This window comes from Triticum urartu, chromosome 3A (genome assembly GCF_056163025.1).
Source record: "Triticum urartu cultivar PI428250 chromosome 3A, HENAU_Tu73, whole genome shotgun sequence".
NCBI lineage: Eukaryota > Viridiplantae > Streptophyta > Magnoliopsida > Poales > Poaceae > Triticum > Triticum urartu.
Window position 1 is genome coordinate 503625662 of NC_141875.1, and position 71937 is coordinate 503697598.

The 71937-nt window shown below is 43.8% G+C and overlaps 4 protein-coding genes and 1 pseudogene across 4 annotated transcripts; 2 read left to right on the forward strand and 3 right to left on the reverse strand.

Annotated features, from left to right (window-relative positions):
• Positions 1–263: 263 nt before the first annotated feature.
• LOC125544677 (uncharacterized) lies at positions 264–3269 on the reverse strand. Its single transcript, XM_048708425.2, has 2 exons — positions 2719–3269; positions 264–541 (listed from the first exon to the last, which is right to left on the reverse strand). The coding sequence occupies exons 1-2, from the start codon at positions 3207–3209 to the stop codon at positions 364–366; spliced, it is 669 nt and encodes a 222-aa protein (XP_048564382.2). The 5' UTR covers positions 3210–3269; the 3' UTR covers positions 264–363.
• Positions 3270–5542: 2273 nt separating this feature from the next.
• Positions 5543–10745, forward strand: LOC125544678 (NADPH-dependent diflavin oxidoreductase 1). Its single transcript, XM_048708426.2, has 12 exons — positions 5543–5941; positions 6022–6099; positions 6192–6296; positions 6686–6777; positions 6914–7095; positions 7192–7280; positions 8206–8280; positions 8369–8479; positions 8828–8962; positions 9103–9222; positions 9378–9594; positions 9756–10745. The coding sequence occupies exons 1-12, from the start codon at positions 5762–5764 to the stop codon at positions 10274–10276; spliced, it is 1905 nt and encodes a 634-aa protein (XP_048564383.1). The 5' UTR covers positions 5543–5761; the 3' UTR covers positions 10277–10745.
• A 3377-nt stretch (positions 10746–14122) lies between these two features.
• On the reverse strand, positions 14123–16773 carry LOC125544679 (BURP domain-containing protein 3). The gene is made up of 3 exons (XM_048708427.2): positions 16615–16773; positions 15876–15990; positions 14123–15788 (listed from the first exon to the last, which is right to left on the reverse strand). The coding sequence occupies exons 1-3, from the start codon at positions 16654–16656 to the stop codon at positions 14425–14427; spliced, it is 1521 nt and encodes a 506-aa protein (XP_048564384.2). The 5' UTR covers positions 16657–16773; the 3' UTR covers positions 14123–14424.
• An 11227-nt stretch (positions 16774–28000) lies between these two features.
• LOC147980283 (uncharacterized) lies at positions 28001–31681 on the reverse strand (annotated as a pseudogene).
• A 3674-nt stretch (positions 31682–35355) lies between these two features.
• On the forward strand, positions 35356–38468 carry LOC125544680 (putative peroxygenase 4). The gene is made up of 6 exons (XM_048708428.2): positions 35356–35504; positions 35615–35728; positions 36219–36304; positions 36390–36484; positions 37605–37727; positions 37901–38468. The coding sequence occupies exons 1-6, from the start codon at positions 35423–35425 to the stop codon at positions 38049–38051; spliced, it is 651 nt and encodes a 216-aa protein (XP_048564385.2). The 5' UTR covers positions 35356–35422; the 3' UTR covers positions 38052–38468.
• The last annotated feature ends 33469 nt before the right edge of the window (positions 38469–71937 follow it).

Below are 71937 nucleotides of genomic sequence, written 5' to 3' on the forward strand. Positions count from 1 at the left end.
CGATGACAAGATAAGTCACTCATCAGTGAAACAAATTTTAGATAGTAGTGAGAAAAATATTCTGGACAACTAAAGCATAACAAATACTGTCAAAACATATCCATTTTGTGTCTTATTTTGAATGTATCATTATGAAGAACGTAACAGACAGAGCGATAAGATAAAAACATCATGCATACATACAGTTGTAGTACGCACTGAATTGAGGAAGTAGGCACTTTTTTTTTCTCCTTTACTCCCCCCCCCCCCCCCCCCCCCCCCTACAAGGCTACAAGTTGGCAGCAACTGGTACATACGTATTATACATGTATTTTTGTGGCTTGACCAGGTTATTATGGAAGCTTGCTGGCCGGATGTGGATGGTTAGAATTGGGAGAGGAACTGGAGCTGCTTCAGGATGGGGCCGAGCGCCTCCATGAGCTTCTCGCAGGGGTGGTTGTGCACACCCTCGTACGTGGTCACCACGATGGCCGTGTCCTTGGCCAGGCGCTGCACCTGCTTCTTCACGTTGCATGTGGGATGGGTGCACCGGTAGTAGCTCCTTCACGGTCAGTGGTACAAACTCGAAGAGGTAAGTATAGGAAGTGACATGATAGTAAGTGGGTTAATGCGATGTTTTATCACAGTGATGACGTGTGTAACGTGGACCAGGCACAAATAATGCATGTCAACGCATGTCGTGTGTCAATACTCAATATGCAACAATATCTATATCTCGGTATCTACATCCAACCGGGCTAACCCCTTTCCATTACTTGCACAGCAAAGATACAATGTTATTTACAAGAAATCTAGTAGGAATGCTCGCACTAAAAAAGAACTGCTGCTAGGAACACATCGTCTTTGATAAATGTGTGCCGAGATCTCCTTCGGAAGTAGTTTGTGTTATGTGCTCGTTTCTTTTATTTTGGGCAGGTCTACAAAACGAAGAGGGCAAGTTAACACTGGAAGACAGCGGGACTATAAGTTGATGAACAGGGCACCGGCGCTGGTGCATGTGGTGAATCTAGAAGATCTTATGATGATTTTTTTTTTCCCGAAACGGATCTTATGATGATTGTCATGCTCACACTTGTGAGTGATATACATGTATATCATCATAGTTTATTTAGAAGATTTTGTACCTTAATGGCGTTGACTATTCCTTGACAGACATGTTGCGGATCACCCTTTAGTTGTCCCCGTGGTGGTCGCTTGGGCAGCCAGGAAGGCCAATGATATTGTGTGCTCTACCAAACTATTTCTAGTTTTTTTTTTGTAAGTGTAAATAAGGGAGTGTTCACAAAATTGCTGTATCAGTATGTTTAAACTCTTTACAATTATACGAAAATGTCTTTTAGATGTCATTTCATAAATATATGAAATTCACCGATTAGCTCGATATATAATGTGTTGATTACCTCTGGCTTTAGGTGTTGAAGTAGGCACATTTGAAAACTTTGTACACCTATGGAAGTTAATATTTTTGTGTGGTATGTATTACGAGGACATTTTCTTGATTCTCATTTTGCTTCTCTTAATTGGTCAATCACCGTCGTATGTTTGGGAGCTGGCTTGATGGGATCCCGTGAGCATGCACTAGGATCACTTATTCACATTAGTGTTAATTAGCACCTTGTGTTTGGTTTTGCCATACTGATGTTGGTTTGATAAAAAAGAAGAATGTTCCTAATAATCCTATGCAGGCTATGTTCTTATCTATGATCTTTTTTTTGTAGATGTTGTAGCAAGTGGACCAGCATTAGATAATGAAGGAGGGTAGCAACAACTTGAAACCAGTTATCGTATTTTCTTGCATTTTTTATAGGCTTTGGCGTATTCGTTAGCGGGCGGCGAGGACTATACATGGTTGTAATTGCAAAAATTCAGGAAAATGCAGAGAGAGAGAGAGAGAGAGAGAGAGAGAGAGAGAGAGAGAGAGAGAGAGAGAGAGAGAGAGGGTAGGCGATGGTTGCGGCGACCATTGGTTTCCAGTCGATAAACATTTTGCAGGTCAACCATATTCAAACAATCAATGCCGGATTGTTGGCGCACCCGAGACTAACCTACAACGGATACGTCATGCGCATCCATTCATGCATGTAAAGTTTACATGCATGGAAGATTCAGTACTCACGATCGCCGTGACTATTTGAGCGTGCACGTTTGCACAACTCCCTTATTTACATGGAAGACAGTTTACATTTATGTTTAAACTCTTTACAATTATACGAATAAGTACCGGAGTAGTTCGGTAGTGTAGGGCCGAATATGGCTATGCTTAACCAGTTAGGGCATCTTCAACAGGTTGTATGTTAGTCTTGTTGGTAAAATATCCATGTCATCAACCAAAAAGCTATCATACATCTACTTCAATGGGTTGTATGCAAGCTATCCAATAGATGGTGAAAAAATAAATGTGGTTGCTCTCTACTTCACCTTGGAGCTTGTGCAAAGATTGTTGGTTAATCTACATACAACTTTGCTCTCTTTCCACATTTAATACATGCCACATCATCACTATGTCCTATGTGACAAATTTACCAACACCTATCTTACAACTGTTGAAGATGCCCTTAGACGCATGATCGATGCATGCATGCAAATCTAGGGTGCATGAATATTCATCCTGGCATCGGTGCATGTAATCTAGTGCATATATGAGTACTTAGACGCAGACACGCGCATGACTATCAGGATTAATAATAGTACAGAGAAACTTAATTGAACGAACCATACCTAGGGTTGGAGCTGTTCTTGACGGCCTTCTGCCCGTACTTCCTCCAGCGGTAGCCGTCGTCCAGGATATCGTTCTCGCTCCTCGTCTGGAACGCGAACCGCGGCTTGCTCGCCTTCTTCTTCCCCGATCTCCCGGCGCTTCCCTTCGCTTTCTCCTTGTTACCACTTCCGCTCCCACCCGCCTCGCCGTCGTTCTCCCCGCTCTGATCCGCCTGCACGGCCTCCTCCTCCTGCTCCGGCGGAGCCACCGGCCCCGTCTGGAACAGGGACGACCAGTTCACGTCCCCCATCGCCGGCTGAAGGGTCAGAGCAGGAGGAGTACACGGCCACGGGGGCGGGGTCAGCTGCTGGAGCGCTGCGGCGAGCGGGCTGTGCTGACCGTCCGACGACGAGGCCAGCGGTGACGCGAGTGGCGGCGGTGTCGACGGCGCCGAGAAGTAGGGGAAGGGAGGGAACGTGTGCGCCTCGTCGTCTCCGTGGAGACCATCCATCTCCAAGCTACGCGTGATCTCAAAGGTCGGCTGGGTGAGACTTGGTACATAGTGTGCGTCTTCGATTTATAAAGGTGTAGGGTTTACTGCTCTGCCTTGCAGATGTGCACGTACGTGTGAATATGTGAAAGAGAAGACACTCGATGCGGAGAGGGAGTTGTGCAAACGTGCACGCTCAAAGCCGGGAGAGAGAGAGAGAGAGAGAGAGAGCAGTATGAGCATGCAACCATATCCCAACTAACAAAATTGGTTCAACCGCCCCGTCCGTCCCTGTAAAATGCATATGCATGGCGGAAGCTTGCCGAATACTGTCCCCGTAAAAGAAGAGTAGCACCCCAATCGATCCACGTAGTACCCGTAAACTACGTAGTATAACGAAACGTTGAAAATGACAAGTTCACGACGCTAATCTTTCCGTTTACTTTCGAGCACACAAGGTTACACTGATTTGTTTTTAGATCCTTACTCTCACCATCGATGTCATGTATAAACTGTCTGTACTGTTCTTCTACTTTGAGTATGCGGGTACACCGGTATTTCCATGGCTCAGTGGTTAGGCATGCAGCCGTGTAATTAACCTGGGCATCCGGCTCTGTTTCACGACTCATGTTGCATAGGTACCGTACCCTTTATTTTTTACGAGGATTGTAATTTCTAGTATTTGTATTTGAAAGGATACATGCATCCCTAATTGATATTGAAGTTGAAGAGAAATGAAATTCTCTCATAAAAATCTCTGTGTGCTTCGTGTAGTCACCGGCGGCGTTGTTATCCTCGATGTATCGGTTAGGTTCTAGATGTGGGATCGAAGCTGGCACCCACTTCGCGTGTGGTCGGGGGAGGGTGTTTGTTTCTTGTCATTGAGATGGATATGATTGTCAACATCAGCAACAATGGTGCTTGAGGAACCCCTTGTTATGCCTTCACGCGGGAACATGGTGACCAGGATGTTATTCCCTACAGGTCCATTGATCTGTCGTTGTTCGCTCGCTCTCTACACATTTTCGATCTCTTTTTTTCCTTTTCTTTTCTTTTTTTTTTACGTTTTTCTCTAGTTTTTTTGTTTGGTTTTCTTATTCCTTCTCTGTTTTTTGATTTTTTCGTTGTTATACTTCATTTTTCTTTGGTTTCTCTTTGTTTCTTTCATGGTTTTTACCGGTTTGTGTTTCTTTCTCATTTTCCCTCTGTCTTCGGATTTTGTTTCTTTCTTTGTTTTCATTTTTTTGTTTTCTTTATCGTTTTTCACTATTTTCCATAATTTTTCCATTTATAGATTTTTATTGTATTTTTTGTTTATTATTTTTTTATTTTTATCTGTATCTTTTGGTTTCCATTCTACATTTTTCGTATCTGTCAAGATTTTTTTTCTAATATATGTTTAACATTTTTCAAATACAATTTTTTAGGTCATATTTTTCTATACACATATTTAGCATTTTTTAAAAATCTTGATTAACATTTTGCAAATATAGGATACTTTTTTTAACAAAACGGTAAACATTTTTACACACATTAAAAAACATTCAGATGCTTGATTATTTTTTTCAAATACAGGATTAAAATTTTTCTCTACATATTTAACATTTTTCAAATACTTGATTAGCATTTTTGAAATACAATGTTAATAGTTTTTAGTATGTGATCAACATTTTCCTATATACATTAAGTTTTTCAAATGTTTGATTAACATTTTTAGAATATAATTTTAACATTTTAAAATACAATACAAGATTATTTTTTCTTAATACATGGTCAAATTTTTTTCTATACACATTAGAAAATTGTGAAATGCTTGATTCACATTTTTAGAATACAATTTTAACATTTTTAAATACAAATATACAATACAAGATTATTTTTTCTTAATGCATGGTCAACATTTTTTCTATACACATTAGAAAATTGTGAAATGATTGATTCACATTTTTCAAATACTTATTTTAACATTTTTCAAATGTTTGATTAATTTTTTTAAAATACATGATCATATTTTTTCACACACATTGTATATTTTTTGTATACATTTTCTGTATACATGAGAACATTTAACATTTTTCAAATACTTGGTTAAAATTGTTTAAAAATGTTTTATGTAAAATGTTTTTTGTGTTATATTTATTTAGAATACTTGGAAGTATAAAAGAAGTAAAAAATTGAAAAACGTGAAAATTAACCAAGTAACGAGGCTTCCGTAGGTCTCGCGGTAAGCGAGATAGGGGGCGCTCTCGAAACAAAAATGCTACACTTACGGGATTCTAGTACGGACTGGCTTCACGGACTGCTCTCTCGCCAATCAACCCTCTTGATTTTCGCTGGTGGGACCTCTCCTCCTTAATCTTCTCCAACCATAACTCTTCCGTGCGTCCGTAACCGAAATTCTGCGGAAATACGTCCGTAAGTCTAGCATCTCTGCTCGAAAATCTGGTTTGACGCGAGAAGCTGGCCGCCGGCAGGCCGCGGAAGAGTCGGGAAGTTGGCGGCCGTGGTCCGTGGAGCACTCCCGAAGGGCCCCTGAAGCCAAACCAAACTCCACGCATAACCTTTTCTGACTCATGGGGCCCTCTCCGTCGCCGCCGCAGCCGCCACCGCCGCTTCCGGCGACCGGCCGCCTCCTCGTGCTCTACGCGTCGCAGACCGGCAACGCCATGGACGCCGCCGAACGTGTTGTGCGCGAGGCCGAGCGCGGTGGCTGCCCGGCCGTCGACGTCCTCTCCATGGACAGCTTTGACCCCGTAAGCTCCTAACCCTAGAAAACTCACCCCGCAACCCTTCCATCTGAGGTCATCTGAAGCCTTCTTCTTTCTCTGTGCAGAGTTGCTTGCCGGGCGAAAGGTCCGTGGTGTTCGTCGTGTCCACCACGGGGCAGGGCGATCCCCCGGATTCCATGAAGGTAAGGGAAATTGAGAATACATTTTTGTTTGCAAGTTTGTCAATTTTGGTTTGTTAATTGAGCATTTTTACATTGGGTTTCGCATGTGACAGGGGTTTTGGAGATACCTTCTTAAGAAGGACCTTGGTGCCAGGTGGCTGGAAGGGCTCCGTTTTGCCGTATTTGGGCTCGGCGATTCGGGCTACCAGAAGTACAATGTTAGTCTTCTGATGACAAGGATATTGTAGCTTGCTATTTTGCTTTTTAAGATAATGATGATGTGCCGTGATTTGTTAAAATTATCTGTAGTTCACTGTTTTCGGGGATTTAACTTAATTATGAATAGAAGTAGAACACTCGTTTGCGCCATGTAAGAAACGGATATGAAAAACTGTACATGACGGCTATGTGTTCTGAACTGGCATTTGCTGCATGCTCAACCATGCTCATTTCTCATTGCTACTTTGCTGCATGCTGTATGCTGCATGTTCTAAACAGTAGTAGTAGGTTTTGCCCTTTGTTGCTCATGCATCATGACTTCTGTTTCTTAAAATCTTACTGGCTTCTTGTCTCTGTTTTCCTGCTCACTGTTGCATACACACTGCAGTTACCTGCAAAGAAGATCGATAGAAGGCTTTTACAACTTGGTGCAGAAATAATCATAGAGATAGGCTTGGGAGATGACCAACACCCTTCAGGGTATGATGATATTCATTTGCATGTTTTGGGGAAGTCTAATGTCATATTTTGCTGGTTATCTAAATCTTAAGCATTATTTTTTCGTATTGGAAATAAATTTCTCAAAGTCACCTGAGATTATTTTGTTGTATGTCAGATATGAAGGAGCTCTAGATCCTTGGTTGCTGTCTTTGTGGGAATCGCTGAATAAAGCAAATCCGTCACTTCTACCAAGAATAACTGATATCATTAATCCTAATTTGAATTATTTGGGGGATTCAAAGATCGAAGTCATATATTACTCTTGCAATGATACCCCTCCAGATTCCATTGTTTCAGGTCTGAGCTGTCGTCAATCATTCTAATGTTAGCGATAACCTGTAAACAGTTGTATAATGTCTCTTCTAAAGATTATGTCTGTCATTTTTTCATCAGACTCCAAGAAATTAATCAAGAGAGCACGCTTAATGTCCCCTGCTCTGAAGTTCCATAGTGATGGAGAGCCACAATACATGTTAAAGATGGCACGTTCTGTACCCTCTCCAAGTGTTTAACAGTTTATACCCATTTTTATTTTACTTTTATCGCCCATTTATGGTTGGTTATTTCAGGTTCAGATGATCTAGCAGTTCTAAATATTAGCACACATTCATCTCTAGGGAATCTTCTTTAGTTACATATAAAACTATCCCCTTCTTGTGTCATTACTGAATATAGTATTTGCTCCTGGGAATAACACTATTTAAAGGGTTTGAACTTACTTGTATAAAGTAGACTTCGTCAGCTATAATTTAATTGGGTATTTTGGAGTTTTAACTCTCCTGAACTTACACTGAATTAGTATTTATGTATGCATAAGACTGGAGTAGATTTCCTGTTGGCTGGCAAGGCACCTTATGCTGGATTTAGCTTATTTGACCATTTATATTTTCAGTGGGCAGTTTTCACCATAGACAAGCTCTTTTTTGTGGGGAAAAAAGAGTGGACACTGGACAACAGTCGACCATACACAATTTTTTTCTTTTTCATTACCATAGGAAAGCTCTGATTGCAAAGGCAAGCTCTATAGCACTAGTTGATGCCCTGTTGTTCCGTAGACACTTAAACTGTCCATTCTGCTGCGAGAAGCTTGCCACTAACTGTGCATGCCAAGCTCAAGTTGCAGTTCTATGTCATGAACGTGATGCTCCTTTGCTCAGGAGGTTCGGCTTGCACGGGGAGATATTTACCATGCTAAAAAAGTCGAACCTTATTAAACAAGAGTAATGAATAATCTATGGGTGGTAGTATGATAAACAACAGACTGGGGATAGTTATGGTTCATTGTGGGGATGCTCCTCCTGTTCTGTGAGTATATAATAGGTTGTTGATGTAAAAATTGTTGTAATTTAGTCGATCCATCTTTATTCTTTTAGTTCATGTCACTGATGATCCTGCTTACCTTTTTAGGTAACAAATCAGCGTTTGACTAAGGAGGATTATGAGAAAGATGTGCGCCACTTTGAATTGGAAGATCCATCTTCAGTGCGTTCTTTGTTCCATATGATGTTAGCTCACAGTCATCTTGTTAATGTGAAGAGGTTGTAAGATTGTTTATTTTTTGCCATGTTAGGGGATCAGCTATCAAGTTGGCGATGCGTTAGAAATTCTACCAAGTCAGAATCCATCAGCTGTTAATGCTTTCATTGAACGCTGTAACTTGGATCCAGATTGTTACATAACGGTAGGTTGATCTGTTTTGTTTTATCTGCTTGATTTAGTTTCTTGTACGTTTGTGTTTCCTCCGGCACTGACTTAACTTCCTTTAGTATCTCGGTCCATAGTAGTATCTGTCTGCGCATTGTTTGTTGCAAAATTAAATACAACTGCTTTAACTGGGTCATTGCTTTTGTAGCAAGTTATGGTTTATATTTCCTACATCCTTTTTCTTTCTTTCTCGAATACATGATTATTAAGTTTATCAATAAAGGGGAGAAAACTAGAGATACTTGTGCCTTTTTATATCTTATCAACTAGTCAACCTGTTGCAGTTATTTAGCTAACTAAAAAAGAGACTATTTTGTTTGCCCAGATTAGAGCAAAGGGAGGGGATGAAGTTCCCAACGGTTCACTTCTGAATGGCTCGATGGGTCGCATCAAGTTAAGCACCTTTGTTGCTTTGACAATGGATGTTGCATCAGCTTCCCCTCGTCGGTATTTCTTTGAGGCAAGAACAGCTACCCTGAATGCTTTATCCCATGCACTTCCTTTCTAGCTGTTGATAGCTAATGGATGCCAGTGATATCCTGATTTATATGGCTAATGAGTCATCTTTGATGTTCACACAACTTCAATTTTCTGTTGTAGATCATGAGCCATTTTGCAACAGCTGAACATGAAAAGGAAAGGCTTCAGTATTTTGCTTCTCCTGAAGGTAGAGATGACCTCTACCAGTACAATCAAAAGGAGAGTCGGACTGTTCTAGAAGTAAGTTATGTCTTAACTGGAGATTTTCTATATGCCGTTCTTGCAATACAAAAAATTAGTGTGTGCAAGTTATACCATTTATATGACAATAGGCCATTGTCTTTGGAATTTTTTTCATGGTTGAACCGTGAGATATGGTTTTGTGCTACTTTTAGGTACTGGAGGATTTTCCCTCGGTGCACATGCCTTTTGAATGGCTGGTGCAACTAACTCCTCCATTGAAGAAACGGGCCTTTTCCATATCATCATCGCCATTAGTACATCCAAATCAGATACACTTGACTGTTAGTATTGTATCATGGCTTACTCCTTTCAAGAGGACAAGGCAGGGTCTCTGCTCCACATGGCTGGCAGGTCTCAGTCCAAATGAAGGTATGCATTGTTTCTTTCCTTCTGTTCTTTTCCTGGATGTCACTGCTCCTGCTCCTGCTGTAATAACATTTACTTTCACTTTAACTTAGTACATGTACCCATTCACCCTGAAGAAAAAAAAAACATTGACCTCTCTTAATTGTCACTTTGTTTATGTGCAGAAAATCTTATACCATGTTGGGTACACAAAGGATCCCTGCCTCCTCCCAAGCCATCGATTCCTCTTGTACTTATTGGACCAGGAACAGGATGTGCACCATTTCGAGCATTTGTGGAGGAAAGGGCTGCACAGAGTGCGAGAGAATCAACAGCTCCCATTCTGTTCTTTTTTGGCTGTAGAAATGAAGACAACGATTTTCTGTACAAGGACTTCTGGTTGAAGCATGCCCAGGACAAGGGAGTGCTGTCCCTGAAAGAGGGCGGTGGTTTCTTTGTTGCCTTTTCCAGGGATCAGCCTCAAAAGGTCTATGTACAACATAAGATAAAGGAGCAGAGTGCAAGAGTGTGGAACATATTATGCTCTGGGGCTGCAATATACGTTGCAGGGTCTTCTACCAAAATGCCTGCTGATGTTACAGCTGCACTAGAAGAAGTTATCCGCCAAAAAGGTGGTGAGGCTGCTTCAGGATGGCTCAGGAAACTGGAAAGGGCTGGTAAATTTAACATTGAAACGTGGTCGTGATTTTTCAGTCAAACAGGGCAAGAAAGTATGTGCGAACAATCTATCGTGCTCTGCAGTTATTTATGGGGTAGCAATTCAGCGTAGATCAAAGATTTCAAGAAAGTAGATGTATATCTGCACATAAATACAGATAAACAATCATTTATTCTTCGACAGTAAAAATCACATGGGAAATCAAACACATCCCCTGTTTCACTGTTGTATCTGTATTCGGGATGATGTAGGTTTGGTTCAAAGATGAAGAGTGGTGACTTAATTTTATGAAGTGGGATGAAAACAAGTGAAATCAGGTGAGAGCAGTAGTTGCTGTATTTGACGTGGTTTTAATTTGTGACACTCTGTTCAATTTGTCGACCTTATGATGTAGGAGTATTATCTAATCTGTACTCAGTGGCCAGTCTTGAATATTTACTATGACGCCCTATGATCATTCAGGATTTCCGTTTGAAGAGTTAAACTTGCAGTATCATTCGAGACAGGCTGAATGCCCGTTCAGCCATCTGCATATATGTTTGTCCTTGGTTCTTCTGTCTTTGTTTTCCTTGGTATTAATTTCTTACACCTTTAGGCCTCCTTTGGTTTGGAGGAATTTCATAGGAATTTTAGAGGATAGGATTCTTATAGGATTTTTTCCTTTAGAGCCCTTTGGTTCATAGGAATAAATTTTTATTCCTACATAGGATTGGTTCCTATCCTCCACATTTCATAGAAAAATAAAAATGAGCCTAGACTCAATGAAAAAATTTCTTTGGTGTCAATCAAATGACATCTTGTTTCCTATTCCTACTCATAGAATTTGAGATACATGCCATCTCATTTCCTACAAAATTTCTATTTCTATGATAATCCTATCCTATGAACCAAAAGAGGCCTTAACCTTTTCTTCTCATAATTGCTTTCCTGGCTGTGGCCATGGAATAGGGTGAGATAACATTGAATAAAACGGTGGCATCTTGATTGTCTGGTTCGTTGGCGAGATCTATTTCAGCTCTACAGACGAGTCTTAGAGCATCTCCAACAGGCGCGCTAAACAGGCGCCTCGCCGTAAATAGACTCACTTTAGCGTGCACAATCCGGCGGATGGCTTCAGCGGGCGCGCAATAACCGCGCGCGTGGTATAAGCAGTTGGGCACGCGGCAGGAAGCGGTACCCCCCGCGGTGTATTTGCGACCCCCGCTTCCGCGCGCGACACACTCGCTCGCTCTGTCTTCTCCCGCTCCAAAGCCCCGCGCGCGCCGGTGCCGGCGACCTGCACCCATGGACGCACGTGCCGGCACCCCGCTCACTCCGTCCTATAGCCGCGACCCCCCCCCCCCCCCCCCCCGCCGCCGCCGTCGCCGCCGCCGCAAACCCTAGCCCCAGTGGCGTTGGCCTCGCCTCCGCCGGAGCTCCTCCGACCATCGGCCTCGCGCGCGGCCTCTTCATGCCGCCGCGGATGACCTCGGCGGCGGGTGGCATCGCGCCGGCGCCGGCCCGAGCCGCCGCCCCCTCCTCCTCAAAGCTCCCCAATGCGGCGCCGCCAAAGAAGGGCAAGACATCGGCGAAGAAAAACAAGGCGGCGGACGGCTCCGGCACCTCCAAAGCGAGGAGGAAGAAGCTTGTGGGGCGTGCGATGAGCGCGGCGGCCGCCGAAGCGCCGGCGAGCTCACTCGTTGAGCCGGCGGCCGGCGCGCACAACATGTTCGACGAAATGCCTCCAAGGTAAAAAAATTCTAACTTTTCATTTTTTTGTTATTTTTTGAATGCACTCACATATAGATAGCTTATTTGTATTGTGCAAAAAAATTTGTAGTCTCAATGATGATGCATACATGTCCACGATGGGTGTTGGCTCCAACAATTCGCATTGGTCTCAAACCAATGACATGCATTTCGAAAACCATGAGTTCGAGGTGGACGAGGAGGGTGAGGGCATTGTCGACGCACCGAAAGGAAGAGCGGGCAATTACAGCAACGCCGATGACATCTTACTATGCAATACTTGGTTGCAAGTGTCGAGGGATCCATCTGTTGGAGGTCATCAAAGTAGAGATGATTATTGGCTTCGGATGAAGGAACACTGATGTTCGCAACGTGAGTGGAATTGACCGCTCCGGCCGATCACTTAGGTCCCGGTGGTCGACAATCAATTCGGATTGTCAAAGGTGGGCGGCCTGTCAAAAGGCGGTTGACACGTTGAACCCAAGTGGCACAAATGACGCGATAGAGTAAGTGGCATTTCATACATGTTCATCTACTTGTTGGTGGTGCTAACTTGTTTTGTTTTCATGTAGTACAACATTGCGCAAAACTTGTTCAAAGAAGAGGAGAGGAAAACCAAGAAGGGGAAGATCAAGAAAGGAAGGGTATTTGCTTTGCCTCATTGCTATGAAGTGTTGAAGGATGATGAGAAATGGAAGAAGCGTGAAGATTTGGATGATTTGCATTTGAGCAACAAACGAAAGCGAACAATTAAGTTGGATGATGATGATGATGAGGAGGAGGATGCATGAAGTGATGACGGCAAGAGAAGTCCCACACCCAACTCGGTTTCATATTCAAAGCCAAAGCGACCGGATGGGTGCAAGAAAGATAAAACCGAAAAGAAGAAGAGGAAAGGAGATGATGAGCTCAAAAATGCTATAAAAGCAATTGTGAAGGCAAGAAAAGAAGCCAACAAGGTGAGGAAAATGGCAAGGAACCAAGATGCCCCGGCCGAGGAGAGGAGGTTGGCAGCCGAGGAGAGGAGGGTGGCGGCCGAGGAGAGAAAGGTGGCTTTGGAGGAGAGGAAGGTGAGCAATGAGGAGCGTACTAAATTGTTGGAATGGGAGAAGCACTTGTTCTTCTTGGACACATCTAACCTCAATGTGGCGCAAATGGAGTATGTCAATCTAGCCCGTGAAGAAGTCTTGATCCAAAAAAGAGCCATGGTTCGTGCAATGGGTGGCGGTGGCATCGGCGCCATGGGTGGCGTTGGCCTCGGCGCCATGGGTGGCGGTGGCTTCGGCGCCATGGGTGGCATGGGTGGCTTGGGTGGCTTCGGAGCTCCCGCCGACGCTATGGCCACCATGGGAGGCATGAGTTTTGCTTCTCTCATGGGAGGCATGGTGCACCTCCGGCCGCTATGGGCGGAATGTCTTTCAATGTGCCTCCTCGCACACATTCCCATGAAGATGCCGTTGAAGATCTTGCCAACACCGTCGGAGCTTCACGTGATGCGGTGCGCGATGAAGAGAGGGAGGAAGATTCATCTTCGGAGGCAGAAGAATCGTCTTCCGAAGATGAGGACGAGGACGAAGACGAGGACGAGGAATGATGTGTCTTTCATTTGTGTATTGAACTTGATTTGCATTTTGAACTTGGTTGGATGAACTTGTGGGCATGATTTTAAACTTGTGGGCATGAACTTTTTTTCATCAACTTGTTTGTGTGAAATTTTGTGTTGAAAATGTTCATCATTTTATGTTGAAAATGCCATATGCAATGCACTGGCGAGTCGCGCGCGCTGCATTTTTGCGCGCTGCTGGAGCAGGCGCTGCGCGTCGCGCCAAATCAGACGATGCGCGCGCGGCAAATCTGTTTTTTGCGCGCCGCGTGTCCGACGCCTGTTGAAAATGCCCTTAGGGCCTGCTTGGTACCGCTCTGCTCTACAACTCCGGTAGCGGAGTTGGTGGAGCTGCAGTTCAAAACGACGAAGTTGCAACTTTCCTATTCCAGGATTCCAGAGTTATTACTGAACAGGGCCTTAGTTGGCGCCTTCCATATTTGAATTCCCATGCTCTGTCTGGTTAAGTTGACGATCAAGAGAAGTTTTTCTTACATCATTGATCGATTTTGAAATGGAGAAATAGCATAGATCGACGATGATGAAAGAAGGGTAAATAAGTACCAGTCTGTTTATTGCATCAACGTGCTAAACTATACAGCAAACAGCCCACACTCCGTACAAGCTGGCGATACTGGCAACGCCATCCAAATACAATAGGCAACAACAACGGAAATGTATGCCAGGATGCAAGATACCATATACTCATAAAGTCATAATATAGGACACAGCAGCGTCTGCAGAAGCTAGAACGTAAACGAACGCAGGCATCATCCAAATTCAAATAGCAAAGCACTGAACTGTATGGTGCTTACGAACGAACGGCACAGATCCGGGGGCTTCTTCAGCCGCTGCGGGTCCAGACGACGTGGTCCTGCGGCAGGAAGTGGCACACCGGCGCCCCGCCGGGCTTCACCTTGAGCACCTGGAACGCGACGTGCCTCGGGTTCCAGCCGGCCGTGTTGGCGTGGCACACCGCCACGGCCTCCACCGCCGTGCCGTCCTTGCCGACCATCGACACCGTGTACGCCCTCGTCGCCCGCGTCAGGTGGCACGCGAACACGGCGTACGCGTACGGCTCCGCGTGGCAGGCCACCAGCTGGTCGGCCCCCGCCGCGCGCCTCACGCCGGCCATGGTGTACTCCTGCTCCGGCGACCCCTCCTTCCCGACCACCGTGGAGGCGGCCCTCACGTGGCTGGTCCCCAGGCTGGACGTGGCGAAGTCCACCATGGACTCCAGCGACGTGGCGCACGACTTCTTCTCCCCCTTGGCTGCCGTCGCCTCGCACTCGCGCAGCGTCTGCTTCATCTCCGCCGCCTCGGCGGAGTCCGGCGCCACCGAGAAGCGGCTGAGGATCTCGGGGACCTTCTCCGACGAGAACGGGATGGCGTCGGCCTCGCTTCTCGGCAGGAACTTCTCGCCGGCGCCCGGGGTGGCCATGAAATGGACCTTCATCTTCTTCCCGGCGTGCAGATCCTTCTCCAGGAAGAAGAGCGCGGCGCTGGGGTCGTCGTGCAGCTGCGTCTCCGTCGCGGCGTAGTTGTATATGAAAGGCGAGACGTTGACGTGGACAGGCTTGCCCCGGGGTTTGCCGCCTGGCTTGCCGTAGCCAGGCCTGACGTTGACGCCGACGCCGCCCTTCCCGACGCCGACCGTGGTGCCGCCTGGCTTACCGTAGCCGGGCTTGACGTTGACTCCGACGCCGCCCTTCCCGACGCCAACGGTGGTGCCGGTGCCACCAGGCTTGCCGTATGCAGGCTTCACGTTAACGCCGACGCCACCTTTCCCGACGCCGACGGTGGTGCCGCCGCCAGGCTTCACGTTCACGCCGACGCCTCCCTTCCCTACTCCGACCGTGGTGCCGCCGGGCTTGCCGTAGCCAGGCTTGACGTTGACGCCCACGCCGCCTTTGCCAACGCCGACCGTCGTGCCGCTGGGCTTGCCGCTGCCAGGTTTGACGTTGACGTCCACGCCGCCCTTGCCAACGCCCACGGTTGTGCCCCCGGGCTTGCCGTAGGCAGGCTTGACGTTGACACCCACGCCGCCCTTGCCGACGCCGACCGTAGTCCCGCCGGGCTTGGCGCTGCCAGGCTTGACGTTGACGCCGACGCCACCCTTGCCAACATCGACCGTCGTGCCGCCGGGCATCCCATGACCCGCGTCGACATGGACACCGCCCCAGCCGACGTTCACCGACGTGCCTCCGGCTGTGGAAAGCAGGGAGAGGCGGAGAAGGGTCAATGCTTTCCCGTGTACCGAAGCTGTTTGCTTAAGAGATGTAGAGTTTAGTATACCTTGATTGTTTAGGAGTTGAGAGAGGGAGCTTGGCATAGGGGTGTTGGGAAGAGCAGACTTCCAGTATTGCTCCGGAGCACGAGCTGCATGGGCATGGCTTCCTACCGACGCAATCTGCATGCAAATTATATAGTCAGTTTCGACGGAGTATTTGAGATCATCAGCGATTAACACTTTGATGAAAAAAATTGCTCCTCTCATGATGTATACACATAATAGTGTACTGTCACTCTCGAACCTTGATCCCTTTGCTCTATCACGGGACTGGTAGAAACATATATCAGCTTAACAAATCTAGCAAAATCACAGTAGCCTACAGGTTGAACACCTTGTATATGTCACACATAAAGCTTTTGATTTTCACGTAATCGACTTTTTAGCACATAGTACTAGCTTAATAGGAACGAGATTGCTAAATCTCAGTCGAGGCATAGCACATAGCACACTATTATTTTGGGTATTCTTCTTCATGTAAACACCATTTTATACTCTTTAAATTAGTATAAATCGCTATGTTGTTCTTTTCCTTTTTTTCAGATGTAGAGCACCATATGTTTTGGTTGCTACTCGAATAAGCATGGAACTAGCTAGGAAGAACAATAGAGCAGAGCAATATGCCTCCCACGAGAAGTAGAGTAGGAGAAATGAAGAACACAACCACGTCTACATGCAGGTGTGTTGGAGATAGATGAATAAATTAGGGACGGAAAACGAAGGGCATGGTAGTGAGGAACTGACCAGTAGAAAGCCAAGGATGCCGGCGGCGACGAGCCTATCCATGGAGGGCACCAATGAGGAAACTGACGACAGCTCGCAATGTGAGGATGATCTGCTCACTTGGAACTGCCACAAAGAGGAGATGTGTCCTTGTACCGAGCACGAACGCCGATATTTATAGAACCAGGTCAGAGAGTAGATGTAGGTGGTTGCGGGGAATTAATTTGCACAGCTCGATCTATTAACTGCCCCGACGCAAGCAATGCACCACTCCTACAGTGGAGGAGTGTAGCAGCAATGCATCACTGAGTCGCCGCCGGGTGCAGGTACGTAGAATACGTAAGTACAGTACGGTGCAGAACTGGCTGTACGCCGGCCATACGTACGTAGCCAGAGTTGCACCTGCCCTGCATACGAAAAACGACGTGGTCGATGGAGTCGATCAACCGTCCCCGCCTCGCGCGCGCGATGGGATTGAATGTCGGTCGCCGTCGTCGCGCCCCATGCCGATACGGCTCCACCGGCAGCGTGGCGCGCGCCTCCACGTCTTCTTCTCCGGCAGCGGACGGTTGCGCGGGCGGCGAGCGTGACTGCGAGGTCGGTCGTTCGCTCGCCGCCTGACCACTTCACACGTGCTAGCCCTAGCCTGCTACGTATGCTAGAGAGGGTAAGGTAGGATCGAGTATCAGTTTTTCCGATGCCGATTTCCGACCGGAACGCCGAACTGCCGGTCCATGGACCGCACCGGCCCCCATAATGGTCGTCCATCTCCGGTGGTTGCTGGATGCCTGTGTATTGCCCAAAGCACTTATTGAGGGCTGTAGCAGCCATGCTGGCCAGTGTACATACGCTGCACGGGGCGGCTACGAGCTAGGCTACGTTGCCGGGTTGCTGCCCGTCAAGATCGGTGAACAGGGGCAGTGTGGTAGCCGTCCCCATGGGCCATGGCCATGGGGGCTACGAATCCGGTATGCGGGCGTGCTGGTGATGACACCATGATATGCGGGCATCGCGGTCGCAACGTTGAGCGTGGCAAGTCGGAAGGGGCCGGGGGCACTAATGGAGTGTGGAAAATGGTGGCACAGTCGCCCCGTCGCGCTGATAGTTGGGAGTTGGTTGGGGGCAAGCGCGAACTTGACACCGCATGCCGCTTTACGTGCTTCAGGACACCACCTTCCGGCCGCCGGCCGGACCATGTGTTGAAACATGGTTACGGACAAGAGGAAATGACGTCTGTCCAGTCCATTCTAGTACTGCTTTCTGCTATGTTTTAGTACTGCTTTCTTCTAGGTTTTCTCAGTTTTCATACTCCGTAGTACATCGATCGGTTCTACGTACCTAGCAGTGCTTCTAGATTTATGGCTTGCCCCTGGTTTCGAAAGGCTTCGTCATCCAGTGACACATCGATCGGATGTTTAGCTTGCTGGTCTTTGTGGTGGTAATGGGAATGGCCGATATCGTAAGCATGGCTCTTCTCCGGGGAACTATGTGCGATCTTGACATGTGTATGACCGGAACGTTAAATGTACCGTCATTAATTTAGGGTTCAATCTTTGCCATCCCTATCTTCACCGCTGTCTCCCACTTGTCCTGGTATACTGCCACCAGCCCCGAAAGTGATCAAGGTTCAAGAGGAATTATCTTTATCTCGACACCTTGCTCTTTCTGGTGGTTTGCACTTTGCACCCATCTCCTTCCCCTTCCGTTCGGTGCCACGAGGTGCGTTTTCTTGCCATGTTTTTCCGTACCATACACAGTGCAGCTCCGCTGAAAGCAGTACCCGAGCTGCTGCACAAGCAAAGAAGATCAGGCAACGGCTGGTGATGACGGACGGACGGGTGGCCATTACTGATTTCGTATTGCCGCAGAGCACAGCAGAGTATTAACTTGCACTGCTCCTTCAAAAAGGCCGACACATCTTCAAACCACCCGGGTCCGAGTCTGACGAGGGTGCAGACCGGCGACGTATGAATGCTTGTGATGGCGCCCATATAAATTAACAAGGCACCGTTCATGTTTGGTGGATTCCGCCGTACGCAAGTATGGCCGTTTGATTTGATCCTCGTTGGCTTTGTACGGTCCTCACCGAAACGTGTACGAGTGGAGCTCAAAATGATGGTACGCGCACTTATTTGGCGGGGGCGTCGCAGGGCCCGTCTTAAAGGTTGCTGAGCACGGTTGGTCGTTGGGTGTCAACTGGTAGGCGTCACGTACAAAGTTTAATCGCCACGCAGCGCAGAGCACCTTTTCAAGCCATTGATGTGGTTCCGTGGCAACATCACGTCGTTAGGCTGGTCATAGTGGCAGAGAAAAGGTCCAAAGCTAATCTTAAACTTATATAGACAAAAGCTAGAACCCTGAACTTACAATTCCGGAAATCAGCACACCGAACTCTCTAATTCCGGTCTATTTTCAAGCTTGAAGGAATTTCGTTGGTATTCATTGACGTGGCAAGGACATTAGGACTAATCGGCCGGGCCCATTAGAGCAGTTGCTCGTGCCCTCGCTCTGTTCTGTTTTTTTCTTTCTTTTTTCTTTTTGTTTTCTTTCTTTTATATTTTTGTAATAAAAATAAATATTTTTCAAAATACAAGAACCCATTTATCTTCTATTAGGAGCGACAAAAAATACTAGTGGTTTTATATCCCTGAGCTGTCCTCTATTAGGAGCAGGCAAAAACTACTAGTGATTATATATCCCAGAGTTTGAGAGGACACGAAATCGTGACCGCACACTCGCAGCGGCCGGAACTAGCCAATCGCCCTGAAGGCTGCTAGTGATTATATATCACGCATTGTATATAAGAACATATAGAGGTGTTCATATATGAAATCATTTTTTTTGTTTTTTGAAACATTTGCAATAATAATTTACGAAATTCTAAAAATATTTTTTGAAAAATATGGCACGTTAATATTTTTCCAAATACATTATTTACATTTTAGAAAACTATACGGACATTTTCTTCACATTGTTTAAACATTTTAAAAAGTTTACTCAGGTTTCAATGTTTGTTCCCTTAAAAAACGTTTCAAATAATGTTCACTTTTCCAAAATTGATTGTGTTTTTACAAGAATGTTCATTTTTATATAAAAAAGCATTCAGAATTTTCAGAAGTGCACGCACTTTAAAAAATTGGATAATTCAAAAATAGTTCGGGCCTGCCCTGTTTCAATATTTGTTTGGCCTTACAAAAAATTCAAATCTCGACGCTGCAGTGTGTGGTTAAATAGTTCACGCCTCTTTTTATTGCTGTAACAGCCAATGTTTATAGTGGCTGGCGGGAGGAGTTTAGCATCTCCAGATCACAAGTTTCGAATCTAGCAGAGTTTCTCTTTTTTTCAGTATTTTTATCACTTCGCCAGTTACGTAAAAGTAAAAAATAACGTCGCATCAGTTGGGCCGGCCCAGTTGCAGTGATCCTCTTTTATAGTATTTTTACCTCGCCTGTTACAGAAAAAAAAGCTTCACGTCTGTTGGGCCGGCCCATTCACAACCGCAGTCAACAATCCCACGATTTGACCTGCCACGTCCACAATCCCTTTTTGGGAACACTCTCAAGTTTAAAATAGACCGGGATCAGGGAGTCCTATGTGCCAATTTCCGGATTGAAAGTTCATCGTTTGATTTAGCTTCCATCTACTCCATCTGTTTCAAAATAAGTGACTCGACTTTGTATTAACTTTAGTACAAGTTAGTATAAACTTGAGTCACTTATTTTGAGATGGAGGGAATACAAGTTTAAGTGTAAGATTGATAAAAATGGGCGGCTTGATGCCTGCCTCGGTTCAGCCCCTTCTTATCAAAATCACTAATTAAGGAGTACTCGTTGCAAAGAACACTTCACTTTCCCAGATCGCGAAAAGTGGCGCACATGCAGCGCGCCACTTGTCGCAACCTGAGAGTTTTCCCTTTTTTCGTAGATCCGTTTATTCAAAATGTTTTATCTCTTAAACCGAACGTCCAAATCTCGAACCGTTTTCACCATTGGATTCCTCGCGTCGAGATCTTCAAAACTAGATCCCATGTTGATAGGTTTTGACGAACTTTTTTTTCACAAAAAAACTGGACGAAAAAAATCAGGCGAAAAAACCGAACCGGGAGCACGGTCTTTTTCCCTTTCCGAAAGAGGCACGCCCGTGCCTCTCGCGAAATCACAACCGTGCCTCTTGTGAAAGTAAAACCGTGACTCTTGTGGAAGGAAAAAAAACAGAAAACATGTTTTTTTTCCGTTTTCGAGAGGCACGACCGTGACTCTCGCGAAAGCACAACTGTGCCTCTCGCGGAAGCAAAACCGTGACTCTCGTGAAAGAAAAAAAAACAGAAAACGCGTATTTTTTTCGTTTTTCGAGAGGCACGGCCGTGACTTTCGCGTAAGCACAACCATGCCTCTCGCGGAAGCAAAACCGTGACTCTCACAAAAGAAAAAAAACAGAAAACGTGTTTTGTTTTTCACTTTCCGAGAGGCACGGCCGTGACTCTCGCAAAAGCACAACTGTGCCTCTCGCAGAAGAAAAACCGTGACTCTCGCAAAAAAAACGCATTTTTTTTCGTTTACGAAAGGCACGGCCGCGACTCTCGATAAAGCACAACCGTGCCTCTCGCGGAAGAAAAACCGTGACTTTTGCGAAAGGAAAAAAAAGAAAACGTGTTTTTTCGCGCAAATTTTTTTTTTCAATTTTTTTTATCGAAAAGCTAAGAAAGACCAGGGGAAAACCAAAATGTCGAAAAAACCCAGAAAAAAACCGTTTAAAAAGCCGAAAACGCGTGTGGAAAAATAAAAAAACAAAATCCGAAGAAAGCGTCCAGAGCGCGACATGTGGTGAATGGCTGAGAGCGCGCCAAGTGGCGCTGATCGTTGCGAGGCTCTCGAAGGAGCGCTCGTTAACTAGTTGCTCCCCCTTCTTATATAATATACAGGAGAGTTACAGAGTTTGGTATAAATACAATGAGACTGTAATAAGAAAACTATCTATTTGGTGGGAGTTTAACTTGCACGCCAAGGTTATCATGAGCCGTCGGACAGTAGGTCTCTAACACGCCCCCGCAGTCTTAGCCGGGAACAGGAGTGACCTGAAGACTGGACCGAAAGTCGCGGAAGAGAGCCGTACGTAAATCCTTGGTGAAGATGTCCGCAAATTGTAGAGCTGACGGAACATGAAGAACACGAACTGCTCCGAGGGCGACCTTCTCCCGGACAAAATGAATGTCTAACTCGATATGTTTCGTGCGACGATACTGTACCGGGTTAGCTGACAAGTATACCGTGCTTACGTTGTCGCAATAGACGATTGTAGCAGTCGAGATGGGCCTGTGAAGCTCCTGTAATAACTGACGAACCCAGCAGGACTCGGCAACGGCCGCAACAACAGCTCTGTACTCGGCCTCTGCGCTAGATCGAGAGACTGTCGTCTGCCGTCGGGCGGACCAGGAGACGAGATTATCTCCAAGATACATGCAAAATCCCGAAGTGGAGCGACGTGTATCCGGGCATCCAGCCCAATCAGCATCTGAGTAGGCGGTAAGAGAATGTGTAGAAGTGCGGTGTAAAGAAAGACCATGATCGAGGGTGCCATTAAGATAGCGAAGGATGCGTTTAATGAGAAAAAAGTGAGGTTCACGAGGGTCATGCATGTGAAGACAGACTTGCTGGACAGCGTAAGCAATGTCCGGGCGAGTGAGAGTAGCATATTGGAGTGCACCAGCGAGGCTACGATAGAGAGAAGGATCGGGGACCGGAGGACCGGTAGAGGAAGGAAGTTTGGCGTTAGTATCAATAGGGGTAGTAACCGAGTGACAGTCGCGCATACCAGCACGAGATAAGATGTCAAGGATATATTACCGTTGAGAGAGATGAAGACCAGAAGCCGAACGAGTAACTGAGATACCGAGAAAGTGATGAATGGGACCAAGGTCCTTCATGGCAAACTCACAAGCCATGGAATTGGTGATGGTAGTAAGGAAAGATAAGGAGGATGCAGTGAGAACAATATCATCGACATAGAGAAGAAGATAGGCCGTGGAAGGACCTTGACGGAAGATGAAAAGAGAAGCATCAGATTTGGATTCGGTGAACCCGATGGAACGAGCGAAGGATGCAAAGCATTGGAACCAGGCACGGGGCGCCTGTTTGAGCCCATATAAGGATTTGAGGAGACGACAAATGTGAGTGGGATGACGAGGATCAATGAAACCAGATGGTTGCTGGCTATAGACTACCTCATCAAGATGACCATGAAGGAAGGCATTTTTTACATCAAGTTGGTGGATAGGCCAAGATTGTGAGATGGCTAGAGAAAGAACAATACGAATAGTGGTCAGTTTGACGACAGGGCTAGATGTTTCATCGAAATCAACCCCCGGTTGTTGAGAGAAGCCACGAACAACCCAACGAGCTTTGTGACGTGAGAGAGAGCCATCGGCATTATATTTATGACGGAAGATCCACTTTCCACTCACAATATTTGCCCCAGATGGCGGAGGAACCAAGACCCATGTTTTATTGAGTGTAAGAGCATCAAACTCCTCCTGCATGGCTTGGCGCCAATTGGGGTCCCGAAGGGCTATAAGATAGTTATGAGGAAGAGGGGAAGAGGCTAGAGCTTAAAGGTTGAGGCGGTCAATGGGTGGTGGGAGGTGACTGGTAGTGGCGCGTGTGCGATGAAGAGGTGCAGGAGGTGGCGGCGGTGGAGCTGGGGGCGAAGATGTGGTAGGAGGGGTGGCTGGAGTGGCAGGGGCAGTAGCCGGCATGGCAGGAGGGGTAGCCGGCGTGGAGGGGGAGGGAGGGTCCAGCGTTGGAGAGTGGGGACTAGGGGGTGCATGCGTAGCGGGTGTAGGGGGTGCATGCATCTGAAGGAAATATGCCCTAGAGGCAATAATAAAGTTATTATTTATTTCCTTATATCATGATAAATGTTTATTATTCATGCTAGAATTGTATTATCCGGAAACATAATACTTGTGTGAATACATAGACAAACCAAACGTCACTAGTATGCCTCTACTTGACTAGCTCGTTAATCGAAGATGGTTATGTTTCCTAACCATAGACATGTGTTGTCATTTGATTAATGGGATCACATCATTAGGAGAATGATGTGATTGACATGACCCATTCCATTAGCTTAGCACCCGATCGTTTAGTATGTTGCTATTGCTTTCTTCATGACTTATACATGTTCCTATGACTATGAGATTATGCAACTCCCGTTTGCTGGAGGAACACTTTGTGTGCTACCAAACGTCACAACGTAACTGGGTGATTATAAAGGAGCTCTACGGGTGTCTCCAAAGGTACATGTTGGGTTGGCGTATTTCGAGATTAGGATTTGTCACTCCAATTGTCGGAGAGGTATCTCTGGGCCCTCTCGGTAATGCACATCACATAAGCCTTGCAAGCATTACAAATAATGAGTTAGTTGCAAGATGATGTATTACAAAACGAGTAAAGAGACTTGCCGGTAACGAGATTGAACTAGGTATTGAGATACCGACGATCGAATCTCGGGCAAGTAACATACCGATGACAAAGGGAACAACATATGTTGTTATGCGGTCTGACCGATAAAGATCTTCGTGGAATATGTGGGAGCCAATATGAGCATCCAGGTTCCGCTATTGGTTATTGACCGGAGACATGTCTCGGTCATGTCTACATTGTTCTCGCACCTCCCCTGCTCCTTTATATACGGGGGCAGGGGGCACCCCTAGACACACAAGTTGATCCACGAGATCATATTCTTAGCCGTGTGCGGTGCCCCCTTCGACCATAATCCTCGATAATATTGTAGGGGTGCTTAGGCGAAGCCCTGCGATGGTAGTACATCAAGATCATCACCACGCCGTCGTGCTGACGGAACTCTTCCCCGACACTTTGCTGGATCGGAGTCCGGGGATCGTCATCGAGCTGAACGTGTGCTAGAACTCGGAGGTGCCATAGTTTCGGTGCTTGATCGGTCGGGCTGTGAAGACGTACGACTACATCAACCGCGTTGTGCTAACGCTTTCGCTGTCGATCTACAAGGGTACGTAGATCACACTCTCCCCTCCCGTTGCTATGCATCACCATGATCTTGCGTGTGCGTAGGAATTTTTTTGAAATTACTACGTTCCCCAACAGCATCGTGGGTATAGGTGCATGCATATCAGATGTGGATGGAGAAGAGGTATGTATAATGGGTGGATCAAAAATTCCAGTGCAACGGGGTGGAGTAGGAGATGGTGATGGTTCATATGGAAAAGTGGACTCGTCGAAAACTACGTGGCGAGAAATAATGATACGACGAGTGGTGAGATCAAGACACCAATAACCTTTGTGTCGAGAGGGATACCCAAGGAAGACACATTTTGTGGAACGTGGAGAGTTTGTTAGCGGATGTAGAGGTGGCATTTGGATAACATAGGCAGCCAAAGACACATAGGCTGTTGTATGGTGGTGTAGTACCTAAGAGTAGAGTATATGGAGTGAGAAAATTGGTAGACGAAGTGGGACGAATATTGATGAGGAAGGTGGCAGTGTGAAGAGCTTCGACCCAAAAGGATGGTGGGAGAGAGGCTTGAATGAGAAGTGTGCGGATGACATTATTGGTGGTGCGAATTGCTCGTTCGGCTTTGCCATTTTGTTGAGAGGTATAGGGACAAGAAAATCGAAAGGTGATACCTTGGGAAGCACAGAAAGAGTCTAACTTGGTATTGTCGAATTCACGACCATTGTTGTAACGCCCTCAATGCGGCTATATCTCCCACGTGTCGAAGCACGACTTAGAGGCATAACCGCATTGAAAGCAATGTCGCAAGTGAGGTAATCTTCGCAAACAACCCATGTAATACATAAGGGAAAAGAGATACATAGTTGGCTTACAATCGCCACTTCACACAATTACATAAATAAAGCATTACATCCACCAGATACAATCAAGGTCCGACTACAGAACCGAAATAAAAGAAGAACCCCAAATGCGACAAAGGTCCCCGATCGACCCGACTGGGCTCCACTACTGATCAACTAGAACGAAACAACACGAAGGACAAGATCTTCATCGAGCTCCTCCTTGAGCTTGGTTGCGTCGTCTGCACGGACTCATCGGCACCTGCAAGCTGGTTTGGGAAGTATCTGTGAGCCACGGGGACTCAGCAATCTCGCACCCTCGCGATCAAGACTATTTAAGCTTATGGGAAAGGTAAAGGTAAGAGGTGGAGCTGCAGCAAGCGACTAGCATATATGGTGGCTAACATACGCAAAAGAGAGCGAGAAGAGAAGGCAAAGCACGATCGAGAAACTATGATCAAGAAGTGATCCTAGAACAACCTACGTCAAGCATAACTCCAACAACCGTGTTCACTTCCCGGACTCCGCCGGAAAGAGACCATCACAGTTACACACGCAGTTGATTCATTTTAATGAAGGTCAACTTCAGGTTTTCTACAACCGGACATTAACAAATTCCCATCTGCCCATAACCGCGGGCACGGCTTTCGAAAGTTCAAATCCCTGCAGGGGTGTCCCAACTTAGCCCATCACAAGCTCTCACGGTCAACGAAGGAATAGACCTCCTCCCGAGTCATTCCGATCAGACTCGGTATCCCGGTACAACAAGACACTTCGACAAGTTAAAACAAATCCAGCAACACCGCCCGAATGTGCCGACAAATCCCGATAGGAGCTGCACATATCTCTTTCTCAGGGCACACTCAGATTGTCTTAGGTACGGGTAGGCCAGCCCAGAGTTGCCCCTGGTGGCCACCGGCAGCTGACAGGTGGACCAACACTCAGTGGAGCACTGGCCCGGGGGTTTAAAATAATGATGACCCTTGGGCGTGCGACCCCCAAGGGAAAAGAAAAGGCTAGGCGACGAATGGTAAAACCAATGTTGGGCATTGCTGGAAAAGCTTTAATCAAGGCGAACTATTAAGGGGTTCCCATTATAACCCAACCGCGTAAGGAACGCAAAAATCCGGGAACATAACACCGATATGACGGAAACTAGGGTGGCAAGAGTGGAACAAACACCAGGCATAAGGCCGAGCCTTCCACCCTTTACCAAGTATATAGATGCATTAATTAAATAAGACATATAGTGATATCCCAACAAGTAAACATGTTCCAACCAGAAACAACATCTCCATGTGCTAACAAGGAACAAAACTTCAATCTTCACCTGCAACTAACAATGCTATAAGAGGGGCTGAGCAAAGCGGTAACATAGCCAATCAATGGTTTGCTAGGACAAGGTGGGTTAGAGGCTTGGTTCAACAATATGGGAGGCATGATAAGCAAGTGGTAGGTATCGCAGTATAGGCATAGCAAAAGAGCGAGCAACTAAGCAAGCAAAGATAGAAGTGATTTCGAGGGTATGATCATCTTGCCTGAGATCCCGCAAGGAAGAAGAACGAGTCCATGAAGAAGACAAACGGACGTAGTCGAACGGTTCCTCACAAACGCGACGTTATCGGAACCAACCCGAAGAAGCAACACCGGAAAAGAGCAAACAACCTAGTAAACAACCACCACATAGACATGGCATGATGCGCAAACAAGAATGATGCATGTCCGGTTTAAAGAGGGCATGGCATGGCAAAGTGCAACAACCAAAACTACAAATTAAGTGGAGCTCAATATGCAACGAGTTGCATATTGACGGAGCACCACATCAATTATTTAGTTCGATCTCATTTATGTACCCAACAATATTAAATGTTGTTAAACATGGCAAGAGGATGAAGCAAAAGAAAACTACCCATCTAGTCAAGTTTAAATGAGGCCGGAAGCAACGAACAATATTTCCGGAAACTCCTCATGAGCATGCTTTGGTTATGGTACTGTTCTGCCCTAAACACAATTTTAGAGTTGTTTAACATGCAAATAAAGGTCACCATGTTAAACTAGGCATTTTTCCACCCCAATTACATATAAAGTTTATTTAATTCGGAGTTACGGTTATTTAGTTATGAAATAAATCATTTTAACATGGCATAGGAGCAAAATAATGCAAACATCATTTTAAACATTTTAACATGGCAAGAAAGTGGCATATTATTAATCTACACATAATTTTAAGCAAGTTTCATATATAAATTATTTTAAACCGATGCACGGTTGAGGAGTTATTAAATGCATGAAGTAAGAGGGTTTTTCTGCAATTCTGTCAACTCTGGATAAATAGACAAATTCGCAGAACAGGAAAAAAAAACTATACTGGGCTGAATCTAAGGAGAGTCCTAGTAAGGCAATAGGCGCAACATAACTATCAAACGCACAAGCACATAATAGCGGAGGGGCTGGGCTATGCTCACATCGGGCCATGGGACAAAAGTGGAGAAGCAGTTGGGCCGGTTGTGGTGATGAGAAGATGTTGATGGACCTCGGTGCTCTCGTGGCCCAGGCGTGGGGACGATACAGGGGCGTGGTCAACGGGCGTAGTGTTTGTGGTCGTCTCGCTCGACCACGGCGAAGCAGAGGACGCAGAGGCGCGATGCAGGGGCAGGGGGCGAGCGCTCCATCAACGGGCGGCGCGCCGGTGGCGGGAAATAACGAGGATGGTCGGAGACATAGATCTGGGCGTCGAAGAACCCATCTCTGGCGGGGCTGGCTAGAGACCAGGAGGAAGGGAACCCGCGGCAGTGTGCGCATGATGCAGAGGAGGCCTTAGTTGCCTCGCAGCGTACTCCGGAGGAACGACGACTCGCGGAACGGCAGTGTTCTCCGGCGAAGTGTCGAGGCAGGGGCGAGGTCGAGCTCGGGGAGGCGCGATTCAGAGGAGGTTGACATGGCGCCCGTGCTGTTATTCGAAGCAGGTAACGAGCGGCGCTGGCGGGACTCATCTCCGGCGAGGAACGGGCAGCGGAGGGCGGGAACGGGACCGCGACTTGGGGCGAGTTAGAGGCAGCAGGTCCGGCAACGATGAGGATGGCCGAGACCCGACAGATCCGAGGCCAGGACGACGACGTCGGATGGAGACGAGGCCGGCAACTGTTGAAGCTCCGAACGATCATGGCTCCTGTGCGAAGAACACATGGTTGAGAGAGAGGTCAGAGAGAGATGGAGAGAAGAATAGGAGGAGGGACAAGAGAAGAGATGGGTGCGAAGCTCATCTGTTGGTCAAACGGCGACGGTGCAGGACAGCGTCGGGCATGGGAGGCAGCGCAGGGGAGGCTCGGACGCAGAGGTGGCTGGGGATCGAGCCTCCTGCTCGATCTGTAGACGGGCACGACGACGAATCGAAAGGAGGAGGTGGAGGCTTTTGGTTGGTGTGGCAGTGAACACGAGGAGGGGAAGGGGACGGCGCTGGTTGGGCAGGTGGATCGGGGAGATCCCGATGAGGATTTGGGAGATAAGTGTGGCGGCGGCGGCAGGGACAAGCCCCTAGTTTTTAGGGTTGGATCCGTATATATATAGCAGGTGGAAACAGTTAGGGGCTATCGGACCCCTACGATCGTAATCGGACGGTCACGAATACAATAGCTAGGGAGTCCAAATAAGAAAACGGTGACGTCTTGTAGACGTTTGGAGATGACCCGGACACAACGGTGTCGACTGCCCGGGTCGGGTCCGGGACAACTTTCGGACGCGCGCGAGGGGGGGCTGCGGGCTGACGAGAGAAGTTAGGTTGGGCCTGGCGGTAGGTAGTGAGCTGTGAAGGCGGTCTCGAGCTGAGAGAAGAGAAGAGAGGGGAAGGCCCGGCGACTGTTTTCATAGACCGAAAACGTCCTACGTTAGACCGGCTATATTGCCGCTATAGTTTAACGGTTGGGCTATTAAACGAGCTCCGAATGCGATGAAACTTGGCAGGCGACCTACTAACAACATAACAACACCGCACGCCAACTTTCATCCCATTTCGAGAACATTTTCTGGCCACTTATAAAATACTATTTCGGACATATGCCGCGGGCACGTGCAAGTGTGGTTGGACTCAGAACGGACAACGGAAGGGATGGGGAGACCCGGACGGATGCAAGTTTTGAAAACATGATGATGCAATGCACATGATGACATGACAAGATGCAACACGCAAGCGAATGACATGGCAACGACGGCAAATAACTGGACGACAACTGGCACATCAGTCTCGGGGCGTTACAATTGTCACTTTGGATGGCAACAATGGGTAGGTCAAACTGGGTGCGGGCATAGGCATGAAAAGTAAGAAATGTGGCATAGACATTGGATTTTTTTCAAAGAGAAAACGTCCAAAAGTAATGAGTACAATCATCAACTATCACAAGATAATATAGATAACCAGAAGTGCTGGGTACAGGAGATGTCCAAAGATCACAATGTAGTAAAGCAAAGGGTTTAACAGTATATGAAGTCGAAGGATAAAAGGGCAATCGAACATGACGTCCAAGTTGACAAGCATGACATATAGATGGTGTAACTCTAGAAGATGGAACATTCTGATGGTGGCGGAGACGCTTCATGGTGTGATAACCGGGATGACCCAAACGACGATGCCATATGTCGAGGGAGACGGTGATGATGTGGGCTTCGGGTGGTGATGGTGGACATACGGAGTAGAGTGGTCCGGAGCTATTGCATCGAAGAATCTCGATCCGAGTAGGAAGTGCCTTCACAGAAAAACCCCAAGGGTCAAACTCAATAGAAACATAATTATCAGTTGTGAGTTGACGAACAGAGATAAGATTCTTGATTATGTGAGGAACAACGAGGACATGATTTAAATAGAGAGGTTGAGACAGAGAGGGTAGAGTGTGGGAACCAATATGAGAGATAGGTAAGGAAGCACCGTTACCGACGGTGATTGTGTGAGCATTAGAAGGGGTGTAAGTGGAGAGTATACCAGGGTTAGATGCCATGTGGGAGGATGCACCGGAGTCCATGTACCACTCTTGGTTGCCGGGGAGTTGCATGTTGTTGAGCGCGGTGATGAGAGCCGGGTCGACCTGCTGCTGATTAAAGTTGTTGTAGGGTGTTGCATGGTTGCTCATGCTGTAGCCGGAAGGTGCTGCCGCGTGGCCGTGACCGTAGGCCGCATAGGCTTGGGGCGAGGGCATGGTGGGTCGAGGACCGAGGACCCCCGGAGCTGAGGGGAGCCAGGGGCGAGGCGACCAAGCTGGAGGAGATGCTTGGAGGTGTTGATGAGATGATGACGACTGCTGTTGAAGATGAAGGCGAGTAGGTTGGCCGGTCCAAGGGTTGTACATCCAGGGAGTGTCACGGCGGCCTCGGCCGCCCCGGCCGCGGCCACGACTGCTGGTGTTGCTTCCCCCACGTCCAACAGAGAAGGATGGGGAGCCGCAACGATCATTGGAGAAGTTGCGTCCATCACTGGGAGGTGGAGCGCGTTCGCCACTGGCGTTGGGAAGGATGCTGTTGCCACTGGCCCACAAGGCGGTAGCGGCAGAATTCTTGGCGTCGGTTTTCTTCTGGGCTTCTTCAAGAATGAGGGCAGAGCGAGTTTGAAGGAAGGACAGGAACGACACTTGGAACGGCAGGAACGAGCGTAGATGGGAATACTACTCGTTGAGTCCACGGAGCAAGGTGAGGACGAGAGTGTCGTTGGTGACCGGCTGACCAACATCATCGAGAGCATCGGAGAGAGACTTGAGCTTTGCACAATAGTCGGAGATCGTCATGTCCCCTTGAGCAGTATTGTGGAATTCAGCATCGAGAGCTAGGGCACGGCTCTTCTTGTTGTCGCGGAAGAGGTTGGCTATGGCATCCCAAATCTGCTTTGCCGTGGAGCCGGGCTTCATGATGGTGCCGAAGAGCTCGAGAGAGATCGAGCCATATATCCAAGAGAGGACAGTGAAGTCATCGCGGCCCCAATCAGAATTGGAGGAGGTGTCCGATGGGTTGTTCTCGGAGAGAACGTGCGCCGAGAGGCCGTAGCGGCCGAGAGCAACGAGAAAGAGCTCGCGCCACTTGGCATAGTTGGAGTCCTGAAGATCGAGGGTGATGGGGACGAACGTCTTGACGGAGGCAGCATATGTAGAGGCAGCAGGGGGATGGACGGCCTTTCCTCGTTCATCGGCTTGGCGCTGGAGTTCTTCCTCGCGAGCCTGAAGGAGGGACTCACGGTTCTTGAGTTCTTCTTCAAGTTTCTTGAGCTCATCAGCGGACGCCATGGCGAGGTGGGAGGGGTTGGGGTGTTGGAGCGATGCAGCGGCAGGGTATGGTGGAGGGAGAGGACGACGGTTACTGTTGCTAGGGCAAGGTAGATGCGGCGGCTGGGGTCTAGAGGAGGAGGATCGGAGTGCTCGATACCATGTAAGATTGATAAAACTGGGCGGCTTGATGCCTGCCTCGGTTCAGCCCCTTCTTATATAATATACAGGAGAGTTACAGAGTTTGGTATAAATACAATGAGACTGTAATAAGGAAACTATCTATTTGGTGGGAGTTTAACTTGCACGCCAAGGTTATCATGAGCCGTCGGACAGTAGGTCTCTAACATTAAGGTTTGTTTTGGACTTTTTCTTGAAAGTAACTTACATAATAACATAACGTATTTCAAGACAAATTTGCTTATGTGAATTTCAGGCCGATACACATACAAATGGGGTACCACGTTAAATGACAAACTGCATCTGGACCGCTCGGTCTAAACGATTGCAAGCGGTTTGACTGTTGCATTGAAGATGCCGTAAGGCATTCAAAAAAACCTTTTTAAGAAAGACGCCCAAAAGTTATCTTAATCTAATAATTATAAAAAAAATGACCAGTACAATGAAAAGGCGATTATACTAGTCTCCTTACTCCAATTGAATGCAGCCCCAGGAGATTGAAAATTGTACAAAGGCAACAATAAATAAAAGAAACACTTACAAACCTCCTCGTCATATCAGATTTTAAAAACTGCAATAGGCACTTGCTGCTTAAAATTACGCTGGAGTACCCGCCTCCCGAGGAGCTTCACGGACGAGAGTGCCCTTCACGCTGTCCGTTTGCCGGCGATGTGCCGCAGGGGCCTTTCGGGGAATCTCCATGCCGTCTGATCTGCCTGAACGACGCACACCCGGTCGACCCGCCTCGGGGGTCCATGATGGGTGGACCGTGGGCGTGTCCGGGGCCACCGTCATGGGGCGGTTTCGGTCGCACCCACGACAACCCTCCCGTGTGTTGCCTCGCCCGCGGGTGGGGTGGGGGGGGGGTGTGGCCAGGCCACCTATCAGCGTCTTCGAACCTCGCCAGGCTGGTTCGGTCGCGACAGGATGGACGTGTGATACGTCTTCAATGTATGTATATATTTGTTTATGTGCATGCTATAGTTAAATAAATTTTGCATAATTTTGGCACAAACTTATATCTTTTTATTTGGACTAACCTATTAATCCAATGCTAGAGGCCAGTTTCTGGCTTTTTAGGTCAAAATTTTATGGAGCCAAAAAATCAAAAAAAATCATAAAATCTTTTAAGTCAAAAGACTCCCGTGGCCAAAAGGTGAAGGTGAGGGGCCCACTAGTTAGGCATGCAGCAGGGCCAAGCGCCCCCTGGGGGAGCGTGATGAGGGGGCATGGGGCCCGTGTAAGTCGTTTTGGGCTCTACTTTTACTTCAAGAAAGGTCCTAAAATATTGTTTAAAAATTAGTCCGATGAGAGTTATGGATCTCCGGATATTTTAGAAACAGTGATCTGCCACAGAAAAGTACGAGAGAGAGAGAGAGAGAGAGAGAGAGAGAGAGAGAGAGAGAGAGAGAGAGAGAGAGAGCAGATCCAATCTTAGAGGGGCTCTCGCCCTTCGACAGCCATGGAGGCTAAGGGCCAAAGGGGGAAACCTCTACCCATCTAGGGAAGATGACAACAAGAAGAAGAAGAAGGAGGAGGGGGGGGGGGGGGGCTCTCACCCCCTCTCTTTCGGTGGTGCCGCCATGTCGCCGGGGGAATCGTCATCACCGCCATCATCTCCATCAACTCCACCGTCTTCATCAACATCTTCTATTTGTTTGAGTAGATCCCTTTTGTACAATGGTTATTTGGTAATCGTGGTTGGCTTGAGTTGCATGTTTTATTTTGTTGTTGCCCTTTGATGCCCATCATATGAGTGCTCAGTATGTGGATCACATCTTAAGGTTAGTTGTATGTTGAGAAAATTATGCATAGGCCGGTCGAAGTGATAGATATTACCTTGGCTGAGTGTAGGGATTGATACATATGAGATGATGGGGACCAAATTATCTTAATGCTATGGTTGAGTATTCCCTTCATAATTCTATCCAATGCAAATGCAATGGTTGGGGTGCGGAAATGTGTGGCCAATAGTTGGCACAGTTCCGACTAACCATCCGTTCATTTTGTGTAGTGCGACTAAAGTTGATCTACATATGGAAAACATGGTCAACTTATTTGAAATCAAATGCAAGCAAGGTGCTTAGAATCGTGATTTTGCATTGGATCAGAGTTCCGATGGTAGGAGCGCAAATCGTAGAATCTTAACAATCAGAATCACAAAAATGTATATTCTACAAACCAAAATTGTAGAATCCGAGTGGTTAGTTTGGATCGTTAAGTCGTAGAATCGTACAAGAGAATCGCAATTCTGATAATCTTGAATGCAATCAAACTTAGTTATGCACAAGTAATTATCAATTGATATTGGTTCACCTTAAAATCTGATAAGTAGTGCGGTGAAGAAGTCATCTGTGCGTACTTCATTTCGATTAGTTATTTTGTGCAATGCAACTAAAAGATAATACACTCTTGATATAAAAATATATTAACATCATAGATTAGTTATATAGTAATGTTTAAGTATTTGATATATTTTGTTGAGAAGATCATACCCGACTTAGGCAGTGGTGTGATCAGGACAGACAACACTCTCGGAGTTTATCCAGATCATGTTCAACATTTTTTGAGTAGTGTCCACCGCGCGCCTAAACATCTATCTCTCTCAAAACAAAAACCAGACATTTAGTTTTCCTTTCTTTCAGAATTAGACATTTAGTCCAGAACCGGAGTATCATGATGTGAGATGTCCGCCGCGCGCCTAAAAATACCATGTTCTTGGACACATGTGGAATTGCGACAAATTTATGTGGGATGCGTGGGCTATCCAACAAAACCCACGTCCAATTCACATCAATCCACATCTCCGCTAGGGAAAAAACACTACCACGTCGCCCACACGCGGCCACGCCATGCAGCGACCATCATGGCGACTGGGCGAGGCAATCGGCAGCCGGAGCGCCGCCGGTAGCTCCGCCTCCACGCATCTTCCCACTACGCCGCGGCGGAGAAGGCGTCGCTCCCTCGGAATCCTGCGCGCTCTCGCACCGATGGAAGAGAGAGTTCCGCCCGTGCCGCCGCTAGCTGCGCCCCCAGGACGAAACACCACGATGGGCTTTAGCAATAGCGATAGCTCATGGTCAAAATGGTTCTTGCGACTTAACATGCAGTCGATTCAGATTGCAATTGAGTTTATCAGCACGGCCAATTATAGCATTAACAGTATTCCCGATTTTGGTAAAAGCAGATCACATACCGTAGATTCCGAGTGTGCAATATGGAGCCACTCATGACTCCTGGAAACCAATCTGTAACCTTTAGACAGTCATGACCATTCACACCAAGAATGCGTGCAATTTACAGAAGTTTTGTTTACACCCTCGATTTCTCGAACCGGCCCGAGGCCCACATTCCAAGGTGCACTACAAGTTGGTAGTCTGCGTCTGCATTCCAGCGTCAGACGCTCATGACCATTCACGTTGTAGTGCTCGACAAGCTCCGTTTCGTTTTCTTCCGGGGGTGTCTTGGCGCTGGTGTGTTCCACGCTCCGCAAGTTGGCAGGCAGCTCTTCCCGGATCTATTTAAGCAGGGCCATGCGATGCATCTCAGAGCCGTACACTCACGAGCATCGTTGAGGCAACGATGGCCGGTCATCGACAATCGTTGGCAGCGGCTTCTCTGAAGCTCCCAGCTCTTCTGCTTCTGTGGATCTTTAGCTTGAACTGTAAGTCCCCGATGCACCTGCGGGCTGCAGCTAACGAGATTTGTTCCGTACCGAGTTACCATGAGAACTTCCAGGAGTTGATGCATGCTGTTACTGTTTATCTTTGTAAGGGGGGCATGCCGTCGCGCACTTTGATCCTGCAAACATGACGGAACTGCAGAAACATGTCTCCTTTTTCGACCGCAACAAGGATGGCTTCATCACTCCTGTGGAAACCATCCAAGGTGACTGTGCTTATCCAACAAATTAGGCAAGATCGTTATTTTTTCCCCTTTTGTGAGGAAATTAGGCAAGCTTATTACTTCAGTAGATGTCATGCATATGCACTGTTTTTTCAAATGATGCATCTGAAGCTTCTAACTTTAGATTGAGGTACATGTGAAGAATAATACACCTTTTATTATACTAGTATTGATTTGCTATGTGTGCTTACAACTTCTTTGTACTAACTGTATTACATTTCTTTTAATTAAGTGAAACATTTCCCTTTTTTTCTTTTGCCACAATATCAGTCAATATGTTAGGTAACTTTGCCAATGTTCAAAAGTGATTAATTGATCTCAAGCAAAATGCCAAAATTACATGCAAGACCATTTTCTGATAGCTTTCGGAGTAGCAACAAATGATAAAGCTTGTCTACAATTTCACATGGAATCCTACGTATAATAATTTATTTTTTATTTGTATATATTAAACATATCTTTGAGGTTGCAGGGTTTGTTGCAATCGGTTGCGAGTATGCATTTGCTACTGCTGCCTCAGCCTCCATCCATGGTGCCCTTGCTCCTCAAACAACCCCGGTAGCCCATCTGTCTTACACATACAGAAACATGTGGGCCTGCAGATAACTAATTCGGATGTGTTATGATGTCTTATTCAATTCAGGCTGGTACACCACTGCCTCACTTGACAATATACGTGGAGAATATCCACAAAGCTATGCATGGAAGTGATTCGGGTGTATACGATCCTAAAGGAAGGTAGTTAAAATCACTTGCTTTACCTAAGTGCATGTCCGGTTTCATATCTAGTAAAATCAGCCCACGCATGCTGAAAATTGAAGGGAAAACAGTGGTGGCAGCTCGAATTTCTTTGGTTTTTGCTAATATGTATGGAGTTTAACTATAGTCAAATTCTATAAAAGTTCATCATCTCATAAACCATATGAAATTACATATATTTGCAATATTTATGACCATCTGTCAACCCAAAAATAAGGAGATGGACCGCTCGCATTGTTCCTCACGGGAGGCTAAGCGGAACCCTAGCTGCTGCCACCCCGACCCCTCCCTTTTCCTCACAGCATCGACCTCCTCATTTTATGGGGTGTAAATTATTTTATTTGGAACAACACATTTTTTTTAGAAAATAACAATGGTCAAATTGATGCTTTAGAGACCACATGCATCAATGCCTGAAGCTACTTATATTACAAATCAAAGGAATTATACCTCTATATAGCCATGGACTCTTTTAGAAACATATATAGACATGCATAAGTAACGGAAATTGCCTTTGGTGACCGAGCTCACTGGAGGCCTCCAGATTCAAAATTCAAATTTCATCAAAATTCATATTTTTACATTTCAAAAAATTCTAAGAAAAAGTACAGATATACATGAAGGCATAACACACATGTGTGTAAATTTTCAGGGCAAAACCCATTGAAATGAGGGCTGTGCAAAACACATGATACTATTCATCCTCCCAGACCATGAATTTGTCTTTTTTGTACAGGTCGCATTTCAACGTATTTCATCATGAAATTTTACACACATGTGGGTTACATCCTTACATACATGCATATTTTTTCAGAATTTTTTGAAACATAAAAGTTTGAATTTGACTTTTTGAAAAATAAAGGCCTCCATGGAGCTCGGCCTCCAAAACGCCATTCTCAGTAAGTAACACCTACTGTAGTTTCTTACTTAGATATACATGAGTTGGTTTCGTCAACAAAAAATATGAGTTGGCTTTTGTCATTTGGTTTTATGATATACTTCCCTTTTTATTATGTTACTCTAGTGATGAAATGCTAAAGTTTTTGTGTGTGTTTTGAAAATTTCAAGTTCATACATGTTCTAACATCACAAGCTGCAGGTTTCTTCCCCAAAAGTTTGAGGAATTATTCAAAACATATGCAATACTCCGGCCAGATGCGTTGACACTTGCAGAGATGCATGCGATGCTCTTTGCTAAACGAGATCTAGACCCGATATCATGGTAAGTTTTTAGTCTACCAATTGTTTGTGAAAATTGCATTCTCGAAGTCGAATATCACATATAAATTTGATTATAGTTTCCTTCGGAATAACTAGGAATTCAGTAAAGGGTACAATGATCGCTTAAGACTCTTTGAAGTTGCCTGAGTCTGCATTTTCTCTTATATTCTGTAGGGCGCCACCCGAGATAGAGTGGGGGCTATTATTCACGCTTGCAAGCGATTGGCTTGGATTTCTTCACAAGAACAGTGTTAGAGGTATATACGATGGAAGCGTGTTTACCAAGTTGGAGAAGAAATGGCACCCTTCTCAAAGTGATATATGATGAACTTGATGTAATGTGGGACCCACATACAAGCGAGGGAGAAGGCCCAATTCGTCCACACTAGGAGTCCATGTCACTGCAGGCAACCACCCAATTTGAAATACATATTGTATCTCTAGTTACCATAGTTAATACCCCCCCCCCTCCGTCTCAATATAAGTGTCTCAACTCTAATACTACTTTATACTAAAGTTAGTACAAAGTTGAGACATTTATTTTGGGATGGAGGAAGTATTAGTTTAGAGTAAGAGTTTGGATATGGAAAGGTTCGTCCCGAAGAAGGTTTTCCTACTATCTCCAAATTCAACTAGAGTTTTTTCTTTTCCTCCAAGTTGTAATTTGCTTTATAAGCCCCCCAGAGTCAATCAATATGACCAGGCAAGTTGAATACATTTTCCTACCGTGTGTTCTCTCTAATGTGCCCCTTGTTATTATTACGCCCTAGGCGCCTATCCAGCCTCATCCACCAGTTCACCACAACTACTGTTTGAAATATTCCTTACATGTGATATTGTGATGATAATATTTCTCTATGTATTTACGAGTTATTTTTATTGCCTTTGAACATCATCACTAAGATCCTTGAAGAAATTTTAATTTCTCATATAAATTAGACAATGATAATATTTCTCTACGTATTGACGAGTTATTTGTATTGTCTTTGAACATCATCACTAACATTCTTGAAGCAATTTTAGTTTCTCATATAAATTAGACAATAATTTATTTTAGAATAATTTCAAAGGAATTCATTAAATGGGTGCAATAATCATATAAGGAGCTTTGAAGTTGTCCGAGTCTGCATTTTCTCTTATATTTGTAGGGCGCCACCGGGGTAGAGTGGGGGCTAATATTCACGCTGGCAAGTGATAGGCTTGAATTTCTACACAAGGACAATTTTATAAGGTATACATGATGGAAGGTCATTTACCAAGCAGGAGAAGAAGAGGAACCCTTCTTGATGTGATATGTGATGAACTTGATGTAATGTGGGAGAGGGGGGGGGACATGCCAGTGATGGAATAGGCGCAATCCGACCACACTAGGAATTTAGGTCGCTCTAGGTAACCAACCAATTTGAGATGTGTACTATATCTCTAGTTATCCTAGACAATATTAGTTTGGAGCAAGAGTTTAGATATGGAAAGATTCATCTCGAAGAATGTTTTCCTGCTATCTCCAAATTATGTTAGAGTTGTTTTTAAGTCAATGTTGTAATTGGCTTTATAAGCCCTCCTTGTTGATCTATACAATCATGCAAGTTGAGTTTATCTCGCCACCTCATCGTCTCTCTCCTCTATCCCTTGTTGCTATCGTGATACACACAACTATCCAAGATGTGTTGTAAACAAAAGCCACACCCGCGTGTTGACTACGACGACTACTACTACAGCTCCAACCCAACACCCTAGTAACCAAACTAGTGACCGTTTTGGAACTAGTCTTGGTGATCTCACTGTGACTAGGACCATGTTCTATGATTTGAGGTCTTCGTTAATAAATATTCAACATATCTATAATTTTTGTTATGTTCTTGCTATATTCGGGTCATTTGTATATAATTGTTGTTTTTGTTTTTGTGCATCGGAAAATTATATATTCCAGGACCAAAAAGTAAACATATGCTACCTAAAAGAAGCACCGTGAGATTAGTTGGGCCAAAATAGACTAGGGAATGTGAGCCAGGGGCCCACATGGCCCACCCAGCGATGAAGGGTCTGGTCATGCCACGTCATTGGGTGGGGTCCAGAGGGCTCCCATTGGCAGATCTTTGTCCTGGGTTTTTTTATACATATCCCCAAACCCTAACTCCGAATATGCATGAATTTTTCATGCCGCCATCCTATTTTTTTTCTGATTTGGAACTCCTATGGCGAATAAAAAGGTGACGAGATTCAGATGTCAGCATCCAGAATAAAATCTTATCAAGGAGAGATCCAATCTCGAAAGGGGGCTCTCGCCCTTCGGGGGGAATGAGTGCCATGGACCAGGGGAAAACCTTTTCCCACCTATGAGGAGGGCAAGGAAGAATAAGAGGGAGGAGGCCCCTCTTCCCCTCTCTTCCAACAATGTTAGAGTGTCCCTAGGGAACCATCATGATCGCCATCGTCTCCATTGCGTCCGACACCATCTCCTCCCTCTGTACGGTGGTCCACACATTCATAAACCTTTGTAATCCCCTCCCCTACTTGAAAAATGGTGTTTCATGCTATAAATTATTATCCAATGATTTGTTGTAGTACTATTATTTCTGAGTAGTTTTCTTTAGTCATGTGGTTTATTTGTGATCTACTTTGATTTATATGATCTATATGCTATCATATGTTGCTATCCCTCGATACCTGATGTATGAGCATGTGCGTATGTTGGATCACACTTTAGGCTTAGCGGTATTTTGAGATGAATATGCAAAGATGGTCGGAGTGATAGATATTATCGTGCCTGAGTATTAGAGTTGATGGACATGCGATAAAGAGGACCCATAAACCTTAATGCTATGGTTGGGTTTACCTTCATGGATATTTAATATTTTCATATGCTTGCTAATGGTTCCAATCATAAGAACATGTTAGCCACCAATTCAAAGAACTACAGGTCTCCAATCACTTGACGCTCGGGACACTACACTTGCTACTTGTTCTATTACTTTTTCCACCGGCACCAACACCTTTTGTCCCCCCTTAGTTGCAAAATGGAGAATCAATGATCCAGGAACTGATTAGTTTAATTGTACTCATGGGAATGAAACCAAAGTACTTGTTGTGAACAGATCTCCATCACGCCACGCTCGTGAGTCCACAACCTTCTCTTGGTAGACGATGAGCACAAGTTGCCACTTCTCCCCTCGTCGGAGCTAGGTACCTGGATGGAAGAGGAGCAGACTCGTCGTGCTAAGATCCACTAATGAGCATGAGTAAGCGTGTATCTCATGACATCCTGGTGGACGTGGACCTACTGTGCCATCTTCTTTCTAGTGGCTTTCAGACCATTCGAAAGGTAGTTGAGTGGCGAGAACCACCCCTCCCCCCTCCCGCATGAGGTTATAGCATCTATAGTTGGATTTCACACATCTGCCCCCCTGAACGTCCGTGGATGCACCATGGCATGTTTGCGGACAACACCAGATGATAACCCACAAGTATAGGGGATCGCAACAGTTTTCGAGGATAGAGTATTCAACCCAAATTTATTGATTCGACACAACGGGAGCCAAAGAATATTCTCAAGTATTAGCAGCTGAGTTGTCAATTCAACCACACCTGGAAACTTAATATCTGCAACAAGGAATTTAGTAGCAAAGTAATATTATACTTGTGGTAACGTTAGCAAAAGTAATATTTTTGGGTTTTATATTGATTGTAACAGCAGCAACGGAAAAGTAAATAAGCTAAGAATAATATATGAAAATCTCATAGGCATTGGATCGGTGATGGATAATTATGTCGGATGCGATCAATCATGCAACAATTATAACATAGGGTGACACAGAACTAGCTCCAGTTCATCAATGTAATGTAGGCATGTATTCCGAATATAGTCATACGTGCTTATGGAAAAGAACTTGCATGACATCTTTTGTCCCACCCTCCCGTGGCAACGGGGTCCTATTGGAAACTAAGGGATATTAAGGCCTCCTTCTAATAGAGTACCGGACCAAAGCATTAACACATAGTGAATACATGAACTCCTGAAACTATGGTCATCACCGGTAAGTATCCCGATTATTGTCACTTCGGGGTTAACGGATCATAACACATAATAGGTGACTATAGACTTGCAATATAGGATCAAGAACTCACATATTTTCATGAAAACATAATAGGTTCAGATCTGAAATCATGGCACTCGGGCCCTAGTGACAAGCATTAAGCATATCAATGGCATAATCAAGCATTAAGCATTAAGCATATCAATGGCCAACATTCAAGTTTTCAGCAAAGATTATGAACTAACCTTATTCACAATAACATTTAGGTCTCATGTTTACTCATATCAATGGCATAATCAACTAGCGAGCAATAATAATAAATCTCGGATGACAACACTTTCTCAAAACAATCATAATATGATATAACAAGATGGTATCTCGCTAGCCCTTTCCGAGACTACAAAACATAAATGCAGAGCACCTTTAAAGATCAAGGACTGACTAGACATTATAATTCATGGTAAAAGAGATCCATTCAAGTCATACTCAATGTAAACTAACAATAATACATGCAAATTACAGTGGTGCTCTCTAGCTGGTGCTTTTTAATAAGAGAATGATGACTCAACATAAAAGTAAATGAGGGAAGCAGGGATTTGTAGAGGTGCCAGAGCTCGATTTTGAAATAGAGATGAATAATATTTTGAGCGGTATACTTTCATTGTCAACATAACAACTAAGAGATCTCGATATGTTCCATGCTACACACATTATAGGCGGTTCCCAAGCAGAATGGTAAAGTTTATACTCCCCCACCACCAACAAGCATCAATCCATGGCTTGCCCGAAACAACGGGTGCCTCCAACTAACAACAATCCTGGGGGAGTTTTGTTTGCAATTATTTTGATTTGATTTGAGCATGGGACTGAGCATCCGGTGACCAGCCTTTTTCTCGTGAGTGAGGAGCAGAGTCTACTCCTCTTGAGAATAACCCGCCTAGCATGGAAGATACAGACAACCCTAGTTGATACATGAGCTATTCGAGCATACAAAACAGAATGTTTATTTGAAGGTTTAGAGTTTGGCACATACAAATTTACTTGGAATGGCAGGTAGGTGATACGTCTCCGTCGTATCTACTTTTCCAAACACTTTTGCCCTTGTTTTGGACTCTAACTTGTATGACTTGAATGGAACTAACCCGGACTGACGCCGTTTTCAGCAGAATTGCCATGGTGTTGTTTTATGTGCAGAAAACAAATATTCTCGGAATGACCTGAAACTCCACGGAACATCTTAGAAAAAATAATAAAAAATCCTCGCCAAAGATGAAGACCAGGGGGCCCACACCATTCTCACGAGGGTGGGGGGCGCGCCCCCCCTGGGGCGCCCCCTACCTCGTGGGCCCCCTGGATGCCCTCCGACGCCAACTCCAACTCTATATATTTGCTTTCGAAGAGAAAAAAAATCAGAGAGAAGAAATCATCGCGTTTTACGATACGGAGCCGCCGCCAAGCCCTAAAACCTCTCGGGAGGGCTGATCTGGAGTTCGTTCGGGGCTCCGGAGAGGGGGATTCGTCGCCGTCGTCATCATCAACCATCCTCCATCACCAATTTCATGATGCTCACCGCCGTGCGTGAGTAATTCCATCGTAGGCTTGCTGGACGGTGATGGGTTGGATGAGATTTATCATTTAATCGAGTTAGTTTTGTTAGGGTTTGATCCCTAGTATCCACTATGTTCTGAGATTGATGTTGCTATGACTTTGCTATGCTTAATGCTTGTCACTAGGGCCCGAGTGCCATGATTTCAGATCTGAACCTATTATGTTTTCATGAATATATGTGAGTTCTTGATCCTATCTTGCAAGTCTATAGTCACCTACTATGTGTTATGATCCGGCAACCCCGAAGTGACAATAATCGGGACCACTCCCGGTGATGACCATAGTTTGAGGAGTTCATGTATTCACTATGTGCTAATGCTTTGTTCCGGTTCTCTATTAAAAGGAGGCCTTAATATCCCTTAGTTTCCAATAGGACCCCGCTACCACGGGAGGGTAGGACAAAAGATGTCATGCAAGTTCTTTTCCATAAGCACGTATGACTATATACGAAATACATGCCTACATTACATTGATGAATTGGAGCTAGTTCTGTGTCACCCTATGTTATGACTGTTACATGATGAACCGCATCTGGCATAATTATCCTTCACTGATCCGGTGCCTACGAGTTTTCCATAGACTAGTTTACGCTTATTTACTTTTCCGCTGCTACTGTTACTATCACTACAAAATACCAAAAACATTACTTTTGCTGTCTTTACTTTTGTTGCTGCTACCACCACTATCATATTACTTTGCTACTAAACACTTTGTTGCAGATACTAAGTTTCCAGGTGTGGTTGAATTGACAACTTAGCTGCTAATACTTGAGAATATTCTTTGGTTCCCCTTGTGTCGAATCAATAAATTTCGGTTGAATACTCTACCCTCGAAAGCTGTTGCAATCCCCTATACTTGTGGGTTATCAAGAATAATTTCTGGCGCCGTTGCCGGGGAGCATAGCTCTATTCTTTGAGTCACTTTGGATTTATATCTGCTGGACACTATGAAGAACTTGAGAGATCCAAAAACCAAGATCTATCCCTCAACTACGAGGGGAGGTAAGGAACTGCCATCTAGCTCTGCACTTGATTCACCTTCTGTTATGAGTAAGTTTGCGACAACTACACCTGCTTCTGCTATTCGTTCTGATATGTCGCATGTTATTGATGATGCCACTTCTGCTATGCATGATATTTATGATGAAACTGCTTCTATGCCTGATACTACTGTGCCCCTTGGTGAATTTCTTGATGAACAAATTGCTAGGGCTAGAGAACAAGAAATTATTGAATCTGAATACTATGATGATAGTGATGATGAAAATATGCCTGTTATACCTGAGGGCTATCTTTTTGATATGGAATCTCCTGCCGCTATTTTAGCTTGCAAGGATAGATATGAGCTTAAGAGGTTATTAATTAAATGGAACAAAGAATCACTTAGAGATAAAATGAAACCCGACCCTGCTTTTGCTACTTCACCTATATGTGTTCCTGATAAGGACTATGAATTCTCTATTGATCCTGCTATAATTAGTCTGGTTGAGTCTGATCCATTTTATGGCTATGAATCTGAAACTGTTGTGGCACATCTTACTAAGTTAAATGATATAGCCGCCCTGTTTACTAGTGATGAGAGATCGCGTTACTTTTATATACTCAAAATATTTCCGTTCTCATTAAAGGGTGATGCTAAGATATGGTTTAATTCTCTTGATCCTGGTTGTGTGCGTAGTCCCCAGGATATGATTTATTACTTCTCTGCTAAATATTTCCCTGCTCATAAGAAACAAGCTGCTTTGAGGGAAATATACAACTTCGTGCAAATTAAAGAAGAGAGTCTCCCACAAGCTTGGGGGAGACTTCTCAAGTTACTTAATGCTTTGCCTGATCATCCTCTTAAGAAACCCGAAATACTTGACATCTTTTACAATGGACTAACTGATGCTTCCAGAGATTACCTGGATAGTTGTGCTGGTTCTCTTTTCAGGGAAAGAACACTGGATGAAGCTGAAATTCTATTGAATAATATGTTGACAAATGAAAATAATTGGGCACCTCCTGAGCCAGCTCCTGAGCCAACTCCTGCTCCAATTACTGAGCCTATTCTTAAACCAACTCCGAAGAAGAGAGGTGTTTTATTCCTCAGTCCCGAAGATACGCAAGAGGCAAAGAAATCTATGAAAGAAAAAAGTATTAAAGCTGAAGACGTTAAGAATTTACCTTCTATTGAAGAAATACATGGTCTTAATTCATCGCCTGTTGAAGAAACTTATGATGTCAATTCTTTATTTACTGAAGAACCTCCTGATCCCGATATCCCGACGCAGGTAGTAAAGGTAAATTCTCTCTATAGATATGATAAAGCTGAAATTCCTCCTACTAAAATTGCTAGTCAGTGTTTGGATGACTTTGATAACTTTATGTTTAAGCAAGACGACTTCAATGCTTATTTTGGTAGACAATTAAAAGAAAATGCTTATATGGTTAGACGCTTGGGTGATTATATGGCTAATATTAAAGGTGAACTTAAACTTGTTAGCAAACATGCTTCTATGGTTACCACTCAAGTAGAACAAGTACTTAAGGCTCAAAAAGAAGTGCTTGATGAAATGAATAGTAAGAAAAATGATTATGCTGTTAGAGTGGCTACTAGAACTGGTAGAATGACTCAAGAACCTTTGTATCCTGAAGGCCACCCTAAGAGAATCGAGCAAGATTCTCAAAGAAATAATATTAATGTTCCTAGTTCTTCTAAAAAGAAGAAGAAGAAAAATGATAGAACTGTGCAAACTTCTAGTGAACCTATTGCTGAACCACCTGATAATCCAAATAATATTTCTATGTCCGATACTGAAACACAATCTGGTAATGAATATGAACCTAATGAAAATATTAATGATGATGTTCATGATGATGCTCAACCTAGTAATGACAATGATGTAGAAATTGAACCTGCTGTTGATCTTGATAACCCACAGTCAAAGAATCAACGTTATGATAAAAGAGACTTTGTTGCTAGGAAACATGGTAAAGAAAGGGAACCTTGGGTTCAGAAACCCATGCCTTTTCCTCCGAAACCATCCAAGAAAAAGGATGATGAGGATTTTGAGTGCTTTGCTGAAATGATTAGGCCTATCTTTTTGCGTATGAGATTAACTGATGTGCTCAAAACAAATCCTTATGCTAAATATATGAAGGATATCATTACTAATAAAAGAAAGATACTGGAAGCTGAGATTTCCACCATGCTTGCTAATTATACTTTTAAGGGTGGAATACCAAAGAAACTTGGAGATCCCGAAGTACCTACTATACCTTGCTCCATTAAAAGAAATTATATTAAAACTGCTTTATGTGATCTTGGAGCCGGTGTTAGTGTTATGCCTCTCTCTTTATATCGTAGACTTGACTTGAATAAGTTGACACCTACTGAAATATCTTTGCAAATGGCTGATAAATCAACTGCTATACCTGTCGGTATCTGTGAGGATGTGCCTGTTGTGGTTGCAAACGTTACTATTTTAACGGACTTTGTTATTCTTGATATACCCGAGGATGATAGTATGTCTATTATTCTTGGAAGACCTTTTCTTAATACTGCAGGGGCTGTTATTGATTGCAACAAAGGAAATGTCACTTTGCATACGGTACACTTTCCGAGGAAACAACCTCAAGTTCATAGTATCAACTCCATTGGAAAAATTCCATCGATTATATTTGGAGGTTTTGAATTTCCTCTTCCTACTGTCAAGAAGAAATATGATATTCTTATTATTGGGGATGTGCATATCCCCGTTGAGGTAACTTAGTGTTATTCGAAATTTCTCCGGTTTCATGATTATTGGAATGAGTTTGTTAACAAGACTTGATCAACCTTGTTAGTGGATTCTTTTTGATGAGCATGAGATGGATGAAACTAGAAGCACAACCTTCTGTACCCCACTTTTACTTTCTGTTATTTATATTAAATAAAGTAAAAATAGTATTTTTCTGTCTGTTTCCTGACTTATCCATGCAATATAAAAATATCCCGAAAATAAAAGTCCTCAGAATGACATGCCAATTTAATATGATTTTTTCGGGAATATTTGAGGATTTACTGTGCAAAAATTACCGCGGGAGGAGCTGCCACCTGGCTGCGAGGGTGGTGGGCGCGCCCCCTGCCTCGCGGGCCCACGGTGGCCCTCCTCCACTTATTCCAGCACCCATCTTCTTCCTCTGTCTCACACAAACCCGAAAAACCAACTCAAGCACGAGTTCCAGCCACTTTTACTATGATTTTTGATCTCCTTGCTCAAAGCACCTCTCGCAAAACTGCTTGGGGAGATTGTTCCTTGGCATGTGACTCCTCCATTGGTCCAATTAGTTTTTGTTCTAGTGCTTTATTCTTTGCAAATTTGTGCTGCATAGGTGACCATGTTCTTGAGCTTGCATGTCAAATTTATATGGTTCTAAGTAGTTTTAATGCTTGATATAGGCTCTAGGCACTTGTAGGAGTAGTTGCTATTAGTTTTATTTAAGCTGGTTCACTTTTTTTTGAAGTTACTAAAAATTTCATTTTATTTCAGAAAAATAATGAGGAGATTTTTGAGGGGCTCATCGAGCCAAAGCTCAAAGGAAAAGGCACCGAAGCCTAAGTATAATTTGCCGCGCACCGCGGAGATTCAGGTGTGTGAATGGCCTTCTGATGATTTCTTGAGAGCAGCCGGTACCTATGAAGATTTTCATGAGTTGGCTCACAATGCAGGCCTCACCGCTTTCCTCCATGACCAATGCGATCAGTATCTCTTACTCACAAATACTTCTGTGCAAAACTTTCATTTTCATTCTAGGAACTCACCACCTACAGTGGAGTTTCATTTATATGATGAGCATAAAGAGATGTCACTTTATGATTTCTGTCGTATTTGTTTAGTCCCTTTTGAGGGCAAGACAGAAGAACCACATCATGATGATGTGGCCGGGTTTATTGATACTACCACTGTAGGAGAAACTAGGAAGGTTTCAGATGCACGAATCACTAGCATACATTTTCCTGTTTTACGTTACTTTGCATTATTTGCTAGTCGTTGTTTAATTGGACGCGGAAACTGTGGAAACCTTAGCACCCCTGATATAATTATTCCGCACCACGGTTTATACAGTGATAACACTTTTAGTATGGGCGATATTATTGCTAGACGGTTAAGTATGAACCGTACTAAGGGTCCCATCTTTGGAGGCGTCTATGCCACACGCCTAGCTGCACATTTTAACATACCTATTAGGCATGCTGAGAAGGAAGAAAAGGTGCTGCCCCGTGTTTATCTAGATCATAAAAGTATGGTGGCACAAGATTTTATTGTTAAGAATAGGGCAGGAGAGCTTAAATATCAATTGTTCTTTAACAAACATCATCCTGGGACTATTATCCTGCCTGCTCCTTCCTTGTTTAATTTTGTAGGACCCTACCTCGTTACGTGGGCTGTCGTCCAAGCTTACAAGAATCCTGCGCCAGCCCCGAAACAGGAACCACAAGATGAGCCTCCATGACAACCTGTTTATTATTGGGATCCAGATATGACTGTCAGCAGGCAGTCAGAGTCTTCTTCTTCATCACAATTCCAGCTTAGTCCAATGCACGCACACTCTTATTATTATTCACACCGTTCGGTCGTGCAAGTGAAAGGCAATTATGATGATATATGATGGACTGACTGAGATGAGAAAAGCTGGTATGAACTCGACCTCTTTTGTTTTTGTAAATATGATGACTCTTGATTCAGCTTATTATGAATAAACATGTTTGCAATGACAATTAGAGATCATAGTTGCTTGTGCCATGCTTGATTAGCTATGAGTTATAATGATTTACCTTGTGTGCCAACATGCTATTGAGATGATTATGATGTGGTATGATGGGGTGGTATCCTCCTTTGAATGATTTAAGTGACTTGACTTGGCACATGTTCACGCATGTAGTTGAAACAAATAAACATAGCCTTCATGATATTTATGTTCATGGTGGATTATATCCTACTCATGCTTGCATCCAATGTTTATTAATTTTAATGCATGTACATGGTGTTGGGGAACGTAGTAATTTCAAAAAAATTCCTACGCACACGCAAGATCATGGTGATGCATAGCAACGAGAGGGGAGAGTGTTGTCTACGTACCCTCGTAGACCGTTCGCGGAAGCGTTATATCAACGCGGTTGATGTAGTCGTACGTCTTCACGATCCGACCGATCCAAGCACCGAAAGCACGGCACCTCCGAGTTCTGCACACGTTCGGCTCGGTGACGTCCTCGCCTTCTTGATCCAGCAAGAGGGGCGAAGTAGTAGATGAGTTCCGGCAGCACGACGGCGTGGTTACGGTGTTGGTGAAGAACAATCTTCGCAGGGCTTCGCCTAAGCACTCCGAAAACTATGACGGAGGATAAACTAGAGGAGACGGGGTTGCCGGCACACGACTTGGTGTTTCTTGATGTGTCTTTGGTGCTAGCCCTACCCCTCTATTTATATGTTGAGCCCTGGGGTCGAAACTTGGAGTAAAAGCCTCCTCAAAGTCGGTTTCACCCGAAAGGCAAGAGTCCTTCTCGGACTCCAGGGCTAGACGCCAGGGTTCCCGGCGTCTACCCCCTAGATGCCAGGGTTCCTGGCGTCTAGCCTCTGGTCTTCGCAAAACTTCCTTTTGCACTTTCCAAAAGCCTCGTGGGCTTTCCCCTTTGGACCAGATAAAGTGTTCTCGTGCCCAAACATTTTGGGAAACATCTGGAACCCCTTCCGGTGAATTCCGGAACCCTTTTAGAGATCAAACACTACTATCCCATATATCAAACTTTATCTTCGGACCATTCCGGAGTTCCTCGTCATGTCTGTGATCTCATCCCGGACTCCAAACAACATCCGGTCATCAACACACATAACTCATATAGTACTATATCGTCAACGAACGTTAAGCGTGCGGACCCTACGGGTTCGAGAACTATGTAGACATGACCGAGACACCTCTCTGGTCAATAACCAATAGCGGGACCTGGATGCCCATATTGGCTCCTACATATTCTACGAAGATCTTTATTGGTCAGACCGCATAACAACATACGTTATTCCCTTTGTCATCGGTATGTTACTTGCCCGAGATTTGATCGTCGGTATCTCAATACCTAGTTCAATCTCGTTACCGGCAAGTCTCTTTACTCGTTCCATAATACATCATCCCGCAACTAAGTCATTAGTTGCAATGCTTGCAAGGCTTATAGTGATGTGCATTACCGAGTGGGCCCAGAGATACCTCTCCGACAATTGGAGTGACAAATCCTAATCTCGAAATACGCCAACCCAACAAGTACCTTTGGAGACACCTGTAGAGCACCTTTATAATCACCCAGTTACGTTGTGACGTTTGGTGGCACACAAAGTGTTCCTCTGGTAAACGGGAGTTGCATAATCTCATAGTCATAGGAATATGTATAAGTCATGAAGAAAGCAATAGCAACAAACTAAACGATCAAGTGCTAAGCTAATGGAATGGGTCAAGTCAATCACATCATTCTCCTAATGATGTGATCCCGTTAATCAAATGACAACTCATGTCTATGGTTAGGAAACTTAACCATCTTTGATCAACGAGCTAGTCAAGTAGAGGCATACTAGTGACACTGTTTGTCTATGTATTCACACATGTATTATGTTTCCGGTTAATACAATTCTAGCATGAATAATAAACATTTATCATGAAATAAGGAAATAAATAATAACTTTATTATTGCCTCTAGGGCATATTTCCTTCAGTCTCCCACTTGCACTAGAGTCAATAATCTAGATCACATCGCCATGTGATTTAACATCAATAGTTCACATCACCATGTGATTAACACCCATAGTTCACATCTTTATGTGACCAACACCCAAAGGGTTTACTAGAGTCAATAATCCAGTTCACATCGCTATGTGATTAACACCCAAAGAGTACTAAGGTGTGATCATGTTTTGCTTGTGAGAGAAGTTTAGTCAATGGGTCTGCAACATTCAGATCCGTATGTATTTTGCAAATTTCTATGTCAACAATGCTCTGCACGGAGCTACTCTAACTAATTGCTCCCACTTTCAACATGTATCCAGATTGAGACTTAGAGTCATCTGGATCAGTGTCAAAACTTGCATCGTCGTAACCCTTTACGATGAACCTTTTGTCACCTCCATAATCGAGAAACATATCCTTACTCCAGTAAGAATAATTTTGACCAATGTCCAGTGATCTACTCCTAGATCACTATTGCACTCCCTTGCCAAACTCAGGGCAGGGTATACAATAGGTCTGGTACACAGCATGACATACTTTATAGAACCTATGGCTGAGGCATAGGGAATGACTTTCATTCTCTCTCTATCTTCTGCCGTGGTCGGGTTTTGAGTCTTACTCAATTTCACACCTTGTAACACAGGCAAGAACTCTTTCTTTGACTGTTCCATTTTGAACTATTTTAAAAATCTTGTCAAGGTATGTACTCATTGAAAAACTTATCAAGCGTATTGATCTATCTCTATAGATCTTGATGCTCAATATGTAAGCAGCTTCACCGAGGTATTTCTTTGAAAAACTCCTTTCAAACATTCCGTTATGCTTTGCAGAATAATTCTACATTATCTCCGATCAACAATATGTCATTCACATATAGTTATCAGAAATGCTGTAGTGCTCCCACTCACTTTCTTGTAAATACAGGCTTCACCGCAAGTCTGTATAAAACTATATGCTTTGATCAACTTATCAAAGCGTATATTCCAACTCCGAGATGCTTGCACCAGTCCATAGATGGATCGCTGGAGCTTGCATATTTTGTTAGCACCTTTAGGATTGACAAAACTTTCTTATTGCATCATATACAACTCTTCTTTAATAAATCCATTAAGGAATGTAGTTTTGTTTATCCATTTGCCAGATTTCATACAATGTGGCAATTGCTAACATGATTTAGACAGACTTAAGCATAGATACGAGTGAGAAACTCTCATCGTAGTCAACACCTTGAACTTATCGAAAACCTTTTGCGACAATTCTAGCTTTGTAGATAGTAACACCACTATCAGCGTCCGTCTTCCTCTTGAAGATCCATTTAATCTCAATGGCTCGCCGATCAATGGGAAAGTCAATCAAAGTCCATACTTTGTTCTCATACATGGATCTCATCTCAGATTTCATGGCCTCAAGCCATTTCGCGGAATCTGGGCTCATCATCGCTTCCTCATAGTTCGTAGGTTCGTCATGGTCAAGTAACATGACTTCCAGAACAGGATTACCGTACCACTCTGGTGCGGATCTCACTCTGGTTTACCTACGAGGTTTCGGTAGTAACTTGATCTGAAGTTACATGATCTTCATCATTAGCTTCCTCACTAATTGGTGTAGTAGTCACAGGAACAGATTTCTGTGATGAACTACTTTCCAATAAGGGAGCAGGTACAGTTACCTCATCAAGTTCTACTTTCCTCCCACTCACTTCTTTCGAGAGAAACTCCTTCTCTAGAAAGACTCCAAATTTAGCAACAAAAGTCTTGCCTTCGGATCTGTGATTGAAGGTGTACCCAATAGTCTCCTTTGGGTATCCTATGAAGACACATTTCTTCGATTTGGGTTTGAGCTTATCAGGATGAAACTTTTTCATATAAGCATCACAGCCCCAAACTTTAAGAAACGACAGATTATGTTTCTTGCCAAACCATAGTCCATACGGTGTCGTCTCAACGGATTTAGATGGTGCCCTATTTAACGTGAATGCAGCTGTCTCTAATGCATAACCCCAAAACGATAGTGGTAGATCGGTAAGAGACATCATAGATCGCACCATATCTAATAAAGTACGGTTATGACGTTCGGGCACACCATTACACTGTGGTGTTCCAGGTGGCGTGAGTAGTGAAACTATTTCACATTGTTTTAACTGAAGGCCAAACTCGTAACTCAAATATTTTACTTCTGTGATCATATCGTAGAAACTTTTATTTTTGTTACGATGATTCTCCACTTCACTCTGAAATTCTTTGAACTTTTCAAATGTGTCAGACTTGTGTTTCATCAAGTAGATATACTCATATCTGCTCAAATCATCTGTGAAGATCAGAAAATAATGATACCTGCCGTGAGCCTCAATATTCATCGGACCACATACATCAGTATGTATGATTTCCAACAAATCTTTTGCTCGCTCCATTGTTCTGGAGAACGGAGTCTTAGTCATCTTGCCCAGGAGGCATGGTTCGCAAGCATCAATTGATTCATAATCAAGTGATTTCAAAGTCCATCAGCATGGAGTTTCTTCATGCGCTTTACACCAATATGACCTAAACGGCAGTGCCACAAACAAGTTGCACTATCATTATTAACTTTGCATCTTTTGGCTTCAATTTTATGAATATGTGTATCATTACAATCGAGATCCAACAAACCATTTTCGTTGGTGTGTATGATCATAGAAGGTTTTATTCATGTAAACAGAACAACAATTGTTCTGTAACTTAAATGAATAACCGTATTGCAATAAACATGATCAAATCATATTCATGTTCAATGCAAACACCAAATAACACTTATTTAGGTTCAACACTAATCCCGAAAGTATAGGGAGTGTGCGATGATTATCATATCAATCTTGGAACCACTTCCAACACACATCGTCACTTCACCCTTAACTAGTCTCTGGTCATTCTGCAAATCCCGTTTCGAGTTACTACTCTTAGCAATTGAACTAGTATCAAATACCAAGGGGTTGCTACGAACACTAGTAAAATACACATCAATAATCTGTATATCAAATATACTTTTGTTCACTTTGCCATCCTTCTTATCCGCCAAATACTTGGTGCAGTTCCGCTTCCAGTGACCAGTCCCTTTGCAGTAGAAGCACTTAGTCTCAGGCTTAGGACCAGACTTGGGCTTCTTCACTTGAGCAGCAACTTGCTTGCCGTTCTTCTTGAAGTTCCCTTTCTTTCCCTTTACCCTTTTCTTGAAACTAGTGGTCTTGTTAATCATCAACACTTGATGTTCTTTCTTGATTTCTACCTTCATCGATTTCATCATCATGAAAAGCTCGGGAATCGTTTTCATCATCCCTTGCATACTATAGTTCATCACGAAGTTCTACTAACTTGGTGATGGTGACTAGAGAATTCTGTCAATCACTATTTTATCTGGAAGATTAACTGCCACTTGATTCAAGCGATTGTAGTACCCAGACAATCTGAACACATGCTCACTGCTTGATCTATTCTCCTCCATCTTTTAGCTATAGAACTTGTTGGAGACTTCATATCTCTCAACTCGGGTATTTGCTTAAAATATTAACTTCAACTCCTAGAACATCCATATGATCCATGACGTTCAAAATGTCTTTGAAGTCTCGATTCTAAGCTGTTAAGCATGGTGCACTTAACTATCAAGTAGTCATCATATTGAGCTAGCCAAACGTTCATGACGTCTGCATCTGCTCCTGCAATAGGTCTGTCACCTAGCGGTGCATTAAGGACATAATTCTTCTGTGCAGCAATGAGGATAAACCTCAGATCACGGATCCAATCCGCATCATTGCTACTAACATCTTTCAACTTAGTTTTCTCTAGGAACATATCAAAAATAAACGGGGAGCAACATCGCGAGCTATTGATCTACAACATAGATATGCTAATACTACCAGGATTAAGTTCATGATAAATTAAAGTTCAATTAATCATATTACTTAAAAACTCCCACTTAGATAGACATCCCTCTAATCATCTAAGTGATCACGTGATCCAAATCAACTAAACCATAACCGATCATCACATGAAATGGAGTAGTTTTCAATGGTGAACATCATTATGTTGATCATATCTACTATATGATTCACGCTCGACCTTTCGGTCTCAGTGTTCCGAGGCCATATCTGCATATGCTAGGCTCGTCAAGTTTAACCTGAGTATTCTGCGTGTGCAAAACTGGCTTGCACCCGTTGTAGATGGACGTAGATCTTATCACACCTGATCATCACGTGGTGTCTGGGCACGACGAACTTTGGCAATGGTGCATACTCAGGGAGAACACTTTTATCTTGAAATTTAGTGAGAGATCATCTTATAATGCTATCGTCAAACAAAGCAAGATAAGATGCATAAAAGATAAACATCACATGCAATCAATATAAGTGATATGATATGGCCATCATCATCTTGTGCTTGTGATCTCCATCTCCGAAGCACCGTCATGATCACCATCGTCACCGGTGCGACACCTTGATCACCATCGTAGCATCGTTGTCGTCTCACCAATCTTATGCTTCCACGACTATCGCTACCGCTTAGTGATAAAGTAAAGCATTACAGTGCAATTGCATTGCATACAATAAAGCGACAACCATATGGCTCCTGCCAGTTGCCGATAACTCGGTTACAAAACATGATCATCTCATACAATAAAATTTAGCATCATGTCTTGACCATATCACATCACAACATGCCCTGCAAAAACAAGTTAGACGTCCTCTACTTTGTTGTTGCAAGTTTTACGTGGCTGCTACGGGCTTAAGCAAGAACCGTTCTTACCTACGCATCAAAACCACAACGATAGTTTGTCAAGTTGGTGTGTTTTAACCTTCGCAAGGACCGGGCGTAGCCACACTTGGTTCAACTAAAGTTGGAGAAACTGACACCCGCCAGCCACCTGTGTGCAAAGCACGTCGGTAGAACCAGTCTCGCGTAAGCGTAAGCGTAATGTCGGTCCGGGCCGCTTCATCCAACAATACCGCCGAACCAAAGTATGACATGCTGGTAAGTAGTATGACTTATATCGCCCACAACTCACTTGTGTTCTACTCGTGCACAACATCAACGCATAAAACCTAGGCTCGGATGCCACTGTTGGGGAACGTAGTAATTTCAAAAAATTTCCTACGCACATGCAAGATCATGGTGATGCATAGCAACGAGAGGGGAGAGTGTTGTCTACGTACCCTCATAGACCGTTCGCGGAAGCGTTATATCAACGCGGTTGATGTAGTCGTACGTCTTCACGATCCGACCGATCCAAGCACCGAAAGCACAGCACCTCCGAGTTCTGCACACGTTCGGCTCGGTGACGTCCTCGCCTTCTCGATCCAGCAAGAGGGGCGAAGTAGTAGATGAGTTCCGGCAGCACGACGGCGTGGTGACGGTGTTGGTGAAGAACAATCTTCGCAGGGCTTCGCCTAAGCACTACAAAAACTATGACGGAGGATAAACCAGAGGAGACGGGGTTGCCGACACACGGCTTGGTGTTTCTTGATGTGTCTTTGGTGCTAGCCCTACCCCTCTATTTATATGTTGAGCCTTGGGGTCGAAACTTGGAGTAAAATCCTCCTCAGAGTCGGTTTCACCCGAAAGGCAAGAGTCCTTCTCGAACTCCAGGGCTAGACGCCAGGGTTCCCGGCGTCTACCCCCTAGATGCCAGGGTTCCTGGCGTCTAGCCTCTGGTCTCCGCAAAACTTCCTTTTGCACTTTCCAAAAGCCTCGTGGGCTTTCCCCTTTGGCCCAGATAAAGTGTTCTCGTGCCCAAACATTTCGGGAAACATCCGGAACCCCTTCCGGTGAATTCCGGAACCCTTCCGGAGATCAAACACTACTATCCCATATAACAAACTTTATCTCCAGACCATTCCAGAGTTCCTCGTCATGTCCGTGATCTCATCCCGGACTCCGAACAACATTCGGTCATCAACATACATAACTCATATAGTACTATATCGTCAACGAACGTTAAGCGTGCGGACCCTACGGGTTCGAGAACTATGTAGACATGACCGAGACACCTCTCTGGTCAATAACCAATAGCGGGACCTGGATGCCCATATTGGCTCCTACATATTCTATGAAGATCTTTATCGGTCAGACCGCATAACAACATACGTTATTCCCTTTGTCATTGGTATGTTACTTGCCCGAGATTCAATCGTCGGTATCTCAATACCTAGTTCAATATCGTTACCGACAAGTCTCTTTACTCGTTCCGTAATACATCATCCCGCAACTAAGTCATTAGTTGCAATGCTTGCAAGGCTTATAGTGATGTGCATTACCGAGTGGGCCCAGAGATACCTCTCCGACAATCGGAGTGACAAATCCTAATCTCGAAATACGCCAACCCAACAAGTACCTTTGGAGACACCTGTAGAGCACCTTTATAATCACCCAGTTACGTTGTGACGTTTGGTGGCACACAAAGTGTTCCTCCGGTAAACGGGAGTTGCATAATCTCATAGTCATAGGAATATGTATAAGTCATGAAGAAAGCAATAGCAACAAACTAAACAATCAAGTGCTAAGCTAACGGAATGGGTCAAGTCAATCACATCATTCTCCTAATGATGTGATCCCGTTAATCAAATGACAACTCATGTCTATGGTTAGGAAACTTAACCATCTTTGATCAACGAGCTAGTCAAGTAGAGGCATACTAGTGACACTCTGTTTGTCGATGTATTCACACATGTATTATGTTTCCAGTTAATACAATTCTAGCATGAATAATAAACATTTATCATGAAATAAGGAAATAAATAATAACTTTATTATTGCCTCTAGGGCATATTTCCTTCACATGGCTGTTGTTGCTCTCTAGTTGGTCGCTTCCCAGTCTTTTACTAGCCTTCACTTGTACTAAGCGGGAATACTGCTTCTGCATCCAATCCCTTAAACCCCAAAGTTATTCCAGATGAGTCCACCATACCTTCCTATATGCGGTATCTACCTGCCGTTCCAAGTAAATTTGTATGTGCCAAACTCTAAACCTTCAAATAATCATTCTGTTTTGTATGCTCGAATAGCTCATGTATCAACCAAGGCTGTCCTTATCTTCCGTGTTAGGCGGGTTATTCTCAAGAGGAGTGGACTTCACTCCTCACTCACGAGAAAATGGCTGGTCACCGGGATGCCCAGTCCCATGCTTTATGCAAACTAAATCAAAATTAATTGCAAACAAAACTCCCCCTGTGACCTGATGTATGTTGGAGGCACTCGTCGTTTCGAGCAAGCCATGGATTGATGCTTGTTGGTGGAGGGGGAGTATAAACTTTACCATTCTGTTTGGGAACCGCCTATAATGTGTTTAGCATGGAAGATATCGCCATCTCTTAGTTGTTATGTTGACAATGAAAGTACACCGCTCAGAATACAATTTATCTCTATTTCAAAACCGAGCTCTGGCACCTCTACAAATCCCCGCTTCCCTCTGCAAAGGGCCTATCCATTTACTTTTATGTTGAGTCATCACCCTCTTATTAAAAAGCACTAGCTAGAGAGCACAGCCGTCATTTGCATTCATCACTGTTAATTTATATTGGGTATGACTATGATTGGATCTCTTATACCATGAATTACAATGTCTAGTCAGTCCTTGATCTTTAAAGGTGCTATGCATTTATGTTTTGCGGTCTCAGAAAGGGCTAGCGAGATACCATCTTGTTATATCATATTATGATTGTTTTGAGAAAGTGTTGTTATCCGAGATTTATTATTATGGCTTGCTAGTTGATTATGCAATTGATATGAGTAATTATGAGACCAGAGAATTATTGCAAATGTGGTTAGTTATGATCTACGCTGAAAACTTGAATGCTGGCTTGACATAGTTATAATAACAAGAGCAAACAGAGTTTGTAAAAGTTTTCCTTTCTTTCTTTCAGTTTGTCAACTGAATTGCTTGAGGACAAGCAAGGGTTTAAGCTTGGGGGAGTTGATACGTCTCTGTCGTATCTACTTTTCCAAACACTTTTGCCCTTGTTTTGGACTCTAACTTGTATGATTTGAATGGAACTAACCCGGACTAACGCTGTTTTTAGCAGAATTGCCATGGTGTTGTTTTATGTGCAGAAAACAAATATTCTCGGAATGACCTGAAACTCCACAGAACATCTTAGAAAAAATAATAAAAAATCCTCGCCAAAGATGAAGACCAGGGGGCCCACACCCGTGTCACGAGGGTGGGGGGCGCCCCCCCTAGGGCGCGCCCCCTACCTCATGGCCCCCCTGGATGCCCTCCGACGCCAACTCCAACTCTATATATTTGCTTTCGGAGAGAGAAAAATTAGAGAGAAGAAATCATCGCGTTTTATGATACAGAGCCGCCGCCAAGCCCTAAAACCTCTCGGGAGGGCTGATCTGGAGTCCGTTTGGGGCTCCGGAGAGGGGGATTCGTCGCCGTCGTCATCATCAACCATCCTCCATCACCAATTTCATGATTCTCACCGCCGTGCGTGAGTAATTCCATCGTAGGCTTGCTGGACGGTGATGGGTTGGATGAGATTTATCATGTAATCGAGTTAGTTTTGTTAGGGTTTGATCCCTAGTATCCACTATGTTCTGAGATTGATGTTGCTATGACTTTGCTATGCTTAATGCTTGTCACTAGGGCCCGAGTGCCATGATTTCAGATCTGAACCTATTATGTTTTCATGAATATATGTGAGTTCTTGATCCTATCTTGCAAGTCTATAGTCACCTACTATGTGTTATGATCCGGCAACCCCGAAGTGACAATAATCGGGACCACTCCCGGTGATGACCATAGTTTGAGGAGTTCATGTATTCACTATGTGCTAATGCTTTGTTCCGGTTCTCTATTAAAAGGAGGCCTTAATATCCCTTAGTTTCCAATAGGACCCCGCTGCCACGGGAGGGTAGGACAAAAGATGTCATGCAAGTTCTTTTCCATAAGCACGTATGACTATATACGGAATACATGCCTACATTACATTGATGAATTGGAGCTAGTTCTGTGTCACCCTATGTTATGACTGTTACATGATGTACCGCATCCGGCATAATTATCCATCACTGATCCGGTGCCTACGAGTTTTCCATATACTGGTTTAAGCTTATTTACTCTTCCGTTGCTACTGTTACAATCACTACAAAATACCAAAAACATTACTTTTGCTGTCTTTAGTTTTGTTGCTGCTACCACCACTATCATATTACTTTGCTACTAAACACTTTGTTGCAGATACTAAGTTTCCAGGTGTGGTTGAATTGACAACTCAGCTGCTAATACTTGAGAATATTCTTTGGCTCCCCTTGTGTCGAATCAATAAATTTGGGTTGAATACTCTACCCTCGAAAGCTGTTGTGATCCCCTATACTTGTGGGTTATCAGTAGGTACCGTATATAGGAAGGTATGGTGGATTCATATGGAATAACTTTGGGATTTATGGAATTGGATGCATAGGCAGTATTCCCGCTTAGTACAAGTGAAGGCTAGAAAAAGACTGGGAAGCGACCAGCTAGAGAGCGACAACATTCATGAACATGCATTAAAATTAATCAACACCGAATGCAAGCATGAGTAGGATATAATTCACCCTGAACATAAATATCATAGAGGCTATGTTGATTTTATTTCAACTACATGCGTGAACATGTGCCAAGTCAAGCTACTCGAATCGTTCAAAGGAGGATACCGCCCTATCACACCACATCACAACCATTTTAATAGCATGTTGGCACGCAAGGTAAACCATTATAAACTCCTAGCAAATTAAGCATGGCATAAGCAACTATAATCTCTAGTTGTAATTGTAAACATGTTTCATTCATAATAGGATGAATCAGGAATGATGGACTAATCATATTTACAAAAACAAGAGAGGTCGAGTTCATACCAGCTTTTGTCATCTCAATCAGTTCATCATATATCGTCATTATTGCCTTTCACTTGCACGACCGAATAGTGTGGATAATAATAATAGTGCACGTGCATTGGACTAAGCTGGAATATGCAAGCATTCAATTCATAGGAGAAGACAAGGTATATGGGCTCTTTGTTAGATTAACAATAATGCATATGAGAGCCACTGAACATTTTCATTAAGGTCTTCTCCTCTCGACCCCCAAAGAATAGAAATAAAACTATTTACATGGGAAAGCTCCCAACAAGCAAAAGAAAAACAAGAAATCTTTTTGGTTTTTTTACTACTACTATAGGCATGGAAAGTAAACTAACTAAAAGCTACAACTACTTTTTTTTGGTTTTTCTTAAGGTTTTTCAAACACACAAGAAGAAAGCTTAAAAAGAAAATAAACTAGCATGGATGATACAATGAAAAAGTATGAGCACCGACAATTGGCATGAGTGTGTGAACATGAATGTAATGTCGGTGAGAGATACGTACTCCCCCAAGCTTAGGCTCTTGGCCTAAGTTGGTCTATGCCCATGGATCAAAGTTGTAGCTGGGGTCATACTGAGAAGGGTCCTCATGTTGCCACTGTTTGGCGATCTCCTCTGGATTCCACTGATAAACAGACTGACGGTGAGGATCAGATGGTGGCTCCAGCTTTGCAGCTGACATCTGGCCCCAATACGCATGAATGGCCTTAGGAAAAATGAGGTACGTGCCTGAAAATATGTTCAACAAAGAGGGCGCAGGCAAGGTAATAATCTCACAATAAGTTTTTACCAAATATTAACTTGTACTTATGTATATTATTCTTATCCTTAAGAATAAACTCATGTGCTACCATGCTCTTATAACCTAGAACAATAGGAGGAACCAACTTTTCCTCTTTCTCAAAATGCCTGATAGGTATGTTAAAGTGTGCATCAAGGCGTGAGGCAAAGATACCTCCGAGGACGGGGCCCTTTGTATGGTTCAGATTTAACCATTTAGCAACAATAGCGCCTAAACTGAAAGTAGTATCATGAAACATGGCATGGCACAAAATAACAATATCAGGGGCACTAAGGTTTCCACAGTTCCCACGACCAATTAAACATCTACTAGCAAATATTGCGAAGTAACGCAGAACAGGAAAATGTATGCTAGTGATTCTTGCATGGGAAACCTTTCTAGTTTCCCCTACAACAATCGTATCAATAAACCCTTCCACATCGTTACGATGTGGTTCCTCTACGCTGCCCACAAAGCGTATCAAACAGACCCGGCAAAAATCATAAAGTGACATCTCCTTATGCTCATCATATAAATAAAATTCCACCGAAGGTGGCAATCTTCTAGCATGGAAATGAAAATTTTGCACAAAAATATTGGTGAGTAAGAGATACTGTTCACGCCGGTCGTGGAGGAAGTCGGTGAGGCCTGCATTCTTAGCCAAACAATAAAAACCTTCATAAATCCCAGCTTCTCTCAAGAACTCATCACAAGGCCATTCACACGGTCGAACCTCCGCGGTACGAGGGAGGTTATACTTGGGCTTCTTATTTTCTTCACTTTGCTTATCCTTAGAGCTTCGGCTCGATGATCCCCTCAAAAATCTCGTCATCTTTTTCTGAAAAATTTCTGAAATTTTTAGTAACTTAAAATAAAAGTGAACCAAACTCAACAAAATTGATAGCAACTACTCCTACAAGTGCCTAGAGGCTATATCATGCATTAAAACTACTTTTGACCATATAAATTTGACATGCAAGCTCAAGAACATGGTCACCTAAGCAGCAAAAATTTGCAATGAATAAAGCACTAGAATAAAAACTAATTGGACCATTGGAGGAGTCACATACCGAAGAACAATCCCCCAAAGCAGTTTTGTGAATGGAGCTTTGAGCAAGGAGATCGAAAATGGCAGCAAGATGAGCAAGAACTCGGATTTGAGCTGGCTAGTGATTTTTTCTGGAGCAAGATGAAGTGTGTGGGTGCAAGGATAAGTGGAGGGGACCCACGTGGGGTCCACGAGGCAGGGGGCGCGCCCTCCACCCTCGTGGACATGTGGCTGCTCCCCCTGTTGTGTTCTCAGTGCCTAAAATCCTTAAATATTTTGGAAAAAAAATCATATTTCATTTTTAGGGCATTTGGAGAACTTTTATTTTCGGGGTATTTTTTATTGCATGGATAATTTAGAAAACAGACAGAAAAATACTATTTTTGCTTTATTTAATATAAATAGCAGAAAGAAAGAAGAGGGTACAGAAGGTTGTGCTTTCTAACTTCATCCATCTCATGCTCATCAAAAGGAATCCACTAACAAGGTTGATCAGGTCTTGTTAACAAACTCATTTCGAATAACATGAAACCAGAGAAATTTTGAATAGCACTAGGTTACCTCAACGGGGATATGCACCTCCCCAATAATAAGAATATCATATTTCTTCTTGACAGTAGGAAGAGGAAATTCAAAACCTCCAATAGTGATTGTTGAAAATTTTCCAATAGAATTGATATTGTGGACTTGAGGTTGTTTCCTCGGAAAGTGTACCGTATGCTCATTACCATTAACATGAAAAGTGACATTGCCTTTGTTGCAATCAATAACAGCCCCTGCAGTATTCAAAAAGGGTCTACCAAGGATAATCGACATACTATCGTCCTCGGGAATATCAAGAATAACAAAGTCTGTTAAAATAGTAACGTTTGCAACCACAACAGGCACATCCTCACAAATACCGACATGTATAGCAGTTGTTTTATCAGCCATTTGCAAAGATATTTCAGTGGGTGCCAACTTATTTAAATCGAGTCTACGATATAAAGAGAGAGGGATAACACTAACACCAGCTCCAAGATCACATAAAGCAGTTTTAACATAGTTTCTTTTAATGGAGCATGGTATAGTTGGTACTCCTGGATCTCCAAGTTTCTTTGGTATTCCACCCTTAAAAGTGTAATTATCAAGCATGGTGGAAATTTCAGCTTCCGGTATCTTTCTTTTATTAGTAACAATATCCTTCATGTACTTAGCATAAGGGTTCATTTTAAGCATATCAGTCAAACACATACGCAAAAAGATAGGTTGAATCATTTCAGCAAAGCGCTCAACATCTTCATCATCCTTTTTCTTGGATGGTTTAGGAGGAAAAGGCATGGGTTTCTGAACCAATGGTTCTCTTTCTTTACCGTGCTTCCTAGCAACGAAGTCTCTCTTATCATAATGTTGATTCTTTGATTGTGGGTTATCAACATCAACAGCAGGTTCAATTTCTACATCATTATTATTGCTAGGTTGCGCATCTACATGAACATCATCATTAACATTATCACTAGGTTCATGTTCATTACCAGATTGTGTTTCAGCATCAAAAATAGAAATATCATTGGGATTCTCAGGTGTGTCAACAACAGGTTCACTAGAAGCATGCAAAGTCCTATCATTTTTCTTTTTTCTTCTTCTTAGAAGGACTAGGTGCATCAACATTAGTTCTCCGAGAATCTTGCTCAATTCTCTTAGGATGGCCCTCAGGATACAAAGGTTCTTGAGTCATTTTACCCCCTCTAGTCATAACTCTAACAACATTATCATTCTTCTTATTATTTAATTCATTGAGCAAATCATTCTGAGCCTTAAGTACTTGTTCTACTTGAGTGGTAACCATAGAAGCATGTTTACTTATAATTTTAAGTTCACCTTTAACTCTAGACATATAATCACTCAAGTGTTCAAGCATATCAGCACTGTATTTCAATTGTCTACCAACATAAGCACTGAAGTTTTCTTGTTTGACAATAAAATTATCAAACTCATCCAAGCATTGGCTAGCAGACTTATAACGAGGGATATCACCTTCATCAAATCTATAGATAGAATTTACCTTTACTACCCGTGTTGGGTTATCAAGACCATGTATTTCTTCAATAGGTGGTAAATTCTTAACATCTTCAGCTTTAATACCTTTTTCTTTCATAGATTTCTTTGCCTCTTGCATATCTTCAGGACTGAGAAATAGAATAACCCTTTTCTTCGGAGTTGGCTTAGGAATTGGTTCAGGAAGTGTCCAATCATTTTCATTAGTCAACATATTATTCAATAGCAATTCAGCTTGATCAACAGTTCTTTCCCTGAAAACACGGCCAACACAACTATTCAAGTAGTCTCTGGAAGCATCGGTTAGTCCATTATAAAAGATATCAAGTATTTCATTTTTCTTAAGAGGATGATCAGGCAAAGCATTAAGTAATCGGAGAAGCCTCCCCCAAGCTTGTGGGAGACTCTCTTCTTCAATTTGCACAAAATTATATATTTCCCTTAAGGCAGCTTGTTTCTTATGAGCGAGAAATATTTAGCAGAGAAGTTATAAATCATATCCTAGGGACTACGCACACAACCAAGATCAAGAGAATTAAACCATGTTTTAGCATCACCCTTTATTGAGAATGGAAACAACTTAAGGAAAAAGTAATAGCGAGTTTTCTCATCATTAGTGAACAGGGTGGCTATATCATTTAATTTAGTAAGATGTGCCACAACAGTTTCTGATTCATAGCCATAAAAAGGATCAGATTCAACCAAAGTAATTAACTCAGGATCGACAGAGAAATCATAATCCTTATTGGTAATAAAGATAGTTGAAGTAGCAAAAGGAGGGTCATATTTCATTCTAGCATTCAAAGACTTTTCTTTAAGCTTAGGTAATAATTTCTTAAGATCAGATCTATCATTGCAAGCTAAGAAGTCTCTAGCAGTTTCTTCATCCATAACATAAACCTCAGGCACAATAGGCAATTCATATCTAGGGGGAGAGTCTTCATCATCACTTTCATCAATATTATCAGTTTCAATAATTTCATTCTCTCCACCCCTAGCAACTTGTTCATCAAGAAATTCACCTAGTGGCACAGTATTATCAAGCATAGAAGTAGTTTCATCATAAGTATCATGCGAAGTAGAAGTGGCATCATCAATAACATGCGACCTATCAGAATCAATAACATGTGTATGTGTCGCAAGTTTACTCAAAACAGAAGGTGAATCAAGTGCAGAGCTAGATGGCAGTTCCTTACCTCCCCTCGTAGTTGAGGGAAACATCTTAGTTCTTTGATCTTTTAAGTTCTTCATAATGATAAGAAGATATAAATCCCAAGTGACTCAAAGAATAGAGCTATGCTCCCCGGCAACGGCGCCAGAAAATAGTCTTGATAACCCACAAGTATAGGGGATCGCAACAGTTTTCGAGGGTAGAGTATTCAACCCAAATTTATTGATTCGACACAAGGGTAGCCAAATAATATTCTCAAGTATTAGCAGCTGAGTTGTCAATTCAACCACACCTGGAAACTTAATATCTGCAGCAAGGTATTTAGTAGCAAAGTAATATGATAGTAGTGGTAACGGTAGCAAAAGTAATATTTTTGGGTTTTATAGTGATTGTAACAGTAGCAACGGAAAAGTAAATAAGCGAAGAACAGTATATGAAAAGCTCGTAGGCATTGGATCGGTGATGGATAATTATGTCGGATGTGATCAATCATGCAATAGTTATAACATAGGGTGACACAGAACTAGCTCCAGTTCATCAATGTAATGTAGGCATGTATTCCGAATATAGTCATACGTGCTTATGGAAAAGAACTTTCATGACATCTTTTGTCCTACCCTCCTGTGGCAACGGGATCTTATTGGAAACTAAGCGATATTAAGGCCTCCTTTTAATAGAGTACTGGACCAAAGCATTAACACATAGTGAATACATGAACTCCTCAAACTACGGTCATCACCGGTAAGTATCCCGATTATTGTCACTTCAGGGTTAACGGATCATAACACATAATAGGTGACTATAGACTTGCAAGATAGGATCAAGAACTCACATATATTCATGAAAACATAATAGGTTCAGATCTGAAATCATGGCACTTGGGCCCTCGTGACAAGCATTAAGCATAGCAACATCAATCTCAGAACATAATGGATACTAGGGATCAAACCCTAACAAAACTAACTCAATTACATGATAAATCTCATCCAACCCATCACCGTCCAGCAAGCCTATGATGGAATTACTCACGCATGGCGGTGAGCATCATGAAATGGGTGATGGAGGAAGGGTGATGATGACGATGTCGATGGATTCCCCTCTCCGAGCCCCGAACGGACTCCAGATCAGCCCTCCCGAGAGAGATTAGGGCTTGGCGGCGGCTCCATATCGTAAAACGCGATGAATCCTTCTCTCTTATTTTTTTCTCCCCGAACACAAATATATGGAGTTGGAGTTGAGGTCGATGGAGCGTTAGGGGGCCCACGAGGAAGGGGGGGCGCGTCCCCACCCTCGTGGACAGGGTGTGGGCCCCCTGACATGGATTCTTCTTCTAGTATTTTTTATATATTCCAAAAATAATCTATGTTGATTTTCATGTCATTCCGAGAAATTTTATTTCTGCACAAAAATAACACCATGGCAATTCTGCTGAAAACAACGTCAGTCCGGGTTAGTTCCATTCAAATCATGCAAGTTAGAGTCCAAAACAAGGGCTAAAGTGTTTGGAAAAGTAGATACGACGGAGATGTATCACCAGACAACACCTCAAAATTCTTGTCGAACAACCACGCTCCTCATATCTAAACTCTCAAATCCATGCAAATCCATGCACATCCGACATAAACATAAATATCACAAAGAGAGTTGACTAGTTTCATAATTCAAACATAGTTCATAGTTGATATTCATAGTTCATATATAAAATTTATTTGAGGTGCACAATTCAAACATTAAACTCCCTGGTTGCCTCATTGGTTTTTACTGTGAGTCCATATATGCTCCACAAGATCATTGAGTAGTTTGCACATGCACCTGTTCATCTTCGAAATATTGCTGCTTCTGCGAACAATCACAATCCGCTTTGCATCTTGATCTAGGATGTGGACTTGTTCGCCAGGTTTCTCAAAAATATGGGTTCAAGCTGCCCCTTCATCCTCATCCTCGATAATCATATTGTGCAGAATAACACAACATGTCATCACGTGCCATGAAGTCTCCGAATCCAACATCATTGCAGATCCATGAACTATTTCCCAGCGAGCTTGGAGCACTTTGAATGCCCTCTCCACGTCCTTCTTAGCTGCTTCTTGCATTGCTGCAAAGTTGCTTTGTTTGTTGCCATGGGGGTCAGATATGGTCTTCACTAATGCCGCCAATTAAGGATAGATCATAGATACCATCTGCAAGGTAGTAACCCATGTTGTAGTCTTGCTCATTGATAGTGTAGTTACACGGCGGCACTTCCCTATTTCAAATTCTCTTGAATACGGGAGACCGCTGGAGTACATTCGTGTCATTGCAAGAACTAGGCATGCCAAATCCACAAATCCTTCAATGTCATTGCTTCGAGTATGATGGTGGCCTCTTTGGTGTGGCTTTGATATATTATGTGTGGACCTTTGGAACACTTCTTCCATTGCCAGTGCATGCAATCGATTATACCGAGCATACCAGGAAAGCCTCTTGCCACTCTAATAGCCATTAACTTCCTTTATCTTGCACATTTGGTTCTCTCCAAACACCAGCACCATGGCACGGACTAATCTCATAGTGGTCTTCAGTCATGTGCTCTCCCCCATCCAGACCATCTCACCAATGGCATCGAGGTGGTACCTAGTGCAAGCATCCTCATAGCAACCGTGTGCTTCTGCTTTGCAGAGAACGAGGGTTGTCCGTAATAACCCCTGATACGTCTCCATCATATCTATAATTTTTGTTTGTTTCATGCCAATATTATACAACTTTCACATATTTTTGGCAACATTTTATATGATTTATTGGACTAACCTATTGATCCAGTGCCTAGTGCCAGTTCCTCTTTGTTGCATGTTTTTTGTTTCGCATATCCATATCAAACAACGTCCAAACGTGATAAAAATTTACGGAGAACTATTTTGGAATATTTGTGATTTTTGGGATGTGGAATCATTGCAAACGGGGGCCCACAGCCACCACAAGACACCTAGGCGCATCAGGCGGCCTAGGCACGTGATGGTGGTTTGTGACCTCCTCGTAAGTCGGTTGGAGCTTTACTTCAGGCGCAAGGAAGCTTATATCCGAAAAAATCATGTTAAAATATCAGCGCAATCGGAGTTAAAGATCTCGCGGAATATAAGAAACGGTTTCGGCCAGAAAACAGGAACGCGAAATAGAAGAGAATAGAGAGGGGGATCCAATCTCGGAGGGGCTCCCGCCCCTCCACCACCATGGCAACCATGGACTAGAGGGGGAACTCTCCTCCCATCTAGGGGGTAGGCCAAGGAATAAGAAGAAGGAGGGGGGCTCTCACCCCTCTCACCCGGTGGCGCCGGAACGCCGTCGGGGCAATATCGTGTGACGGTGATCTATTCCAACAACTCTATCATCTTCACCAAAAACTCCATCACCTTTCCCCATCTATATTCAGCGGTCCACTCTCCTGCAACCTGCTGTACCCTCTACTTGAACATGGTGCTTTATGCTTCATATTATTATCCAATACTATGTTGCCATCCTATGATGTTTGAGTAGATCTATTTTGTCCTACGGGTAAATCATGATCTTGGTTGGTATTAGTGTATCTTTTATTATGGTGCGGTCCTACGGTGCCCTCCGTATCGCGCAAACGTGAGAGGTCACCGTGTAGGATCGGAAGTATGTCTAGAGGGGGGGGGGTGATTAGACTACTTGACCAAATAAAAATCTATCCTTTTCCCAATTTTAAGTCTTGGCAAATTTTAGAAACTTAGCACAAGTCAAGTAAACAACCTACACATGCAAGTCTAAGAGTATAGTAGCGGAATGTAAATTATTGCACATGAAGGTAAAGGGAGGAGTTTGGAGGGAGCAAATACAATGTAGACACGGAGATTTTTGGCGTGCTTCCGGTAGGTGGTGCTATCGTACATCCACATTGATGGAGACTTCAACCCACGAAGGGTAATGGTTGCTCGAGTCCATGGAGGGCTCCACCCATGAAGGGTCCACGAAGTAGCAACCTTGTCTATCCCACCATGGCCATCGCCCACGAATGACTTGCCTCACTTGGGTAGATCTTCACGAAGTAGGTGATCTCCTTACCCTTACAAACTCCTTGGTTCAACTCCACCATCTTATCGGAGGCTCCCAAGTGACACCTAACCAATCTAGGAGACACCACTCTCCAAAAGGTAATAGATGGTGTGTTGATGATGAACTCCTTGCTCTTGTGCTTCAAATGATAGCCTCCCCAACACTCAACTCTCTCTCACGGTTTTGGATTTGGTGGAAAGATGACTTGAGTGGAATGCAACTTGGAGAAGGCTAGAGATCAAGATTCTTGTGGTTGGAATGAAATATCTTGGTCTCAACACATGAGTAGGTGGTTCTCTCTCAGAAAATGAATGGTAGAAGTGTAGGCACGTTCTGTTGGCTCTCTCCACGAGTGGAGGAAGGGTGGAGGGGTATATATAGCCTCCACAAAAAATCTAACGGTTACACACAATTCACCAAACTCGATGGGACCGGATCATAAAACTCGGCCGGACCGATTTAGTTTAAAATATGAACGTTAGGATTTTCGATGGGACCGACATGTCAACTCAGTGGGACCGATTTCATTAGGGTTAGGGAATAACGTAATCTCGGTGAGACTGATTACATGAACTCGGTGAGACCGATTTCTGTAATAGGCAAACAGAGAGTTGGCCAGGCAAACTCGGTGGGACTGATCGCTCATTTCGGTGAGACTAAAACATTACGAAAAGGAAACAGAGAGTTTGCATTGCGAACTCCATGGGATTGATCGCTCATCTCGGTTGGACCGAAACGTTACGAAGGGAAACAAAGAGTTTGCAATCCCATCTCGGTGAGATTGAGATCCCTATCGGTGAGATTGAATTGGTTAGGGTTTCTGGCAATGGCTATGTCAAATGAACCCGGTGGCGCCGGATAGGTCAAATCGCTGGGGCCGAGTTTGACTTTTGATTTGGGACATATGTGGATATGAGAAAGTGGTTGAGGGCTTTTAGAGCATATCACTAAGCATTTTGAGCAAGCAAGCCATTAAGCAACACCTCATCCCCTTTTAATAGTATTGGCTTTTCCTATGGACTCAATGTGATCTTGGAACACTAAAATGAAAATGTAGAGTCTTGAGCTTGAGCCAATATGTGTCCTTAGCATTTTGATGGGTCCACAATCCTAGTCCATGCCATGCCAATCATTGAACTTTCTGAAACGATCATCTAGAAAGAGTATAAGTTCAATGAGCTATATGTTGTTAGGAATTACCAAAACCACCCAGGGATAGTTGCACTTTCAATCTCCCCTTCTTGGTAATTGATGACAACATATTGATCAAAGCTTCTACAAATGATAATAAGAATGAAATACATCGTCACTTTGAGAAATATGTGATAAGCAAGAGCTCCCCCTAAATTTATGCATTATTTAAAATTTGCTTTTGAATGCAAATGCACAATCTATTAGTATCATGGGTTACTCTTCCATGTCACATACATCTTGGTGGAGCGCTCAAAATGATAGAGAGTAAAAATATGCACTCATCACCAAGGCAAAGTGAATGATCATATATGAGAGGTAAATAATAACATCATTCAAGCGCAAGCATTAATGTAGGATATGATCAAACACATGATCATACAAGTATCTCACACACATAAACGTAAAGAATCGTCCAAGCAAGCACACAAAATAAGTATCAACCAAATAGCAAAGAAGGCAAAAGTAAGCAAAGCTCTCTCTCGAAGCCTATGATCTATACACTTTCTCCACCTTTGGCAACCAGTTACCAAAAAGGTCAAAAATGCATAGTGTTATGCATCTCTCTAGGCTTGATCTTTGGGAGGAGACATTGAGAGGAATCCAAGGACGAATGCATATGTTGATGTTGTTGGAGCTGCTGGAGTGGCAACTGGAGGTTCTACTGATGCTGTGGCCGCAGGTGCTGATGTA

Coding starts and splice junctions, on each gene's coding strand:
- LOC125544677 (XM_048708425.2), bottom strand. CDS start 3,209: ATGGATGGTCTCCACGGAGACGACGAGGCGCACACGTTCCCTCCCTTC. Junction 542..2,718: donor AAGAACAGCTCCAACCCTAG/GTATGGTTCGTT, acceptor CTGACCGTGAAG/GAGCTACTACCGGTGCACCC.
- LOC125544678 (XM_048708426.2), top strand. CDS start 5,762: ATGGGGCCCTCTCCGTCGCCGCCGCAGCCGCCACCGCCGCTTCCGGCG. Junction 5,942..6,021: donor CCATGGACAGCTTTGACCCC/GTAAGCTCCTAA, acceptor TTCTCTGTGCAG/AGTTGCTTGCCGGGCGAAAG. Junction 6,100..6,191: donor ATCCCCCGGATTCCATGAAG/GTAAGGGAAATT, acceptor CGCATGTGACAG/GGGTTTTGGAGATACCTTCT.
- LOC125544679 (XM_048708427.2), bottom strand. CDS start 16,656: ATGGATAGGCTCGTCGCCGCCGGCATCCTTGGCTTTCTACTG. Junction 15,991..16,614: donor GCATCCTTGGCTTTCTACTG/GTCAGTTCCTCA, acceptor ATTTGCATGCAG/ATTGCGTCGGTAGGAAGCCA. Junction 15,789..15,875: donor TCAACTCCTAAACAATCAAG/GTATACTAAACT, acceptor TGCTTTCCACAG/CCGGAGGCACGTCGGTGAAC.
- LOC125544680 (XM_048708428.2), top strand. CDS start 35,423: ATGGCCGGTCATCGACAATCGTTGGCAGCGGCTTCTCTGAAGCTCCCA. Junction 35,729..36,218: donor TCCTGTGGAAACCATCCAAG/GTGACTGTGCTT, acceptor TTGAGGTTGCAG/GGTTTGTTGCAATCGGTTGC. Junction 36,305..36,389: donor TTGCTCCTCAAACAACCCCG/GTAGCCCATCTG, acceptor TATTCAATTCAG/GCTGGTACACCACTGCCTCA.